The 69,433-nt window shown below is 39.3% G+C and overlaps 2 protein-coding genes across 3 annotated transcripts; one reads left to right on the top strand and one right to left on the bottom strand.

Moving 5' to 3' along the window:
* Positions 1 to 9,537: 9,537 nt before the first annotated feature.
* LOC121654835 (microfibrillar-associated protein 3-like) lies at positions 9,538 to 20,233 on the bottom strand. Its single transcript, XM_042009173.1, has 3 exons — positions 19,820 to 20,233; positions 19,219 to 19,516; positions 9,538 to 10,854 (listed from the first exon to the last, which is right to left on the bottom strand). The coding sequence occupies exons 2-3, from the start codon at positions 19,469 to 19,471 to the stop codon at positions 10,211 to 10,213; spliced, it is 897 nt and encodes a 298-aa protein (XP_041865107.1). The 5' UTR covers positions 19,472 to 19,516; positions 19,820 to 20,233; the 3' UTR covers positions 9,538 to 10,210.
* Positions 20,234 to 21,444: 1,211 nt separating this feature from the next.
* fam114a2 (family with sequence similarity 114 member A2) lies at positions 21,445 to 41,916 on the top strand. Of its 2 annotated transcripts, none has more exons than XM_042009160.1 (14): positions 21,445 to 21,530; positions 22,087 to 22,310; positions 24,136 to 24,235; positions 25,864 to 25,965; positions 26,041 to 26,159; positions 26,252 to 26,386; positions 34,381 to 34,545; positions 36,691 to 36,814; positions 36,892 to 37,007; positions 40,570 to 40,665; positions 40,830 to 40,954; positions 41,036 to 41,108; positions 41,190 to 41,243; positions 41,468 to 41,916. In XM_042009160.1, exons 2-14 carry the CDS (start codon positions 22,095 to 22,097, stop codon positions 41,567 to 41,569), a joined length of 1,527 nt encoding a protein of 508 aa, XP_041865094.1. In that variant the 5' UTR covers positions 21,445 to 21,530; positions 22,087 to 22,094; the 3' UTR covers positions 41,570 to 41,916. The 2 variants fall into 2 exon arrangements, with proteins under 2 accessions (XP_041865094.1, XP_041865093.1); XM_042009159.1 differs by having other exon boundaries at positions 21,459 to 21,593.
* Positions 41,917 to 69,433: the final 27,517 nt, after the last annotated feature.

Below are 69,433 nucleotides of genomic sequence, written 5' to 3'. Positions count from 1 at the left end.
CACCCTCTCTTTCCATATGTCCAGAAATCAAAGGCTCACACAGGCAAAGACCCTGCAGAGGAATTCCTTGCCATGTACAGTCATTTTATTCTACTATTCCATTCTACAGTCATTTAGCAGATGCTCTTATCCAAAGCGACTTACATTTGAGAGTAAGAACAACACAAGCATGAATTCAAACAAGCATTCAAACATTCACCACCTTCAGTCCCTCACTGTGAGAAAAGTCCAAGAAAGACAGTGTTTGATCTAAAGCAAGAGATCAAAGACCTGAAAGAAGATGATGCTTAATTGAGGCTAGTTACTTGTCATAGGTGTCACTTCCTCTCACTCTTAACAATTAGACAGCCAACATACTTTAAAAAGTCACTTTAGCCTGTGTTTAAACAATTAGGGTAACCATTTTCATTTCTTATTTATCCTGTACAATGTGCCAGAACTCATGAAGACAATGAAAAATATGATTCATTTGGTTGAACCAAAGAGATACAGTTTGCAGCTCCGCCAAAGTTCTCCGCAGTCCAGGTCTGGTTCATCATCTGGGGCTGGTTGTTTAAACGTAATTGTAACGTGAACGTAAGCGGATTTCGGTTATTGGATAGGAAACTGCGTCGTTCAAAATGGAAATCCACTTGGATCACGTAATCCAATCCTAGTTGTTATCCGGATAAAACCCTCAGTTTGGGTTGTTCAAAACTTTTGACTAGAATCCAGATAACTTTGATCAAAAAAAAAAAAAAACAGGATTATCCTGATCCCAACAGAGGGCAGGGTCACAAGGCGGATTTCAGAAAGAAACTACAACCTAACAGCTGATCAAATAATAGAACTTTTTATTCAGCGCATATGCTTATATTTGTATTTTGCACCTGACTTAACCGTTACAGTGATTAAGTAGTTAACATAGGGACAGGCTCCTATTAAGTCTTTCAGCGTAGTAAAAGAAAAGGGTAAAAAAAAGACTCTGGTCAAGCCAGCCACCACTGTATTTCAAGTGCTCAACTTTGTGGTAAAAGCAACAACCACCAATGAATACTTCCAGATTTCAAGATAAAACATTTCTCTTCCTCTCTGTCTTGTCTTGAAGTCGATAGCAATAACATGCCAATTCTCTAAGTGACATTAATATAAATAAATAAATAAATAAATAAATGCACAATGTCAAACTGCCTTATAAATAGCAAAGAGAAGCATTATTGTCTAATTTTGAAGTGGAATAAAATCACTTTCTTCCCTAAGTAGTTCATGAAACCTTCACTGTTGCCATAAGTACTTCCTATACTACTTACACAAATAATAGGAAATACTTTTACTGTGTACTTTTCCAGTTATTCAACGTCAAAGTGTCTTATAGATGGCAAAAAGGAGCATTATTGTCTAAGTTTGAGGTCAAATAAAATCACTATGCATTCAACAAGTTTACTGTTTGTTCGCTTGCCGTGTTCACTCTGCAAATCATCTCAGCAATGCTACCAATTCTTTTCACATCAAGGGGCCAGATGCACAAAACTGTAGATTCAGGACTAAAACTGTATGTGCATGTGCATTGTTTTGCAGAGTAAATTAAGTCTTTTATTTGCAGGACTCACTTAAAATATTCAATTAAAAAGATGAATTAAAAAAAAAGGTAATTGAATGACTCAACCAGCAGATTTTTGTTAGCAGTCTGATGACAGCTGGTAGAAATGCAGCGTGGCTGGATCTCCTGCCAGTGACAATGAACAATCTCAGACAGGATGGGTTCTTTCAAGACACTGGTTGCTTTACCCAGTATGTATATGTTGCCAGGTCCTCAGCAGGAGGTAGCGTGACCCAGTACACTTCTTTGCAGTCCTTGCCACTTTCCTTAGGGTCTTTCTGTCTGAGGTTTAGGAATTTTCATATCTGAGACAGATGCTGCTGGTCATCACTCTATGGTGTCCCCTTTAGCATGTGGTGAGGATGGAGGCAAGAAGAAATTAAGATGCTGGTAATTTTTTTTTGTTTTTGTATAGTTGCTTTTGCTGCTGTTAAATAACCAGAGTAGAGGAGTTCAGGGACCAAGACAGCTATGACAGATTGTCTATTGTATTTTTTATTTTTTTTTTTTTTTGTTTTGTTCTGTTCATGGGCTCTTTTTGCTTTTGTGATGGCACAGCTGCAGCTATTTGTTGCTCCCACAATTACTGTAAAAAAAGTATAACAGTAAAATTAACAATGAGGGGGAAATGCAGGAAATCAGTCATACTGAGAAACTGGAATTATTTTATGTTCATGATGTGGACTTTTTCATTTTCCCCTCCTCATTTCAGGATCACACTGTTGGAAAACGTGTGTACATCTGAGGAACCATGCACAGGTGTGCAAGGTGTGCACATTCTTTCTATACAAACACCAGTTTGTGTGGAGGTTTGTGTGTGTGTGCCGTGTTTTAGAAAACATGCAGCCATCGTAACTCTGCCTGTAATGGTCCCATTGCATGAGGAACCATGACAAAACATTTCCATACAGGAAAGTTATGTTTTTAACTCTAGTCAAATCAACAATCATACAAAAGGTCTGTATAACAAGATAACAGTTAATATTGCATTTTTTTTTTATTGTTATAGGAATAACCAGCTGAGTGATTTACCTCCAGAGATGATGAAGATGACTAAACTGCGCTCTATTGTCCTCAATTACAACAGGTAACACACTACTTCAGTCAGTACAAAAGCACAAAATCCTGACATATTCAGTACTGATAGTTATGTTAAAAACATTGATTTCCTTTTCATGTTTTCATGGCTTTAGGAACTTTGCTGCATATTTTAAAAATGCCCTGATTTCAAATTATCATTTTAACTAATAGAGGTTTTCACCAAAAAGAAGAAAAAAAAAAGGAAATGCCCTAAGAAGTGGGTACAGTGACAGCAATAGCCCTCTTGTCAAACACACACATGGACATACACCAGCTGAAAAACTGACATGGCTGACTGTTAGGTAGTCAGCCATTACACCAACCTCTGCACTGCATTCTTCACGGATTGAAGAACGAAGTCCTTCAAAGGATTCTTGACTTGATTAGTTTTATAATGTCATATCCTGGAAATGTAGCTATTAACCCCTTATCAAGTGGGGTCATTTTGGGAAAAACGCCTGTAATATGACCTCCAAATTAGAATTACTGCTGTTATTGAACCCTCTGGATTGTAAGTACAGGCTTGGGCTCTTTGTAATGGTACCACACTCTAGTTTCAACCACAGCAGTCAGAATCACTGTAAGTATTACTGATAAAAAGTTATACACTTTAGAACACACAGAAAAAAATATTTTTTTGTCCTCGCCTTACCTGTACGGACAGAATGAGACCAATCTTGATGGGAAATATTGATGTTTGACCTATAGAGAGCCCTAAAAGGTAAGGAAAGTCAACATTTAAACTTTCTGCTTTTCTGTAAAAAAGGCTTTAGTGTTAGTGCTGTGGTTGTTGAATGTCAAAATGGTTTATATCATCGGAAAGACGAGACTTTGAGCTTTCATGTGATGCGTATATTGTGGGCATTCATGACGGAGGGGCTTGCACACATGGCTGCAATGTTGTTGATTAGTAGTCATGTACCGGGACCGGTACATCTGCATCGTAAGGGGTTAATTATCCTTCTTTGACTATTTGTGTCTTTGGTCTCATCACAGATTCAAATCATTCCCTGAAGTCCTCTATGACATCCTCTCCCTGGAGACAGTGTTGCTTGGTAACAACCAGGTGTGTGGGGTGGATCCTGGTTGACTGATGAAACTGGTTCATCTGTCAACACTGGATCTGTCAAACAGTGATCTGCTGAACATTCCTCCTGAACTGGGCCTCTGTACCAGCCTCAGGTAAAGAGCTCAGTAATCACTCAACTAAGTTTATGTGCAGTGAGGAGCGACTCGGATCACTCGGATCTTGCAAATTCAGCTTGTATATTGTAAAGCTGTTTGCTTTTAAAGTGATGCCACTTCCTCTGTTGGCCCTCAGGTGTCTCACTCTAGAGAGGATCCTTTCCGCACACAGAGAGCCGCCATCATGGCCAAAGGAACTGATGCAGTGTTGGAGTACCTACATGACCCCTCAACTCATCTTGGGGGGCTTCACTATCCTGACATTTTTTTATTTTAAATGAGAATGTATTTCAATAAATTTGTCTGATATTAAAATTTGTTAATGTCTTTTCTATTGTACAAAGCCAGCTTATGATGTTGACTTTCATTTGCAATAGTCTATGTTGTTTTGTTCTATCTGATGCCTACAACTGTACCTGAAACCACCTCATGGCAAATTACACCTTAATGAAGCGTTTGTTCATAATTGCTAAGTCTGAAGGCACCGATACCATGACAGCAATGCACAAAACAATAAACGATCCAAGAATATATCAGAAAAATTGCCATCACTGATGAACTGCTGAGTGAATGTTTCAGGCAGCTGAAACCCAGCATGGAAGAGGAGACATCATGGATAAACTGCTGCATGGCATACAGCACAGACAGATTGAAGTGGCTGATATCCATAAAACCCAGCAGTGGTTGGAAAAAGCTAGTTTGAAGGACTGTATACAAAACACAAAAACAGGAACTGAGTCCTGGAGGGATGGAGGCTGAGGTCTACCCCCCTGGACAGGACCCTATGCAAGAAGACTCTCAGATAGTCCAGCACATAGTAGCAGGATGTAAGATGCAGGCAGGTATGGCATACAGTGCCATAACCAGGTGGCTGTGATTGAGTACAATAAACTCTGTACCTAGTTCAGGGTGGAAGTCCCAAAGTCAAAGTGGGAGATGCCACCAAAGGTGGTGGAGAATGACAAAACTAAGATTTTGTAGGACCTCCAGATCCAGACTGATAGGATGGTGATAGCCAACCAACTACAGAAGAAAGCAGCAGTGGCAGATGATCCTGAGGGAGCACCATCAAGAATTAACATGAGAAATTTGACAAATACCAAAGGCTGAAGGAGGAAGTTGAAAAGATGTGGGGAGTAAAGGCAACAGTGGTAATTGTAGAACTCGAGGCTGTGACCTCCAAACTGGGAGGGAGGTTCCAACAGATCTCAGGAATCTCATTAGAGATCTCCATCCATCCAAGGAACAGCTGGGATGCTGTACAAAACTTCACAGAAGTATAACTCCTCACACGGGGACAAGTGTGGGAGTTACACTGTGATTGTGAGAATGATCTCTTTAAACTGCTGTTAGTCTTGATTCCTCAGAGACCAAATTGCCTTGGGTGACCCCACCAAGAGCTAACACCCCTTACAGTCCAGCTTTCAGGATCATGGAGGTACTTGAGGCTCAGCACCGTATTAAGGTTTTGAGTATGGACACTTGTTTTTCCTTTCAAATAAAATTTCATGGTTGCTCCAATGATGATATACCAAATGACACTGAAGCTTTTTAATTTAGGACAATACTCAGATTCACAAATACAAACATTATATATATATATATATATATATATATATATATATATATATATATATATATATATATATGAGAAACATAAATACATATATAAGATATGTTTTTTAATAGGCATTTCTGTCCAGCTGAAATCTTTCCGGCTTTGAGCGAAATACGGGCAAACATAACATTAGCGTGCCTGGATAAGCACAACATGGCTTATTTGTTAAAACATACCATGCTTTGGGTGAATAGATGTCACCTTTTATCAACTTTGCTAGGTGTTACGGTTTTCACAATATGTGAAAACTGCCAGTCAACAAAAAGCAAAACTACACAGCTGCGTCACTACGGTATTCTTCCACTTCCAAGTGATGTTGACGATGTGCAAAATCTTATCCCCAAATTACAGAATAATTTCCACTTAGGGGAAAGATGCAATACATGTAAGTTCAAATTAGGAAAATGTGTTTTTTTATCCTTCTGTTCATAGTACTCTATTTACTTTGGTTAGCTGAAGAGACACATTTTAGACCGTCTGTGTCTGTAAATAAAGAAGAATAATTGGACTACAGAAATACAATCTCAGCTCAGTCATCTGCCAAAAAACCTCAAAATCCCATCATCGACACTTTTATACATATTTGTTTTATCCGGGAATGTTCTTCAAAGCTGACAATCTGACAATATCTGTGGCAAATTCTCAAAATGGGATACTTTACATACATAAAAAGAAAACAGACGTCATGACAGAAGAACCCATGGAGCAGGAAGGGGACATAAATGGACTTGAAAATATTATCGTAGAACAAGCAGATACTTCTGAACCAGATTCTCCCAGTTCTCAGAATAACACGACAGCAACAGAAGGAGCGACTGGGGTAACAGGGAACACTGAGGAGCAGGAGAGACACCTTAATGGAAGAAACTGTTACTGGTGAAGAATTTAGGCAAGATGTTGGTCATGACATAAACACTGAAAGACCTGCTGATCCTTCTGACAGCACTGAAACTTTTTTCATGCCAAGGACCCCACCTGGACAACCTATCTGGTGGGAAGAGGAATCAGATGAAATGGTAGATGGATATTACCGTCCACTAGAATTATCACCCTGAGAGTTAGTAATACGTTTCAAGTGGTTCATTTTTTGTTTCCTTCTTTGTTATTCAATTTATATTTTAAATCTTTAAGGGACCACTTGTAACTTAAAACATACATGTTCCCATTTTGTCACGGTGCGGCAGAGGTGAGCACCCAATAGCAGACTGAAGAGGCAATGTAAATGAAAAAACATGTTAAACTTGTGACAGGTCATGTACTGTATGGCAGATCTAATTTGTTTCTATGCGCTGAAGCCCAACTACTGAACTTTGACAGATGTTATCACAACCCCCCAAATGAGGGCTAATCTAGCATCGTCTTCATCCTGCCTCTTCTCTGAGATATATCCAGCCAGTATACGTCAGTTTGATGTTAACTTGTCTCGTCTTTTTCCCCTTCTTTCTCTTTTTCTGATAATGTCCTCTTGGGTGTCTTATCTGAATTAGCCCTGGTGCGTGTTCAAACCTGTGTTGATATCCACTTGCGCTGTGCGACATAGTGATGTCACACACCAGCACAGGTCACAAGCAGTTCACCAAGATGGAAGAAGAAATAGTCAAGTGCAGTTTCTTAACCTCAGGACACTTCAGGGCAAAAATGGCTTCAGGAATGTTGATAAATGTCACTGTGCCATCAAAAACAAGTCAGAACTGACTTTTAGGTTTATGGCATGTAGTCTAGTGTAGTTTATGACTCTGATGCTGATCAAATTGTACATATTTGAATCATAAATGGTCACTATGTCTTCGAACAGGTGGAGATCCATCCTGGGACTGGAGTCATGATAGAGAAATTGGCATGTGCCTCTGCTTTTAATGCAAATTCAGCTACAGTATTTGTGAGGTATCTGCTCAGAGCAGTCTTCCCTATGGAGACACTGCTTGTGAGCAGTCTTCGAGGGGGGAAACGAGGCAGAGGAGATGCACGTTTCCCTTTGAATAAGAATAAACTGGATGCCATCTACAGTAAGTTTTTAACCTAATATGGCATGTGTTTAGGCAATAGTCCATACGATTTGTATTTACTGATTACAGACAAAAGACAAATAAAAAATAAGTCATATGTCATACCAGCACACCATGGTGCCAGACTTCAGCGTTAACTTGTGTCAAATTCTCTGAAAGATGTATGGAGAACATATCTACTTAATGTTTCTACATCTTATTATTGTTAATGAAGAAATGCCTCTACCAAAAGCAGCAACCTAATTTATAGATCAAATCAAAATTATTTGTATAATACATTTATAAAAACAACCAAAGTTGTACTTAACAATTATCAGAAGCAAAGGAAAAACAAAAAAATCTTTTTATTATATACGGTATTGTATCCGGTGTATTATTGGTACACCCAATAAAAGGGATAAAAGGGATCAAGCATTCGTTGTGTCAGCCCCATGAATGTGGACTACCTTACTTCTACATGTCTGCACCACTCAGAGCATAGAATAATTTAAATGTCTGCTAAAAACATATTTTTTCTGGACTTGAACTGACTACACAGTGGTGTGGTGGTTAGCAAATGCATGGGTTCTCTCCAGGTACTCCGGCTTCCTCCCACCATCCAAAGTCATGCATATTAGCTTTATGGATCACTCTAAATTGTCCGTAGGAGTGAGTGTGAGCTGTTGTTTGCCTGTTGGTGTTGGCCCTGTGATGAACTGGCGACCTGTCCAGGGTGTACCTGCCTCTAGCCTGCTAATGGCTGGGATAGGTTCCAGCTTCCCTGCGACTCAAATTGGACTAAGTGGTATATTCAATGGATGGATGGATGAACTGAGGGAATATGAACCTTCTGTTTATTGACACTATTCTACGGTATTTATATACTTTTTTACAGTCATTTCTACTTATTACATACATACATTTTAAAGGGCACTATTCTATGGAGCAGCTGCTCAAATTTTGTTGTACAACAATGATAATAAATGAGATTCTGATTCTGATATGAGACACTAAATAGTTTTTAGAAATATAAACTCTTCTGTATTTTATTTGTTATTGTTTAATTTTCTTAGCTATTCTATGATTGTTGGTGTGACTGTGTACTCTCCTTACTACTTCTTACTTCCTGTTGTGGAGGATGGTACTCAGCATCCTCCCCGGGGTCATCAGTGCCTTCACAGCTCCTCTACTTCTGAATTGTCCTGAGCACCCAAGCACTAGTTTAAGTGCCACATACCTATAGACTCTGGAAATTATATCATTATGTAACGCTTTGGTAGGGCTTCTGACTACTGCCGATGTTGAGAGATGTCAAGTATAGAGCAACCAGAAGTAAGTCCAACCACGGAGCCAAGATATGTGAATAAAGACGGAACATGAAGTAGATCCAAAAAAATGCGTATCATTTTATATATATATATATTTGGGATTTGCAAGTTACGACAGGACACAGTACGAGTCACCACCGCCTGTCATCAATGGGGTTCCGAGTTAAATCCAAGATGCCGAGCCACAGCAGGAGCAGCAACCAGGAAGCAGCTAGCTGAGGAGAAGGAAGTGACGCAGAGTGTCCGCTCCTAAAAAGAACTCAGCCCGCAAAGTAAAAGCACCGTCGGAAGCTGAGAACTACATTACGTGGGTTACAATTAGAAAAATAAAATTTAAAAAAAGATAAAAAGTTATGTGTTGCACATTCACTGAAAATTTTCTACTGTTCTAAACTATTGTAAACTAATGTTTTCCTGCAGAATCTTCCCAAACAGTTTTTTCTCTCATACTTTTGATGCTAACATTGACCTAAAATTTTCACATTTTAAGTCCCAATGTCCACATATGTGGATCTCAGGTTTAGCAGCATACTAGATATTTACTGTGATAAACTTTTGTCAAATTAGCATGCCATATTGAACAAACAACACTAACATGCAAAACCTAACTAGAATCAATACTTAAATCTTATTAGACTTTTCACCTTGTCGACGTTTTGGCTGCCTGACTTTCAGAGATGTCGGCTGCCATCTTGAAATCAGGTGCCAGGTCGTAGGATTTTTAGATAATCTTGCTACAAAAGACAAACGGTGACCACATTCTGATTCATCAGCTCTCTCTTTAATGGGAAAGCAAGAATGAGTTGAGAATAAACAAAATAAATCACAAAAATGAAAAACCTTAACTTTTACATTATAATTTCTTCACAGGCAGAAGCCAGCCATATATCTTAAAGGATTCACACTGAGCTGTTATATGTTGCTCTCGCAAGACAGTCTTGTTCCTGAGCTGAGAAATAAATCCTACTTATTCTTCACCACTGAACCTTTCTGTGTGTGACATTTTGATGACACCTCCATTGTTTCCTCGTGTTTCGACTGACGGCATCAGCTGACACCACCAGATGGCAGTATAAGTATCCACATTTATGTACAACAGGTTTCTGTTACTAAAGCTTCCCTAATATGGTGCAGATAACCATAAATGTGCTGTTCACATATGTGGACGCCAGGTTGTAGGATTTGTAGATAATCTTATTAACAAAGAGACAAGTGGTGACCATAGTCTGACTCATCAGCTCTCACTTTAGTAGGAGAACAAGAATGAGATGAGAATAAACAAAAGAAATCACAGAAATTAAAAACCATCCTTAATTTTTACGTTATAATTTTTTCACAGGCAGAAACCAACCATATACCTTACAGGATTCACACTGAGCTGTTATATGTTGCTCTTGCAAGACACTCCCAAGACACACTGGGACATAAGTCCTACTTATTCCTCACCACTGAACCTTTCTGTGTGCGACATTTTGATGACACTCTCATCACTTTCTTGCCTTTCAGCTGACAGCATCACCTGACACACTTCCTTGTCTTCATGTTTGTTGGAGCACGGCTGTACTGAAGTTTGCCTCTTTCCCGTCACTCTTTCCACATTAGAATCAGGGTTAATGTCATCCTCTGAAAACATTCTGCATTTTCGGATGAGTGGCGGCAGAGGGATGCTGCATGCCAGCTCTTCAATATGGCGGGCAAACTCCTTGGTCTTGAACTGCGTTACTTTAGCTAGCTCCAGTGTCTTGGCTGAGGTGATGATCGGAATGTGCTTGGCAATTTCAAAAGCCTTTTGTAGCCTCTCTGCACCCTCTGTGCGAAAAAAATCATTGATTGTTTTCTCCATTTCCTTTAGATGACTGCTGACCATACAGAGCCGTGTCACGTTGAGGATCGCGGTGATAGCGAAGGCCACCAGACACACAATGATGTAGTACTCCCCGAGGCCGCTGTGAGTGTATGAAACTCGTAGAGTGACAGTGTAGTTTTTGGTGGGACCGACACAGATGTAGTGGCCGCGATCTTCAAAAGAGACCATGGTGATATTTAGAATGCCCTTTTCTTGGATCAGCCACTTCCCACCTGCAGGTAAAATGCATAACACAAGAGTATTAACTCACAGAGGTATGACACCTTGTCATTAAAGTTAGACTTTCAGTCTGCTTCAGCCTCTAGTATAATAAAGCTTACAAAGACATTAAGCACTGCTTGTTTTATTTAATAAATAATTTGCAAATAGCAAGCATGCATGGTCAAATCACTCAAGTGTCACATTTATCTGCAGGAATAGCCAATAGTTTTGCTGATGGTTCATGGGGTTTTAACAATTTTTCCAACTCAAACAAAACAGTCATGTCTGACAAAGACTACTCTTGATTTCTTCTTTAATAGTCCCTCCCCTACAAGCTAGTGAGGGATATACTCCTTATATAAAAAGTTCCTAATTGGAACAGATACCGCTGTCAAATCTAACATTTAATAAGCCACAAAGTCTTCATTGTAAGAAGGAGGGTGGTTAGATGGAAAAGTTGCATGACGTGCTGTTAACCGCCTTTATTACACCAGATTCAGACCAACATTAGCAGCAGCACTTTGTTTTTCTTTCTTCTTTCTTGGGTTGAGCCAAAAACAAACAACAACAAAACAAAACAGGAATAGTTCAGTAAAATTAGAAAAATAAGATGGTTTAAGCTAAAATACATTTACTGACTGTCACCTTTATGGCTGCTTATATGACAACACAACACATGATGATAGACTGTTCTTTCCTGGTTGATTTGGCTGGTCTAGAAATCAAAAGTACTTTGTTAGAAATGGATCATGATTCAGGTTAAATTACATTCTTGTCAAGGTGACTGTCATAGACCTTGTAATTTTTGCAGTTTTGCTGCATGATATGTTTTGACCTGGTGAATGCTCTTTTTATGCTTTAATGTTTGTCGTAGTGTTGCTAGATATTGTTGCTGTCATGTTGGCCAGGTCATTTTCATAAAAAGATAATAATTTCCTCTCTAGCATCTGTCAGTTAAAAACAAAGGTTAATACATAAATATATATATATATATATATAATTTGACCATTCACATGCTTTCACGACTGCTAGAAGTCACATATTTTCTTAACACAGTTACAGTCCATGTTTCCCTGCATGCTTACGCCACATGGGAGAAGGAAACTTGGCAGGTAGCTGCTCATGGCCGTTGCTCTAATCATATTGTTTCACAACTAGGTCTTTCTAAACTTGGGACTCTAAGATTCTGGTTCTGACGAAGGTTTCTTCTAAGCAAATAAATCATTTTTATTTATTTTTCTCCTCCCCGCAGTCTCAAGAGGAATAAAAGCTGTGCATCTTCATTTTTCCTTACTATTCAATTTGATTATGATTATCTTTTTAACCATTTGATTCAACAATGCATCACTATGTGTTGCATCCTCAGTTTTCTTTATTATGGCACATACTTACATCAATGAATACAAGTAGTCAGATAATTACGAACTCCCTGTTTATTTCTAATTATTTCAAAAATCAGTCTGAATGCCCTGATATTGACAAACATCAAAAACATGCAAACAATGATGTTATTTTCACCTTCATTGTTTATCTCTATTGTTACATTGGGGAAAAATCGAGAAATATCATTGACTGCTGTGATGTTCTGCTTAAGCAGCTCTCTAGTGGCGGGATTTCTTGCAGTGAAGTAGTGTGTTTTGTTCCTTCAGTCTTTCCGTAATCAGGCCAAATAGAAGTTAAAAGTGTAACTTCACCCCCTACTTTTTATGTAACTCCACCCGCTGCCAAATTTTTAAAAATGCCAGAAACTGTAGGGGTTGAAGTGCGAGGAATGGAGAGGATAAAGGGGCTGACAGTGGGTGACTTGTAAATACACAGGCTGAAATTATTGAATGACAGACAGACAGCAGATCAGTGGCCACTAGAAGAATCCCCTCAGCTACACATTGCAGTGGAAGAACAAGGTGGCCCTGAACCATATCAGTCTAAGCTGTTAGCGCTGTTGTGCTGTGGCAGCAGCTCCAGCAGCTCTGGCATGCTGTGGCAACTCGCGGCAGAGTGGCAGCTGCCGGATGTGCCGCTGTAAGTTGCCACTGCCACAATTTGAGCTGCAGTCTGTCGCCAGATGAGGATCAGCAGTTAAAGAATAAAGTCCAGTGTTACTTTTACACCCCTCAAAAGCACTAATCCATCCCAATGCATCAATATTTGCTCAAAAACTCTGTAAAAGTCCAAAAGTCTCAAACTAGTGAATCTACATCAGATAACAACTTCACATCCATACATATGTGTCAGCAGGTGTGGTTTCTATACCTGCAAGGTGCATTCTTGCCTTTTTTGCATCTAGAGGGAAGGGGATGTGAGAATTTATTTATTTATTTTTACATAGAGTAGCACCAAGTTAACCTCTATGCCACAAAAAATAAAACCTGGTTTTACCCTGTAGGGGGGGTTTTGAGTAGTTTTTAGCCCACATCATACAGGTTTTTTTAAAGTAAATAAATAAAACACAACAAAGTAATACAATGTTGTTTATCGTTTAAAAAACACATTTTAGGGTGCACTAACCCTAAAAAAAGATGTTTTTAATCTGTTTTCTTTATAGCCAGAAAACATTTGCATGTAAGTATTCTACTCAATTTGTAATTAAGCACAGAGTATATTGCTGGGGTGAACATTTGTTGATGGACAAAGTTGTTTTAATACCTTTAGTTCATAAAGATATGCTAACCGCTAGCCTGCCAATGGTATTTTCCATAGACTTTACCCTTAAGCTATTGTTGTTGAAGAGAAAAAATTTTTTTTTTAAATACTGGGAGGATCTATTTTAACTTTTTAACTCATGAACTGCCCCATGAACAGTGCAAAATGATAGTCTCTAATCAATCTTTACACTAACCCTATTGGTATGTGTACAGGCTGATGTGCAACGTTACGCAATTTCACTGAGACAATGTATTGCCAGTGAGATACTGACATATTTTTTTGTTTGTCTGCGTAGTTTTAAACTTAAAAGTAAAGCACGAAAGTAACAGGCCCTGTATACAAAAGCTGGAAAACAAAGATCCCAAGATCACATATGCAATAAGCAGTACACAACATTAACATAAAAACACAGTTGTAGCTTGATTAACAGTGAAAGAGATAGCCCCGGCCTGTACCATAGACTTAAAAATGCTAACGTGAGCTCATGATCACACTGAGCCTTGGATCTTCTCAAGGCTGTGTGCTCAGTCTAATGTAGTTTACATCACTAACATGTTACTGTGCTTCCATACACGAGGAGAACCTAATAATTAAGTTTGCAAATGACAACACACTGGTGGGACTCATTTGTTAAAACAGTTAATGTAAAGGGAAGAAGTGAAACACATTGAAGGTTGGTGCAGAGAAAGAAAGGAGATGATTCTGAAGGTTGAAGCAAAAGGAAGGAAATTGTGTCCTTCATTGTCAGAAAACTATACTGACTGCATTTTACTTAGGCAGGGAAAGGTGATGAAGAATACTAAAATTTTGTGTGTGTACAAGTGTACAAGCATAGACGGGTTTTAAGAAGAGATTCAAAAACAGATACAGAGGAGGCCTGTCTAATGAATAAAGGAGCTTATTCCACAGTTTAGATGGTGTCACCACAAAGACCCTGTTCCCTTTGAGCTTCCAGCTAGTCCTCAGCACACTCAGAGGAGGTGGTTAGCCGACCTGAGATCCTGAGAAAGTGTATAGGGACAGAGAAGCTTAGAGAGGTACAACGGGGCAGCACCATTCAAACAAACAAACAAATAAAAACATGAAAAACATATAAAAGCTATTTAAAATGGATCCTGATGTTCACGGGCAGCCAGTTTAAGAGAAGATAAAACCGGGGTGGTGTGCTCATATTTGTGTGTGCCAGTTAAAAGACCAGTGCCAGCTGCCTGAGGTGAAAGAAACTGGATCTAACAACTAACAGAATCAACCTTTTAAGCTTCAGTTCAGAATCTATTTTAAAACCAAGGTTTACAATCTCTGGCTTCCAAAATGGTCCTACAGTACAGATAGGATGTAAAATGGATGCCGAATTAGTCCTCAGAAATTTGTTATTCTGTAGTTTATCTCTTAAACCACCCACTGTCTCAACCAGCCACAACCTGAACCAGCTACTGCCTCAACCAGGCGCTTACTAAACCCACCACTACCTTAACCAACCACTATCTCAACCAGTCACTCCCTGAACTACCTACTACATCAAACAGCCACTACCTTAACCTACACACTATCTTAACCAGCCCTTACCTCAACCAACCCCAAAACTAACTACCTCAGCTGGCCACTCCCTTAACCAGCCATCACCTAAATGAACAATTACCTCTACTACCGACTACCTAAACTACCCACTATATCAACCAGCTACTACCTGAACAGCTACTATACAAACCAGCCTCTAACCAACCAACCAATATCTCAAAACACAACTACCTGAACTAACCACTACCTCAGATAACCACTACCTCAACCAGCCAATAACTTAATCATCCACTACCTAGACCAACCACTACGTCTACCAGTGACTACCTAATGTAGCCATTACCTCAACACCTGAAAAAAGCTACTACACTATCTGCCATTACCTGATCAACCACTACCTCAACAAGCCACTACCTAAGCCAACCACTACCCAAGCCAGCAACTACCTCAAGAAGCCACTAACTGAACCAGTTACTACCTCAACTATCTACTAACTTAACCAACCACTATCTCACCAGACTACCTGAACCAGCTACTGCATCAACCAGCCACTATCTCAACCAGCCATTACTTTGGCTAGCCAATACCTCAACCAACCATTTCCTTACCCAGCCAATGCCTCAACCAACCACTACCTCAACCATCAACTAACTTAACCAACCACTATCTCACCAGACATTACCTGAACAAGCTACTACATCAGCATGCCACTATCTCAACCAACCACTATCTCAACCAGTCTCTACATCAACAGATCTCTCTCTCTACTAGCCACTACCAAAACCAACTACTACCTCAACCAGCCAATTCATCAACCAACTGTTTAAATCAGCAGTATCAACCAGCCACTAATTTAACCAGCCACTATCTAAACCAGCTCATTCACAAACCAGCCACTATCGCAACCCACCACTGCCCATACCTGCCACTACATCAACTAGCCACTGTATCAACCTTCCACTATCTGAAAACAGCTACAACACAAACCAGTCATTTTCTGACAAAGGACAATCTCAACCAGCCTCAAGTAAGGTTGCGGATGGCTGTGGAAACCCTACGAGTTTAAAGTTAACAGACCATATCCGCACCCTAACCGTCCCGACCTGCACCCATTGATGGAAACGATGTTTCATTCAGCCCTATGCCCTACTGTCAGCACAGAAGAGCAGCCAGGTGAGATTTAGGTGTCTGCAGCAGGAATACTGTATGATAACCAGACTTCACCCTCAGCACAGAAGAGCAGCAGGGCATAATCCTTTTGCATGGGAGGGCTTTCAGATACGTGTCTTTTTGGCTGGCATTTAGTGCACAAACACATTAGAGAGGCTGCTCCAGTGCAGCCTTGTTGAACTAGCTACTACATCAACCAGCTACTACCTCAGCTGACCACTACCTAGACTAGCCACTACCTCATCCAGCCACTACTTCAACCAACCAACCACTACCTAACCTAACCACCACCCTAACCAGCCACAACCTGAACCAGTTACTATTTTAACCAGCCACTATCTAAACCAACACCTACCCTCAACCAACCACTACCTGAACCAGCTACTTCATCAATCAGCCACTAACTCCATCCGTCACTACCTGTGGTGGCTCAGGCAGTAGAGTGGGTTGTCCAATAATCAGAAGGTTTTTGGCATTGCTGGTATATGAATGTGAATGAATGTTTGGTGATCATCGGGGAGGCCATAGGCACGGTTTGGCTGCCATGTTTCTGTCAGTCTGCCCCAGGGCAGCTGTGGCTACACATGTACCATCACCAAGTGTGAAGAATAGTGAATACAATGTAAAGTGCTTTGGATGCCTTAAAAAGCGCTCTATAAATCTAGTCCATTATTATTATTACCCTAAACCTAATTACCTTATCCAGCCACTACCTGAACCAGACTCTTCCTGAACTGTGTCTTGCTGACTTGACTGAAGCATTTCCTTTAGCTTGTTAAAAAGTATTTACTGTTGTAGCATCTACTGTAATTTGTAATATCTGTAAATTTCATCTATCCATACATTCAGTCAATCCGACTCCAAACTCTTCACCATAGGCAAGACTAAAGAACTGTCTAAGGACACCAGCAACAAAATTGTAGACTCGCACAAGGCTGGGGTGGGCTCCAAGACAATAGGCAACTGTTGAAACTCAAGATGACTCTCATTCTCTGTAGACTGGGGCTCCATGTAAGATCTTGCCTTGTGATGATGAGGGGGGTAAGGGAATAGCCCAGAACTACACAGAAGGACCTGTCAATGACATGAAGAGAGCAGGGACTAGAGCTGCATGATATCAAGAAAACACATGATATGAAATAACACTGTTGAAAGTTGCTAAGACATTATGATCTGCGACAAATGAAATAAATAAAGCTTCTGCTTTGATGTTTTTTCATATGGAGCTTTACTGGCAAAACTCTCATGCACAGATGTCTGCTGAACTTTATAGCTTGTGGTATAATAATGCTAGTGGCATTGTTTTAGCTAACACTAGATTTCTAGTAACTCTTCTTCTTAATAAAGGTAGATAGATAGAGTAGGTAGGTAGGTGGGTGTATGTCCCTGTGTGATGGACATATTCCATTCAGTGTAGACTACCGACCACAGAGAAATGTGTTCCAGATGTTATTCCAGATAAAAGCAAACTAAGGAAGGTGTAGGTTAAATGTTTTTGATACACTTTGGCAGGAGACATATGGGAGGAGACAGATGTTCAGAGAAAATAAGAAGACAGAATAGACAGAGAAAAGACAGGACATGGGAGAGAGGGGGAGGTTTATTTGAAACATAACTTCCTCACATTTTAAAAAGATTTTGGTCTTCGTTTTGGTGCCTTGAGATGTGTGAGCCATAACGGGTAGTGGACCTCAGTTTTTCTAAAACCCTGGTTTGCAGCCCTGGACTCCATACGAAGTATTTCAAGGTCTTGGAGTGGCCTAGGCAGTCAGCCAGACCTGAACTCAATAAAAAATCTTTGGAAGAAAGTTGAAACTCTGTGTTGCCCAGTGACAGCCCCAAAATCTAAAAGATCTGTAGGGCTGGTTGTTCAAACGTAATCCTATTGGATTTCTGTTATCGGATAGGATCAAATTTTGAAAATAGGTAGTTCAACACAGAAATCCAGATTCCAAAATCCACTTGGATCACATAATTCAATCCTGGTTGTTATTCAGATAAAACCCTCAGTTTGGGTTGTTCAGAATCCAGAAAACTTTGATCCAAAAAATCAGGATTATCCTGATCCCAACAGAGGGCAGGATTACAAGGAAGATTTCTGAAAGACACTGCAGTACAACCTAACAGCTGATCAAATAATACAACTCTTTATTCAGCGCATATGCTTATATTTGTATTTTGCACCTGACTTTTTAGCCGTTACACTGATACAGTAGTTAACATAAGGACAGGCTCCTATTAAGCCTTTCAGCGCAGTAAAATAAAACTTAAAATATAAACATGAGATTATCATGTCCCCATGAAATAAACCCCCCAACAAATCCAATAACAAACACTAATAAAATATTCAATTCTTGTTATTCATCACTGCATAATCAGTACAGAACCTGGAAAAAAAAAAAAAAGTCTAACGATTTCATCCCTCACTACACGTCCCGTCCGAGGTTGGGCCGGTAGCTCCACACGGGGCTACGGTGCGTCATTAACATGTCACAGATTTCGCCTGGTCGATGTTATGTAGGACAATACATGTGCGTATTATGTTACATGCTCCCGGTGGTTCCACTTGCAAGGCATGAAAACCGTCTCGTCTACCTGTTGTTCTTCACATGGCCGGCAGCACCCACTGATTTACATGCTGGAAATCTGGATTTCATGATCCTGAAAAACGGGATTTTGGATCAGGGTGGTCCAATCCTATTTTGCTTTGAACAACCGCGGTAAAAGTAAACAGGATTCAGTGGTCAGCTGATCAAACCTGATCAAACATTACAGGAACCGACTGACGTCTGTAAGTGCAAACAAAGGTTTCTCTACCAAGTATTAAATTCTATTTTTTGTTTATTTTATACAATAAAAATACAAATTGCTTATTTTAAAATGATAAAAATGTGATTTTCTGGATTTTTTTAAGATTCTGAATCTAACAGTTGACTTGCAAAAAACAATGAAAATTACAGACTTGACTTTTCTTCAATTTTATTTTAACAACTACACAGGTCTACGATAACTCAAAGATAAGTATAAAACCATCAGCCCACCTCCCTCTTCCAGAAGATGTCCTCTGGAGTTGTACCACTTAATGCTCATGTCTCCTCCAGTAATGTTGCATTCAATGAGAACACTGGACCCCTCTTTTACAGTGATGTCCCTGCTGGAAGAGCTGCTGGTCAGCTGCATGGAGGTCATGGCCTCTGAGACGTTGTGAGCGCCATCTGTTGTCCAGCCACTGAGCAGCAGAACTGTGAGCAGGATGTTAAGGTGCAGCTGGTGGTGACTGTCAGGCGAAAACATCTCAACTGGAGTCACAGCATTGATTCACATTTAGACGAGAAACACCTGAAAAACAGGAAACGTCAGTGTCTGTGTCGGATGAAGCAACACAACACTGACTTAAATATGAATTCTCTTTATAGCTGTTAAATCTTTACAGCAGCAACTTATCTAAAATCTTAACAATCCCACATTTCCTTCTGTTACAGATGTATGACTTGGACTTAAACAGCAATGCTAATAATCATTGTATTTGGTAATATTACACTATTAATGACAGAACTGGTAGTGGTTTAGATGAAATCTCAAGGACAAAAGAAAGTACAAATACAGTGTTATACATGCAACAAACATTTCACAAATTCTCACCTGTTGCAGACAGAGACTAACTCAGGGAATCCTCCAGACATCAACATGAAACAGTTCTTTGTAAATTCAGAGTTTCTTCCTCAGAGGGAACTAAACATAATTATGATCTAAACCATTTACTGACTTCCTGGTTCTAGTGCATGCGCACTCACCATTTCCTGGTGAGTGGGCGTGGCTTCTACTACAGGTGTAGAATAAGACAGGCTTTAAAATTCTTCCTAAATCAGACTGATAAAACTAAACTGTAGGTAAGCTGTGTGGAAGAGTGTTCCTTAAAAAATAATAATAATTAAAAAAGCTATAATTCTTTTTTGTCCCATGTAAGAGGTAATACCAAAATAATCATTTAATGGTAAGTAATTTAGTCTTATGAATAATCTTTAATAAAGAAAGAAAGGAAAAAAAGAAAGAAAGAAAGAAAGAAAGAACAATCACTTTCTGTTTTTGTCCCTTTTTGTAAACACTCAATGCTAAAAACGAGAAAAATATATTTACTTTTATTAAGTTTAAAATGCGTCATAAATAATGGAAGTGTTTACTGATTAATCTATTAATAAAAACAACCATTTATTTCATCAACTGGAGAATTTTGAAGCTGTTATTTACTCGATATGCAAATCCTTTTTATTTATTTATTTATTTTTTTAATTCAACAACATTTGGACCAACTTATTAAAGCTGGTCCTAGATAGTATGAAAGCCGGTTTTAGGTCAGCTCCAGAAAAAAACAGGTCCTGGACTGGCACATTGTTGTTGGGTGCCTCTGTGCAGGATCTTGCTCCTGTAGGAAGGAAAAATGGGATTGGAGAAACTTAGAATTAGACATATTTTTAAGCTGAAAGATAGATTTATTTAATATATTTTTTACACGTTGCAGTGTAGCCTAAAAGTTGTAACTAACCCTGAATATTTTTCTTCTAGATTGTGTATTAAATAACTATTAAAACGTTCTTCTTGTTCATTACTTTGTCAAGTTGACTGTATTAAAAGTTTTTTTTTTTTTTTCTAAAGCTGGACTGATAATCCTGAGATGTAGTTTTCAGTCATTTATAGTGAGTTATGAGCTTAGCTGTGCAGAGGAGGAAAGGATGGTATAAACTTATGAATACAGTCCTGTTTAACCATGAGGATATACCCACAGACAGGAATATGAAATGTCACTTAGTTAGATGTCTTTTAAACTGACAAGTTTTTCAACTTATTTCTGAAATACACAAAGAAATTATCAGAAGTTATGGAAGCTATACAAACACCTAATTTAACTTTTCACAGTTATTTTTTGTTCTGTACATGAAGTTATGTTAAAGTAAATTTATACAGTTTGTACTGGTAAGGGGGGCGGTGTGCAATCAGGAGAAGCCTTCTGCTCCTCCCTCTCCGCATCCTAACGCTGCTGTCTCTCCCGCCCCAGCCTTGCCGCTTCCTCTTTAGCTTCAAAGTAAAGCAACCCGAGCTTTGCTCGGCCCATATTAGCCGTTTTCAGGATTTTTTTTTCCATCAACGTCTTTAACGTTCTCAAGTACGCTTCCGCTCCAAATGCGTCCTTCCGTCGTCAAAAGTTTGTACTTCTGACAAGTCCAGAGTAGCAGTACGTTGGTATTGAGACTGCCTTTATTCAGAAGGTACCAGCCGGAAGTGTAGTTTGCTATTCGGAAGTTGTTTATAGAAAACAAAATGTGACGTGGCTAATCCCGCAGGACATGTAGAAACAGTTAAGCCAAGACATTAAGCTTTTACCTGAAAAATATGAAGCATTTCATTGAACTATAGAAAGGTAAAACCCCGTAATGACAAGGAGAATTTTTTTTTTTTTATGTTGTGAAGGAAACTTCAGGCTAACGGATGTAGCATTAAATGTTAGCTTCAAGACTTTCGTTCAGCTAAGGTAGTGGAAGGAGAGTTTAAAGTCCACACAGAAACACAATGTCTGTGTTATTCCGTGTAATCAATGAAGTGTATAATCTAAGCAAAACGTCCAGTGCTAATAAAAAAAAAAAAAAAAAAAAAAAAAACCTGACCTACTATCGTCAAATCCAGCTAATCCAACAGAAACTCCGTTGATCTTTAATATGAAAATAACACAAATAGAAGTTGGGATGATGAAGGAGTTATAGTTTAAATTCTGGTTTATTATGTGTATGTCACGAATTTAAACGTCATCTAGTGTTCTTTATAAATTTCTGTATTTCGTTTTTTACTTAGCGTTATTTCTCTATTGGTTTAGCTGTTCTGACTGACTGTTATTCAGCAGATATGTTGTGACACAGGTGAGAAGATGTCTGACAGTGAAGCTTCTTGTCCAGTCGCTGAAGACTCACAGGAACAACCAGAAACACAGGATGCGGGTGTAGTTGCAGGACACAACTCCTCTCCATCAGTGTCTAACAGCTCCGCTGATGTGGCTCCGACTAGGAAAACAAGGAGGAGAGCAGAAGTCAAACTGGCCACTGAAGCTGTGGGGGAATCAAAGGTGGAGGAGCCGATGGCAGAGGTAGCTGTGATGATGTCCTGGTCTAAGATTTTGGTGGTTGGATTTCTTTCGTTTCCTGAGTTGCTGGTCTTGTCTACTGTCTTATTTTGTAAGGTTATCTTTTTCTGTGTACTTCTTGTTCACAACACCTTCTCCTTGTTTAGTTATTCCTCCTCAGTGCTCATATCTGTGGTTTCTGTTGTCCATTACCAGATGCAGATTTTCTGGTATTTCAGCATTTCAATTCAGTGTTGAATCTTCAGCATGCAGCAGGCCTGGACGGGCCCACGGGAGAAGTGGGACAATTCCTGGTGGCCTGGACCCGAAAATGGCCTGTCGGGCCTGTTTGTCAAAAATTAATAAATAAAATAAAATTACAGTGCATTACGTGGGTGTGGCTGATTGGTCTGCCTGGCACTGACACCTGTTCACAGACAAGATCATTTGTGCTTGTCAGTTGCCGCTAATAATGGTGATTGGTCAAAATGACAGTAATATATTTTTTTTTAATGATCAACACAAGCAAAGTGCACAGAGGCGAAACAGCTGAGATGCAGAGAAACGTGGCGAAATGGACTCGAAATAAAAAAGTTGAAAGGAGGACAATGAGGAACATTTTATTAGTCCAGGTTAAAAGCTGATGAGGAAACTTTTTGACTTCATCAGTTTGTCAGCATGTTAATCGGGTTGTAAATTATATGAGTTTTATGCTTGTTGAAATATTCAGCAGGTCCTGCTGGACCAAACATATCTCCTCAGATGTGTTGCTACATGTTAAAGTCTGGGAACCCCTCTGAAGGTTGGACAGTTGAGTTGACTTTTTCAGTTTCTAATGTTAGTAAAATGATATAATGTGAATCTGCTGTTGAACACTTCTTGATTTTACTGTTGGAGTGAATATTGATGTTAAGAAATTCTATTTATGGTGAACTGGCATCTAAATTATTTTCTAACTCAATGACGGTTCAGATGTCGTGATATGAATGATGTCGTCCTGCTGTGACTGTTGTATGGAGTCGTTTGATGGGCGTAGGAGAGAGAACAGCTCTGGACTTGTGCTTATAGTTGTGTGTGGATGTCGGTTTCTATAGAATATTGAGCTTTGGTGATTACTTGGCCTGTGTATGTGTGTACTTGCATGTGAGCATGTATGCAGTATATGAATTAGTGCAATGTGGGTGAGTGTGTGACTCCCGGCCCTGGCGTGGAGAGAGGCAGTTTAACAACTTACTGTTTGCAGGCTTAAAGGATTCCAGAGCCATGATGGATCTCTGGCAGGTGGAGTTTTTGGGGGAAAAAAAGTTAGAAATAATTTAATAACTTGATGTGTGTGCTTATGTGGACTATTGTCACTTTGAGTTCATCTACCAATGGTGTGAGAGGAATGTAGCTTCACCCGCAGTTTAACACATCAATAACCAACCAGAAGTTGAGCGGGCCCTGGAAAACGATTGGTTGAGTTATCCAGCGGCAGCACTACACCGATGCTAAACCGCACATACTGTAGAGCAGAGGTGTTGATGAAGAGCTGTAAACAGACTCTGGTGCGTCAGTGTTGTTGGTGAAATGGATCGTAGGTCTGTGATGCCTGGTTATTATGGATATCAGACCTTTAGAAGTAGGATTATCAGATTCAGATTGAGTACTTTAGCCAACTTCTGACCTTTCTTTGTATTAATGTTCATACTAGTTTTGCTAAATGTGTTGTCTGTCTGTCAGTAATCAATGTGTCAGTTAATTATCTGCCACTGCCCCCCCACCCCCCTCCACCGTCCAAAAAAAATTCTGACTCGGGATAATTTCTTGCTTTAACCCCTGCATCTCTTTCTTTCTATTTTGACTACAGATGTTTAATGACATGACTGTGTCTCAGAGTGGTTGGGGATACTGGGGTAACTGGGGCGTATCCATCCTTTCCACAGCAACATCTACTGTTGCCACAGTGGGTATGTATCAGCCATCTGTGTTTGCAGAATAAACCTATATACAGCAGGTCTGCACAGTTTGTTTGGTTAGAGAAACATCCATCCTTTTAAAAAGCCGGGCATCTTCACATGAGGGTGGACAAGTTCTTTTGTGGTTTTGGACTACACTAAGAGCAGCGATGTATCAAATCAGTTTCATTTATAAATTTTATAAAATGAAAATAAAACAAACCTTCACACATCAAAGTAAGCAACATAGAAATAAAAAAAAAAACACTCATTATTGTCTCTGTCACACACAGTCATGGACATCCACACACACGCACACACAGAGCGGTGCCCCCCATTCTACACAAACATGAACTCCCTAATTTCCGTCTCTTAGTATAAATAAATTTAAAGCATAAATATCCCAAATAAATATAAAAAACAACTAAATTTCATCCTCCTCTCTTCTTTCCCTGATGCTCCCATCTCTTTGAAACAGCATAAATCTGAACTCATCTGACCACGTGACCTTCTTTTATTGCTCCAGAGTCCAATCTTCATGCTTTCTAGCAAACTGAAGCCTTTTTTCTGATTATCCTGACTGATAAGTGGTTTTGTTATGGCTACACAGCTGTTTAGTCCCAATACCTTAAGTTCCCTTCGCATAATTCATGTGGAACTGCTCTTAATTTCACTGTAAAGGTGTAACTACACCCCCTACTTTTTGCATAACTCCACCCACTGCCAAATTTTGAATAATGCCAGAAACTGCACAGGTTGGGGTGTGTGGTGTGCGGGTGATCAGTGGGCTGTGTGTGGGCATGTTGTAAATACACAGGCTGAAATTACTGAATGACAGATGGCAGCTCAGTGGCCACTAGCAGGTTAAAAAAAAAACGATACAGATTCTCAAAGCACCTATGCCAAAGAGCGGTCTTTGAGGTGAAGACTTTTCCCTTCCAGAATCCCCTCAGCCACACACCACAGTGGTGGAAGAACAAGGTGGTCCTGAACAGTGTTAGTCTGAGCCATTAACGCTGTTGCACTGACTGTGGCAACAGCTAGCTGGCTCTGGCAAGCTGTGGCGACTCGCAGCAGGTTGTGGCAGCTGCCGAAAACGCTGCTGTAAGTTGCTGCTGCCACAATTTTAGCTGCTGTATGTCTGAGGATCAGCAGGTAAAGAAGTTTGGTTTTACTTTTTCACCTCTCAAAAGTACAAATCTGTTCAGTTGCAGCTATTTATTCTTAAAAGCCCTTTAAAAGTCCAAAAGTCTGAAACTATTGACTTTACATCAAACAAGTTCACATCCGTGCATGTGCGTTGGTGGGCACAGTTTCTATACCTGCAAGACGAAGACCTGCCTTTTTAGCATCTGAAGGGAGGGGCTGTGAGGTTTTTAAAATTTTCTCATCACATAGAGAAGCACCAAATCACGAAACTTGAAGGAAACAGCAACATGTTCTGAAGTTCATTCACATGATCTGTCCAGTCTGTTTTTTCTCCTGTTATGCAGCTTATTTGTAAAACTTACTGAATAGTTCATTTAAGCTTCCCAAGCGTTTTTTGTCTGCAATACTAATATAATACTAAGGTAGCACAGCTAATTGGGTTAGGGTTTTCTTCTCTGATTTTACATGCTGATTTCCTTTTGTCCCTCCAGGCCAAGGCCTCGCTCAGGTGATCGAGAAGGCTGAGACATCCCTGGGAATTCCGAGTCCCACCCAGCTGTCGGCTCAGGTGGAGGAAGAACAAACACAGCAGGGTAACACACTAACACAAAGAAGAACACATATTTTTATTTTATCTGAACCTTGTCTAACATTACAAAACTCCTTAGATTCCTTACCTGAAGCTCAGGAATGCCGTGAGATGAACGCAGCATCGATTGATGGATCGTCAGCTGCAGGAAGTGCTTTGGGAATGTTTTCTTCTCTCACCAGCATTGTTCAAACCACAGTAAGAGCATCTATAAAAACAGAAAGTACCCATAAAACATCATTAGTCCTGACAGAAACCTGCAGACGTGCTGAAACTTCACCTCCTCACAGGGAAAGACGGTCATAACTGGAGGCTTGGATGCTCTGGAGTTCATTGGGAAGAAAACTATGGATGCGATTGCAGAAGGTGATCCCGGTTTTAAAAAGACCAAGGAATTGATGAACAGGAGCTCCACTCTGTCACAGGTGGGCTGTCCACTCTAAACAAGTCCTAAAGCATCTAAGAATAAAAATAAGAAAACCTTTATTTGTCCCTCAGTGGGGAAATTGCTTTTTGCAAAAGCACAGGTTCAGTAAACAGAAGCACACAGCTGATATCAAACAAGAACACACACAATAAGTGATCGTATGTACAGTATATAGTCTGACAGGGTGAATATATATATATATACACACACACAGAAATATGTAAACACTGTTTACATGTGTTCTTTGTAAAGCATGCCAGCAGCATGGAGCAAAGACCTGCGGTATCACTGAGTCCAGAGAACTGCCCCAGAAAAGAGCTAGCTGGACTTCCTCATGACTTTGTCCAGCGTCTTCCTCTCTCTCTCTGTGAAGCTGCTGCTCCAACAGACCACACCGTACAGGATGGCTGATGCCACCACAGTCATAGAAGGTTCTCAGGAGTCCCCTTGCACTCCAAAAAACCGCAGTCTCTTCAGAAGATAGACCTGCTCTGACCCTTCTTGTACAGTGCGTCCGTGTTGTGAGTCCAGTCCAGTTTATTGTTTAGGTGAACACCCAGGTACTTATAGGAGTCCACCCTCTCAATGTCCTTTCCCTGGATGTTCACCGGTGAGGGGACACCAGACCGGCATCTGTAAAAAAACAACCATCTCCTTAGTTTTCCTGCATTGATCAGGAGGTGGTTTTGCTGACACCAGTCCACAAAGTTCTGCTACGTTCTACATGCTCCCACTGGCTCAGATCATTATGATAATTATGCTGATGAGACTCTATAGTACCGTCTCAGCAGGGACTCTGGTGCCAGAGAAAGTTTTTGTCTCGGCCCAATCAATACATGGATGTTCCAGACGTTTCTTCAACTAAATAAAGATAAATCTGAAATTGTGTTTGAAACCAAAAGTGTCCAAAGGTTAGTGTCCAGCTTGAGTCAGCAATGTTAAAACCATCAATCCAGGAATCTTTTGGACCTTGAGCTCAATTTTAACAACCATATAAAAGCAGGGACCAAATCAACCTTTTACCACCTGAATAATTTATATAGAATAAGGGTACTGATGACTCAGCGAATTTATAAAAGTTTTCTCATCATCTGTATTCAGTAGTCTTGACTACTGTAAAAGCGTTTTTACACGTCTCTCTAAAAATCATTAAGACAAATGCAACTAATCCAGAATGTTGCTGCTCATGTTCTCACAAAGACCAGAAAAAGTTCTTGCATCTTTACCCTGGTTTTGACTCTGGTCCAGAATATAGATCTGCTGACACCATATGAGCCAATGAGACATCGAAGATCATTTGTGTCAAGTTTGCTTTCCGTCCCAAGAGTTCATTCAGAGTCCTGGAAAACCTGAAGTCTGATCCAAACCTGGAAAGTCCTGGAAAACCTGAAGTCTAATCCAAACCTGGAGAGTCCTGGAAAACCTGAAGTCTAATCCAAACCTGGAGAGTCCTGGAAAACCTGAAGTCTGGTCATTGACCTGTTGCAAGACCCATGACCTGCTACTGAGACCAAGCTTTCTGACACTGGCCAGCACATTTCTCTCTAGAATCTCTTGATAGTCTTGAGATTTCATTGTACCGGCACAGATTCAAGACACCCTGTGCTAGATGCAGCAAAGCAGCCCCGGAACATAACAGAGCCTCCTCCATGTTACACAGTAGGGACGGTGTTCTTTCTTCATATGCTTCATTTTTCCGTCTGTAAACATAGAGCTGATTTGTCTCATCTGTCCATAGGACATTCTCCCAGAAGCTTAGTGGCTTGTCAACATGTAGTTTGGCATTTTATGATTTGTTTTTAACAATGGTGTCCTTCTTGGTCGTCTCCCATTAAGTCCACTTTGGCTCAAACAACGACGGATGGTGTGATCTGACACTGATGCTCCTTGAGCTTGAAGTTCACCTTTAATCTCTTTAGAAGTTTTTCTGGGCTCTTTTGTTACCATTCGTATTATCCGTCTCTTTGGTTTGTCATCAATTTTCCTCCTCTGGCCACGTTCAGGGAGGTTGGCTACAGTCCCATGGATCTTAAATTTCTAAATATGTGCAACTGTAGTCACAGGAACATCAAGCTGCTTGGAGATGGTCTTATAGCCTTTACCTTTAACATGCTTGTCTATAACTTTCTTTCTAATCTCCTGAGACAACTCTTTCCTTTGCTTCCTGTGGTCCATGTTGAGTGTGGTACACAGCATGTCACCAAACAGCACAGTGACTACCTGTAGCCTATATATAGGCCCACTGACTGATTACAAGATTGTAGACACCTGTGATGCTAATTAGTGGACACACCTTGGATTAACACGTCCCTTTGGTCATTTCTAGGGGTACCATCATTTTTGTCCAGGCCTGTTTCATGACGAAAATCAGTGTGCGACGAAAATGGTCGCACACTGGAAAATAAGGCTGTCTAGAAATAAGCAAACAAAAGAAAGACATGCAAGATAATTCTGCTAAAAATAACTAAAAACTCTGCCAATGGAACAAGTCAAATTTGTCTTGGTAAGATTAATTGAAATAAGACAATATATGCCAGCCTTACAAGATCTTCAAATTAGCTGGAAAAACACATTTTTAGCTTTATTTTAAAAGTATTTTGAATTTTATTTATTTATTTATTGTCTCATAACAAGAGTGTGTTGCTCAAAACTAGTATTTTTTCCCCTGAAAAGTAACATCTTTTTTTTTTTTTAAGCTTCCAATGTGATCCTAATTATTTCAAGCTTATATAACTCATTGTTCAATATTTGACATTGTTCTAGATTTAAGTCCACCACCTGCTTGAAAAAAGATTTAAAATTGACGTTTTGAAACAATATTATCTTTAAGTTAGCATTCCTGACTAGTATTAGGCAGTTGTTTTAACTCATAATTATCCCAAGTATAATCATCTCCAGTGCCTTTACCTTACTAGAAGCTCTACAACAGTAAGACATTCACCTACTGCTTGTAAGACAGAAAAACTGAAAACTAGTCTTGCATTAAAACAACAGATTTATTTGATCTAAAAGCTGCATGAACAGAACTAAATCTGTAACAATAATTGTTAATACAAAGTGCTTTTTGTAAAATTCATATTTTAGGTTTTAGGCTTACAACATGAACATTTGGACAAATTCCTCTCAATACACCATTGACCATGTAACATTATCATTAAGGATGCACAATATTGGAATTTTTGGCAATATATCAAAAGGCTTTAATTAACAACTGGACTGGCAAATAACTGATGCTGCTATGCTCACTTTAATCCCAACCTAACTGCTAAATTCGGTCTTTCAGAGTATAGCCTAGATCAGGGCTACTCAATTCGGTCCTACAAGGGCCGCAATCCAGCAGGTTTTCCATGTATCCCTGCACCAACACACCTGAGTCAAATTAATGAGTCATTGTGTAGAACCTGATTGGCTGTTAGAGCCACCTAATTTGACTCAGGTGTGTTGGTGCAGGGATACATGGAAAACCTGCTGGATTGCGGCCCTCGTAGGACCGAATTGAGTAGCCCTGGCCTAGATTAATGACTGCATATAGGGAATAAACTGTTGCCTAAACTCAGTACAGAAAACTTAAAACTAGCCAGGTTGCACTGCATTGTGCAAAGAAAATGCACATTTTTAAATGTTTTATCAGTTCTTATATTGTTTTGTTTTATCTCTAGATATAGGCTTGTTGGCTCATATCGTGCACCCCAGTTAACACTGTGCTAACCCGACCATATTCTAAACAATTATCAGTAACATTGAATATAGACTGTGGTAGTCCTGTAGGGAGAGAGAAAGAGCTGTACAGTCCACATCTGACAACACATGCTTTATTGGCCAATAACAGCATTCCATGCTCTTCTTGTAAGATTCTCACCTTCTAACTCACTTTCTTTACTGCCTGAGCCTGAGCTGCTACTCCCTTCAGTGGACAAATCCAGAATGATTGTTGAGTCACTTGAATCAATTTCATCTGTGTCTCTTGGCTGCTCACTACCGGGCCTCTTTGTAGCCCTGCAGAGATTAGTCAGTTAATCATTTAGTTGTCAACTATTACATCAATCAACACATCACTTTATTTGTATATCACTTTTCATACATACAAAATGTAACAGAATTTTCTTAGTACAATAAAATTCAGTACCCCCTCACACACACATCATTAAAAATGGTGCTGAGAAAACGCTTTTAAAAGAGAGAAAACACCACAAGCAGATCACCCGGTACTTTAACACAGCTGAGTGCATCAGCCATTGTAACATTGCCATTAAAAATGATGTTACAAGCTTCTCAAATGTGATTTTTTTGTAGCTTGTTTGTCCTCAACAGTGAAATGAATATCTTTTGGTTGAGGACCAGTGTTGTTTTTGGCAGGCATCTCTGTGTTAGTCTTAGTTTTAGTCGTCATGACGAAAATCCTTATTAGTTTTAGTCACATTTTAGTCATTTCTAAATTTGATAGTTTTAGTTCAGTTTTAGTCGAAAACTCAAAAAGGTTTTAGTCTAGTTTTAGTCAAATTAAAAAAAGTATTAGTCTTTAAACAAATTAATTTAGTTCAAAAATACGTATTTAAAAAGTGGAATCAAGGCTGACAGGTTATAACAAGTATTGCAATTTATAAAACAAGTTAACCTTAAAGCTTTTACATAATAACCAGATCCTTTACCAGACTGATAGCTTTAGCCGAGACTTTCCCATCAACAGGGATGAAATGCTGCCGTGTTTTACTTTACTGCTGTTGGACAGAAACCTTTTATTTCTATATTTAAACATTTTTCATGAATTGATGCCCTACTTCATCATACAAAAATGTCACACAAGAAAATAGCAGATCTATAAGTTCAACATATAGCAACACATTGTGAGCTTGTTGTTTGGTTATTTTCATCAGTAATTACAAAATTAAATGGAATGCTTGTAGATTTAGAAGGTTTCCCAGCCAACAGCAAATACTTTCTGATCTACCTAGGGTTCTGTATTGCACAGATAAAGGGCTAACTGTGGAATCAATTACTCCAACAAAGAAAAGAACAACATCCTTTAACGTGCAGCAGCATTGCTGACCTTTTGTGCAGAGATGTCGTAAATTTTAATGTCGGACAATCAGCCCTTGAACATTTTCGTCTCGTTAATGAAATCTCACCAACGTCTCGTCATGTTTTCATCATCAGAGAGCCATTTTTAGCTCGTCACCGTCTCGTTATCGTCAAGAAAAAAAGGTTTGTCAACAAAATAAATTTGTCATCGTTGGGACAAAGTAAAACATTTGAGGAGGAAAGTTAAAATTTTTCATCACTTTATGAAAAATCTGATGAATTCATTTGGAAATGATTAACAGATTCATCTATTAAAAAATCATTAGTTGCAGATCTACCTCTTACAATGTTTCCCATCTGGAGTGTTTTTTTTTGTTTATAGCTGTGTGTACACAATGTCCTGTACAAGACATTTAATACATTTTTCAAACAACTAAAAACGTCTGACATGAAACACTTTGGTCATAAAGTGGATGCACTTAATTACCCATGTATTCTTGATGCCTTGGTCCTGTAGCATGGGGTAGTACAATTCTCTTTGCTGTTGCTGTAATGTTTGGTTTTGATGGGTATCTGTGTGATTCTCCAACCCCTGCTGCCCATAGGATTGTAATCATACTAGTCATGGTGTTTCAGATGAGCTTTGACCACTCAAAATATTGTTGGCAGACTTGCTCTAGTTCAGTGTCTTGTATGCAGTACATATTCTGGAGAGGATAACTTCACAACCTTTTCAGGGCTTGTGTACTTTCCAGGAGTCGTGTTGATGGGAGTGGATGTCTATGGCATGGGTGGCTCATTAATGAAGGAACTGCCCAACGATTTCAAGTCATCTTGGCCAGATTCGTGTAAAAAAAGAGACAATTAACTACTGCAAAATGCAACATTTATTTTTTTCCTTGATGACACAAACTACAATGCAGCATTGACAGCACTGCATGTTTACAACTAAGCAATCTGTTCCATTTGACCAACTAACTGAAGACATGTCAATTAATATATGTATTTTCACTATGTGAAACAACCAGCTGTAGATGTGTTCTGATGCCTTGAATGTACTAAGGCCTAACAAACAACACTGAAGCAAGGAGCTCGCTGTTAATCATTGTACGTTGTACTGAAAGTAGGGCTGTCAAAGTTAACAGCTGGTGCATGACATTAATCTGGAAACAACATTCTTCATAAAGAAACTGATTGCCTCATATCTGTAAACACTGTCATCAAATGACCATAAATTGAAGCAGTCGGCTGGACAGATGCTGGTTTCCTGCCATTTCTCATTGACAAAACTGGAGAAAATGATTACACACAAATGTTACGTAAGATGATAGAGATAATCAAAATTCTGTTTTCACCTATTATTGCTCTGTCAACTCTTTCAAGGTTGAAGCTTTTAACAGAGCAACTTACAACATTTCAAACAGCTGTTTCCAGATGAAAATCTTATACCTAAACACTGCATCGTCCATCTCAGATTAAGGCTCTGGGTCCAACGGTGAGGCATATGTGTATGCGCTTTGAGTCAAAGCATTGCTTTTTTAAGCAGTGGGCTCTGAAAAGTAGTTTTAAGAATATTTGTAAATCTCTTGTGCATGAGAAACATCCAGTTCTTTCAAGTGAAGTTGACATGAGCCTCTGAGGTGAAAAATGTTCATTATGTAGAAAGAAAGATTGAAGACTTCTTAGGAATAGAGAAAGTTGAACATATAGTTTCCATATGCATACATGTGGAAAGTATTTGGTTATTTAATGATAATCCAGAGTTTGCACTTGTGAAAAACATCTAAACTGTAAATCAGTGTATAGTTTTGAATGCCAACCGTCTCTCTACAGTTTGGTGAAATAATCATTACTTAGCTTGTGAAGTAGAAATTCCCTGCCTTGTTTAAGCCAGTATTTTTGTGAATATTGAAAATCTTTTTGATTATACACCATACTATTATGTCAACTTCAATAACATCATCAAACATCATTCTTGCGTCTTTACTGTGACTGTTTGGGCTGAAATGAATGTTTTGAAGCACTGGTACACCCTGTAATTGATGAATGACGTGGTGCAGTCTGAACTGTAATTCCAGCTTTTATTTCCAGATTACATGGACAGTTTGATGGAAATGTAAGAAATAAACCACACTCTACTTAAATAAGAGTCATTAAAGTGCAATGTGTAAGTTGGTCATGTTACTCTGCAGTTTTCAATAAAACGGATTTGATGTCTTAATTCAAGTTAAGTCTTGAAACAAGATATGATCTTTTACTAATAATACAGCAACTTAAAAACCTTATGACGTAAAAAAAAAAAAAAAAAGCTCGTTTCATCTGAGACTCAAAAACATTTTCAAGTCAATTTCACTTAAAGGCTAAATAAGTAGTATTTTTCTGTAAAAATAATTTAAAATGTTCTCATTTGTTGCGAGGGATAAAAGGAAGCTTCCTTATAAACAATCTGTTTCTTTGCATCAACGTCATTGTCGAGCTTTTCTCCTTTCAAAATAAGAGTTACGTGACGGAATAACTTCGGTGCACTGTGTAGCGCTTTACTTCTTCCTGGTTCTATATCATGTACGACGAAGAACGCTCGTGTGTTTTTCTCTTTCGACTGCAGTTCTGATTTGAAACACTAGGTGTCAGTCCTACTTTAATAAGACTTTCAAGATATACTGTCTCAAACTCTTTCCTATAGCTCACTGAAATGTCACACTTCAGCTGATTCTGACTTATATTAAGTGTGATGAGATATTTAGACTTGAAATTAGACAAATACACTTGATAAGTTTTTTTTTTTTTTTGCAGTACACTAGAGCCCTGAGCAATAATTTGTATTTTATTAATCTCAGTTGGGAAATGAGGTTCTGCATTTCTTCTTGATTTCCTAGAGAGCAGTGGGCTGCTAGATGTAACACCCGGGTAGCAATACTACGTTTCTCGGCTTTTTATTTAAATTCTCATTTTTCGTGGCTCTCTGTTTCTCAGGTGTTGCGGGAGGCCAAGGAGCGAGAGGAGCTTCAGACAGCAGGGGAAGAGTCATCAGATTCAGAGAGGAATGTGGTTGCTCGCTACAGTATGCTATTTGATGAATTTCATGGTCTCTCCCACCTTGAAGCTCTGGAGATTCTGTCCCGAGAGAGTGAGTTGAAGGTACGAGTTACTTCCTGAGTTACATCAACACACCTATCTTCAGAGCTTATTATATTCAGTTTTGGGGAACCTGAATTTAAAGAAAAAAGACAAGAAAGGGTGGGCGTCACACAGCCGTAAAATAAACAAAAATGGTCCAGACGTGCTAAGAAAGCAGGTGCTTCTCATGATGTTGATGTTCCTCCTTACGTCTTCTCCCATTAAGGTAGAGGAAGATGTGGGATGAGTAGAGAGAGTGTTTCTGTTAGTCTGAAGGGACATTAAATATGTGCTGTATTTGAACATGAGGCGATTTCTGCTGGAAAAAACAGTTCATTTCTGAGCTCCTCCAGAAGCCTCCGTTCTTTATTTCAATTACATTTAAAAAAAATGGAAACTTCTGAGAAAATGTGAAGACTGAATGTGGAAAAGCTAGTCAGTGTTTTGGTTTTGTCATCTCAGTGGAACCTGTTAACCATTAAAACTAACTATTGTGTTGCTAGGAGACCTTTATTTTAGCCCAGAAATTGTGATGAAGCCACTTCCTGTCAAACTTTTCACCAATCAGAGGGCTAAAGTTCATGGTAATGTCCAATCAGGAGCAGCCAAAGATCAATAAGTGAGCAAAAAAACAAAAATAAAGCTCCTCTATGGCTGGAAACAAGTCAAGAAGATGTTTCTGATGCGCGGTGGCGCCACAAAGCAGCTAAGCCGGAGTTGGTTTAGTGAGGATAGCAGGTAAATACAGTAGTAGCACTAATAACTGTAAATAGCAAAAATTTAAAAAAAAATTATATATATATATTTATATTTATATATATATATATATATATATATATATAGCGTATTATACAGATTAGGGCTACATGGTGGTGTGATGGTTAGCTGGTTAGCACCGCAGCCTCAAAACAAGAAGGTTGCCGGTTCGAACCTCGGCTGGGGGGAGATTCAAACCGGGGGGTGGTGTCCTTTCTGTGTGGAGTTTGCATGTTCTCCCCATGTATGTGTGGGTTCTCTCCAGGTTCTCCGGCTTCCTCCTACCATCCAAAGACACGCATGTTTGGTTAATTGGTCACTCTAAATTCTCCCTAGGAGTGAGTGTGTGTGTGTGAATGGTTGTTTGTCCCTATTTTTGTCGGCCCTGTGAGGGACTGTTGACCTGTCCACGGTGTACCTGCCTCTCACCTGTTAAAATGCTGGGACAGGCTCCAGTTTACCCACGACCCCTAATGGACTAAGCGGTTCAGAGAATGATGGAATAATAATGAATATACAGAAAATAGTTTCTGTTGTGTGTTTGTTTCACTGCCAGTAATTTTTCTCTTGACAGCCAAGACTTGTGAGAAAGATGCAGATGAGAAAAGGCTTGGTCACCGTTGATCTGTGTGTTATTTCTGCAAAGTACTGTTAATAGTAATATTCTGTTTTGTTGTTTTGGTTGGCCTTCATGTTTGGAGGAGGTAAAGTGGCACAATGAATTAATTAAATACATCAATAAATAATTATTTAAATGTGTCATTAAATAATTAAAATTATAATTAAATACATTAATGTTTTATTAAATGTATCATTAATTCATTAAAATACAAATGAATGTATGTAAAAACATATATAATTATTTCACTATTTAATTAATTATTTCATGGTCCTGTGTTGCAGTGCATCATGAATTTATTTTATCTGTCAACTTGTCTAGTTTTAGACAAGAATGTGTCTAAAACTAGCAAATAAGTTCACCTCCCTTCATATGTGTTGGTGGGCCTGGTTCATGCCTGCAAGCCGAGGACACGTCTGTTTGCATCTGGAGGGGTGTGTGGTTTTTAAAATTTTCTGATGACGTAGGAGAAGCGCCAAGTACGCTTTAAAACCGAGGTACAGCTCTACATCACGAAAAAACAAAACCTGGTTTTACCCTGTAGGGGGTGTTATGAGCCATTTTTGACCCACAAAATTCTGTTTTTTAAAGCAATTTAAAAATGACTAATTTTATCAACAGTATAAGTGGTTTTCATCACAATTAAGTAATACTGTGTTTTTTACAGCTCAACAAACACATTTTAGTGTGCTCTACTCCTCTAAATAAACAAAACAAGACAAAGCAGGTGGACCAAAGAAGTTAAACTGTCTTGGTCTTTTAAGGGTTGATGGTGTGTGATTGTCTTGCAGGTAAAGTCGGTGCTAACCACTCTGTCAGGAGATGAGCTGGTTCAGCTGATAGAGGAGCTCGACTCCATCAAGAATTATTTCTCCATGATGGAGTTTGATGATGAGGAGGTTGAAGAGAAGAAAGGTAATGCCTGAATAAAATAGGAAGTCTATCATCATCATCATCATCCTCATCATCATCAGTAAAATGTTTTATTCCAGATGGAAACGGTGATGAGTTTGAAAGGGAGGTGATGAAGACCATGGACAGTGTCTGTTCCACATCATCAGAGACTCTGAGACTGTCCACATTTGAGACAGCTGACAGACTCAAACAGGTGCGTTCTGTGTGATGAGGCATATTTATTCATTCATACATTTTATTTAATAAAAAACTGGGCCATGGATATCTTGCAAACAGTGACTTGTCAAAGCATTTACCCCCATGAGTGTTTTTATTTATCTTGCATTACATCTTGACAATTTAATGGATTTTGAAGGGTCAAACTGATGATGTGAAAGGAAAATTAAAACCTAATTACTGTATGTGTGAAATCATGATGTGAGAAGCAGTGAATGTATTGATTCTACCTCCATCTCAGATCTCAGATCTCGTCCAGCCTTCAGGTTCTGCTGGTGTTCCATTGAGTTTATCTGTGGCCACTCTGACTTTCCCATTTCATTGAAGAGTCGGTCAAGTAATTCAGAGACGTGTTTTCTAGTCTCAGTGGTCTGAAGAAACATGGTAACGCTGCCTGCTTCCTAGCTCCGGGGCTTAAAATGGAGCTTTGATTTCATTATCAGTAACTTGTAGAGACCTCCTGTTATCTTAATTTGGATTTGTCATCTGGTTAAAATCCTCTCTGTTCTTTGTGACAAAGTTGAAGTAAGTAGTAAATACTTAGGACACTGGTGGGGGGCTCTTTTCTTCATCATTCCTTCTTGCAGTGATGGATACCATATAATCACAGAGCAGTCAGAACCAGAGGATTTTTTTCCCTTTCCTTTAGAGAAACGTCATTCTTCTCTCTTGATATCACAGCTACCAAATCTTCATTTTGTTCATCTGAGATAAAGGGAAGTCTAGAAAAGTAAGAAAACTTAAATTTCAGCTCCTGGTTTCTTTTTATTATCAATACAATTGCTGACTTGCTTGGTATCTTCATGAGTTTCCTGAATCGATTCAATTCTGTTACAACCCAACGCAGGGGGAATGAGAGGCGTAACAAAACAAAAGAACTGTGGACAGATGTTAAAATAGAAGCTTTTAAACAGATTTTATTGTTGCAAGTGGAAATGAGGAACAAACAAATGGTGGGAAATGACAAGTGTTGGGGTTAGCGAAAATGCTTAAAGCAAAAGCAATATAACTACCATGGTCTAAACTCAAAATCAGCCAGTTTAAAGCAAAAGCCAGGAATAACCAAACGGGTGAACAAAAAACTGGCCTACTAATCTAACAAAAAGAGAAGCAGGTCCAATAGTTAAGATGATTTCAGTAAAAATTTTATATACAAAATACAGACCTAAAATCTAGCCCAACACATTCTAACTTTTCACTATAATCTCACAAAATACAACAAAAGGAGAAGCCAAACAGGCTTCAAGTCTTACCAAACAAAAGAGAAAAAAAAAAACAAGTCAGAACAAAGCCAAACAGTTTCAACACTGTTGGAAACACACTAATCTCACTACCAATACCACCAGCCAAAGCACACAGTCACCAAAGTTTTAGCAAACCAAGAGCAAAATGTCTGCGTAAACAGTTGCCGACGAGTCCACAGCTGCAGCTGGCTTTTATTTCCTGGTGGGTGACAGCAGGAGCAGGGATTAGAGCAGCAATTATCCAATCAGGAGGGAGGAGGAGAAGGTGTGTCAGTTCCATCCAGTCCCAATCAGGTAACAGCAAACGGGCATTTGCATGCAGGACAAGCCACAGGTGGCGACGATGAGTGGCAGCCGTAACAGATTCACAACAGCCTTTTTGATTTGATTTCTATTAAATCCAATTACTGCTGATTGTGTAACACCACCTATTTTACTAGAATATTAAAGACATTTTCAAATAACAATTTTTATAATACATTGAGTCCATTTGCGTGACAATCAAAATCAGTTATCTGAGAGTACATGCATTTCTAAAAAAAACATAATACAGTGTTTCCCCCGAATCACAGCCAGAAATGTTGTGATGGGGATAAAAAAGTCAAGACATTAAAAAGATTAAGTTTTTAAATGCCCCGACGAAGCCGTTTCATCACTCTAAGATCACATGTTGATGTTTAAACAAAAAAACCTACAAAGAATATTGAATCCATTTTAAGTCGTAATATCACTGAGAAATTCCAAAATGACGTAGATTCAGCTTGTTCGGCTGTGTGTGAGAAATACTCCCATCTGCTCCTCACTGGAATGTGGCAATATTTAGAGCTATAGCACCTTAATATTAAGATAAAACACTGATATTCAAAATTAATACATTTTAATAACAGTATTAATAAAATCACGCCTGTGGAGCACCACCATTCTTATACTTATTACACGGCGAAAAGGGAAGGCCATGAACACATATCTAAATAGGCTTATTGATATTGAGTGAATCTGTCTCTAAACCCTATATTTAGTGAGCTGTCATTTGAAGGAATGTTTCTCTTCCATAGTAACCATGCCAACAATGAGAAAATTAAGATATGCCACAATTTATTAAACCTGGATAATCAGCATAAAATCAGCATAAAAGAGAAGTGTGGCAAAGTTAAGCAGGCTTTTATCTGTCCAAGACCGAGCTTATTGTCTTTCCAGCCAGTCCTTCTTTACCGCCACAGATAAGTGTGCAGCTTGACTCAATCACACTAGTGCCTACGTCTTCTACCAGGAATCTTGGTGTCATGGTAGACAACCAGCTGACCTTTAAGGACCATGTTGCCTCGGTTTCCCGGTCTTACAGATTTGCTCTCTACAACCTCAGGAGGATCAGACCCTACCTGACTGAACACACGACCCAAGATTGTCCCGTATTTGGCTCCATCCGTCCTCCCATAAATTTTGACAATCTTCCCTGTCCCGGTGAAGAGAAGCACGTCCAGAGCATGATGCTGCCACTACTGTGTTTAACAGTAGGGATGGTGTGTTCAGAGTGATGTGCAGTGTTAATTCTCCACCACAGATAGGGTTTTGCATTCAGGCCAAACTGTTTAATTTTTGTCTCATCTGACCAGAACACCTTCTTCCACATGTTTAGGGTATATGTATACCCTTTCTCCTATTAGAAAACTTTTGATAACTTTTAAAGACACATGCCTTCTGAACATCCTGAGCCATTTTGGTGGCAGGACGATGAAATCTCTCGGAGAACGATTTTAAACGACGTCAGTAAAACACCAAAATGGCAAATTTGACCCAGAAGACCACCAGAAGTAATTCCCACCTCATTTTCCTGAAATTTGTTCCAGTTTCAGAAGAAGTCTGTCCAGATCTGTAAATTATTGGAAATTTCTCTACATGTTGGTGAGATTATTGATGTATGTAATCCCAGCCAGGGCCACCGGTGCTCTGTTCATTCTTCATGCTGCTGTCTTGATATCTGGCCAGTTTTGTTCAAGATGTCCTGAAGATGCTGATTCTACCATGCTGATGAAATAGGAATTTAAGAATATGGAAGTAACTCTGAACACAAAAGCTCCACAATCTTAAAATAAGGTCTAAGCATTTACAAAGATGCTTTAACCAGTGGTTACACCAAACTAGTTCCAGTGCTGGTTTGGAACTACTCAGAACCAGTTTTTTCAGCTATCTATGCTCAGATGTAAGCATAGATTCCATCACTTTGAGTGGTTCCTCTTTTCTGGTTTGACATATTCATGTTTTAGTGATAAAAACCAGGTTTATGCCCTTCCACAGGCTTTTAGGAGTGCCTACATCAGAATCAAGGACATGACGCAACCACAGGAGGATGAGGATAAAGAAAGGGAGATAAAGAAAATACACTCTGTAGAGGTAAGTCCAAATTAATTATTTAATATTACAAGTCCAAGATTGGAAAGTAGAGTTGAACTAAAGTTCTTCCACAACCATTAGAGAGACTGATAACTGGTCCTGAAAACTAGTACTGCACATTTTTTACTGGTGTTTTCTTGTTGTGTTGAATCTGGATGAATCAGGACATTCATGCTGCAGCTATTCTCAGCCTGGCGGAGGTGACGGCTCGATCCATCGAGCTTTTCCACAAACTGGCTGAGATGATCCTCTTCTCATGCAGCAGCACAGACGTCGGCTTCGTTTCACAGTACGGCAACATCTTCTACACAAACAACGCTTTTCTAGAGTTAGATTAAACCTCATAATGTCTGTCTGTCTCTGTCTGCAGGTTAACAGTTGTCCTATGTAAAGAAATGTCTCTGCTGTCTAAGAGGTTTACGTCCTGTCTAACATCAGAAGGGGTAGGTGTGATTCCTCCTGACTTCCAGCATGGCATTATGCAAGTCCTGGTTGTGGTCTGAGTTGACAGTTGTGTCTTGTAGTCTACAGAGAAAGCAGACGTCCTGAACCCGCTGATAACAGGAGTCTTTCTGGAGGTTTGTGTCCTGTCTCTGCAGCTCATTAAAATCTTCTTCTTCAAAAACTGACAGTTTCAGGATGTCTCCAGTAAATTAGACTGGAGATTTTGGGCTGATTGATCGTCATTCAGTGTCTGTGCTGTCAATTAACCTGGTTAGATTTCCTCTGAATCAATCCAAATACAACCATGAACAGAAACATGGTATTTTATCCTGATTTTCTAAATCTTTTTCTCACTCAGGCATCAAACAGCGCGTCTTACATCCAAGATGCTTTCCAGCTACTCATGCCGATACTGGAGATATCCCACATCCAGAAGAAAGCCAGATCCTCAGAGCAGTGATGTGACCCCTGACCTCCATAGTCACAATGACAACAGGACAACTGACATGTTTTGTTTAAATGGATCACTTCATTTCACGCTGTCAATAAATAAAACAATGTCCCACCTGGAAGGAGAAATGGTTGTTTACACTATCAACACATCAGAGGCTTGTCCTACGAAGTGGGATTACCATACCTGGGATACTTTGAACTTAGACAAAGAACTTACAAGAAGTTTTTTACGAGTCGAGAGAATGAAGAGAACAAAATTTTGTCAGGATGCATAGAGATGCATTTAAAGGACCAAAGCTTGACCCCAGGTTCCACCCGGTCTATGTCCAAGAAATATCAGCAACAGATGCTAAATGGCAACACAACCTTTTTGTAGAAGTCTCACTGTTGACACCCTGCTGAGTTGCTGCCTTACTGCTAGTTCTGCACTGTCCTTTTTGTAGGATTGTATTGTAGAATTGTTTTGCAGTTGTATAGTATTATACTTAGTCCAGCTGTGCCACGGTTTCGTTACGACCCGCAGCAAGTCAGTTCATACCATGTCAGATGCAGAGCACTCGCGAGTGTAGTCCGAAACCATTAACTGAAACTGCCACGAATTTCATCAGAGGCCAACGGGGCAGCTCATCTTCTGGGAGGAGGTTCCCTTTTTCCCAGCTGTGCCACTTATCACACCTCTCCCTCCCCTGCTCTTACATTTACATTCAGACATTTAGGGCTTTGGGGAGTGTGTACATTGCACGGGGTCTGGTTGGGGGGGCCTCAGTGGTTGCTTCTCCTTGTGTTTAATGTTTCAACAATGACGTCACTTAAGACTTTAACATCTTATAACGTGCAGGTGTATTTACAAATGTTTATCGGATACTTTTAAACAAGAAGAATCAGAAAGGTTTAACACTAAACCAACCCTTTAGTTATCTGACCTCTAGCCAAGCTGCATAGAGCCTGCTCTCATTGGCTGGAGAAAGTAAACTACACTTCCTTGTGGGTGTGGCCTCAGCCCCAAAACTTTAAACAAAGAACTCTGAAGTTTTAGATTTCCCTGAAGTCTTCCATTGAGTAGTTTTAGAGTTGAGGCTTTGCCTCTTCTTTCTTTCACACTTTCCACTTACACATCTTTCTGAGAGGTGAAGGAAATGAATAGAGAATAGAGTTTACAGAAGAACGAGATTTTGTCACGATGGAAAAAGATGCATCTAAGTTGTGCCTGCATTTAAAGAACATGCAAGATGCCTGCAGAGGCAGGAAAGGATGGAGAGAAAGACTCCATCCCTGCACATGCTTAATCTCTGTTTTGATTATATCCTTTTGTAACTAGTTGTACTCCGATTAGTTTATGTTTTCCTTTATTCATTTTATATATGATATATATATATATATTTAAATATTTTATTGTAACCGGTTAAATCAATCGTGCACGCTTCAGCTCCACTTTTAGTTGTTCCCTCTTCAGTTAAAAAAAGCTGGACTTTTTTTTATCTTTTTGGCAATACTCCATGAGTAATACGGCAGATAACTTTTACCTGTTTTATCTGTTGACACCTCTTACCCAGCAGTGTCTCGGGATGAGACTAAAAGAGAGAGAGAGAACCCTGTGGACCACCACGAGTGACGGACCTGTGGCCTTCATGGGAGCCTTATTCAGGACTCAACCACCAGCAAGGTTTCCTCTGTGCGCCAGAGTTGAACACTAGAAACGGCCTTAAGTGGGTCGACTCTGTCCAAACAGAACCGGACGAGTACTACCAGTTTTCTCTCTACTTGACTGCTAAGAATTATGGTTGTTGTCTTACAAAAAATTGGCTATAGTGAAATAATTTCTCTTTCGGTTAGGTTTCCATCTTAACAGACAATGCCATTTAGCTCCATGGGATTCAGAAATCCTTTCAGCCAACTTTTTAACATTAATTTAATTAACATCACAGGTTAACTTTTCATTTTTGCTCCACACTTTACATTAGCTTACCAAAAGAGTCTGGTTTAGACATCACACTTGCATGTACCATGTTTGTTTGATTCATGTTTCCCGTTTAAACCTTGTAAATATCCCTTCGATATTATGCAGTTTAGACTAGTTAAAAAATATTCAGTTATTTAACTAGCCATTGTTTGTGATTTCTTTCCTTTGAATCATGTCTTGGTCAATTCGAACAAAGAACTTATGTAATTAGCATCTTGAGACTGATTTGATTTGATTGTGTTGAATTAATTAATTAATCTAAGACTTTAATGGTTTTCCATGCTTCCATTAAGAGAAAAGGCTTGGTGGTGCTCTGATGTTTAAATGAACAGTTAATATTTTACATTGATTATTAAATTTTTAATTTTATCTGAACATTATTAATGCTTAATAACCCTGTATCACAAGAATAAAGAATAACATTTAAGATTTAAGGCTCCTCTTGGCAGAGTAAATTTGTTCAGCACATATAACAGCCTGACCATCATTCTGCAGTCATGATGCTGGAAAAAAAAGAAGAAAAAAAAGAATGACTGGACCATGACGTGCAGGGAATCCGTCTGTGTTCATGCTGGTCTCTATTTTTTTGTTTGTTTGTTGGGCTTTGTAACTAGTTCAACTATGCATTTCAGGTTTTGATTTGTTTTTCAGCGAGTGACATCTGCACACCTTAGTGTGGAAATAAAACAGCCAAATTAACATTATTTACTAGATTGAGTCTTAGTCAATAATTATATAACAAATGGGACAAATAGCAACAAAAGAAAAATACAGCACGGTTTTATTTTTCGTAGCAAGGGCTTCGCCATCTTGCAGACTATAAACTGATGTTATGGGGTTGGTTTGTTTTGGGGTCCTGATGAGAGTCTCCTTGTCCACGTCAAAGTGAGAGCGATCACCGAGTGAACGATGGAGACTCCAAAGGAGAAGAGATGACAAAAGGGGGGGGGCTACTGTATTGCTCCTGGGTGTAAAAATGCATTTTACAGAGTTCAGGACAAAACGGTCCATTTTCACGAACTTCCACTGAAACGACTGCTGCGCTGAAGAGAAAAACCCTCCTGACTCCAGGCTCTGTAGTGAGTATTTTCTGGAGGCCGATTTCACAGAGCAGAAGACTTTTGAGTCTGGCAAGGTCGTGGTCCGCTGGACCAGCAGACTAAAGCCTCAAGCTGCTCCAAGTGTTTATAATTTCACCACCTATAACCTGAGCTCTACTGACCAGCCAACACACTCTAACAGTGGGTCGGCGGCATCAATCCACCGTAATAACAGGGCGCGAAAACACACCAGCGAGCAGAGGAGAGACAGGTAAATCAGCAGGTACTAAGTCATCAACTATGTCACTGCTCCAAAATAGACTATACACAAACATCCATCATTGGAACATAGCTCTCAGACTCCATGCCTCTTCGAGCCTCTTATTAAACACACCTTTCAACTCAAACAGCAGCACTCATAAATACCCTCCCCACTATGAAATGCGGCCAAAGGATGAACACATCTCCGCAGCACAGGGTTGGTCTGGAATGACTGTTAAAAATTAAAAAGTAACCGCAACTTAAAAAAGAAAAATAAAACACCCATCTTTAAACACAAATAATTCCACATCATTTGTCATTTCATCCATTAGCCAGAGGTCATAACAGCTGGTGCAAACCTCCGAAGAACAGACTATTTCTTATTGTGACTGCGTTTTCCACAGCAGTCAAGTTATCCTAAATTTTGTGATCTCCCTCACCACCGCCCTGCAGGTTATATTCTTGTAATGCACTTATAATAGAGATATAGGGATATAACCATAACTATGCTATAGTATATGCCGAGTATACAGTACACAATGATGTTAATATGTTACACATTGGTACATAAGAGCAAGTCAGGTGGTTGGTGCTGATGCAATCAGGTGTATGTCTGTGGAGGTTGGAAGTAACTGAACAATGATACTTTTGATAGTCAGAGAAAAATAATACCCTGGCTTCAGACAGGAATGTCATATTTACATCATTATGTTCAACATCCCTCGGAAGCAAACATCCTGATTTTACACCTATTTACCTTATGATGACAAAACACAGCATAAAGGTCCTTTTAGCGATTCAGCCAGACCCGGCTGGATCACTACACAACAATTACACACAACTACTACTGTAACAAAATGGAGGAAACATTGGACATTTTTATGTATGGTTATTGTAATAAATTCACAACCAAGTTTTATTGTATATGATTTTTTTTTTATAATAATTAAGAATACCAGTATAAATTCTTTCATGATAAGGATGTTATTTTTACCTTGGTACCTAAAAAGTACTTTTGTGTTACAGGTTATGCAAACATGCATGCATCCAGTAGCAAGCAGCAAATTCCCAGAGATGGAAATCAGTCATGAGACAGAACAAGAGACAGGCAGTGTGTCAACACCCAGACTTATATCAACATGGATAGAGGAGGAGTCATTAAACAGTGCATATACACAGGTACATATATGAGGACATATATACTTACCACTTAAAAACACAGACCATTCATATTGTACACCTGTGGAAGACCTCCCCCCAGCTTGAGAATCATCATCTCAGCAGATTCCTGACTTTAGCAGTAAGAGCTGCGAAGAGTCTGACACAGAAAGTTTAATGGAAGAGGTTATAGATGGTGACGATGATGAGTTTGAGTTGAGTGGTGAAGGACGCATCAGTGATGAGGATGAAGAAGCAAACGTCTCACAAGAAAGAAAAAATATTGTGTCAACGGTTCTGGGGATCTAGATTTCTCAGTTTGGTTCTGTAGTTGGCCATCTTGTACTTAAGACTGATTTTCCATCCATAGAAACCACTAAAAGATCCCTTTTCTCTCAAACATGGATGTGCTTTAATTAAAGCCTCAGTAACAGATTCTATTTCCAAGTTTGAAGGATAGGCCTTGAACTTCAAGATTCCCTGGGCCAGACTCTCCAAGATGTCTGATTTCAGTTTGAAGTTGGGGGTCAGGAGAACTCCGTCTGACATGAAGAGCTGGTTTGCTCTTTGAAGCTGCAATTCCACCGTATATTCCATCATATGGAATTTTGGGTATCTGGAACTCTAAAGGCCACTGTGACCGAGCGGTTTCTGAGCCAGGAGAGGAGAGTATTATTGTGTCAGAAGATGACAGTGATCCCTCTTCCTCACTCTTGTTGATGTTTTGAGGCTCTGATAAACAAATGACTTTCACTGTGCTTTTGTCTTGAATACAACTAATTTCATTCAGGTTAACAAACTCATCAAAGTCATTGTCCATATTTTGGAGTCTTATATCCCCATCTATGTCAAACTGACGCTAGATCTTGTTGGGCAGATCCTCCACAGAACAAGAGATTCAAGACTCTATGGTCATCTTTTCAGCATTATCAGCACAAAGAATAATTCTTAGTTTGACGGGTGCAGCCATCATCTAGGAACTTCAGTCTAGAAAAGATGAAAAAACATTTAGATTAACAAAAAAAAAAAAAAAAAAAAAAAAACATTTAGATAAATTAACTTTTATAATTATATATGTTCCAAAATACTCCTCCCTGAGCTGCCACCTTAACATGGTGGAGTTTGTGTGTCCTGATGATCCTAGCGGCTATGTTGTCGGGGGCTTTATGCCCCTGGTAGGGTCACCCATGGAAACAGGTGTCTAGGAGAGGGACGACAAATCATGGACCCAGGTTTCCCTTGCCCAGATGTGGGTCACCAGGGCCCCCCTCTGGAGCCAGGCCTGGAGGTGGGGCACAGAGGCGAGCACTTAGTGGCTGGGCCTTTGCACATGGGGCTTGGTTAGGCTCAGCCCGAAAGGGTGACATGGGCCTCTCCTCCCGTGGGCTCACCACCTGCAGGAGTGGCCATAAGGGTCAGGTGCAGTGTGAGCTGGGTGGCTGCCGGAGGCGGGGACCCTGGTGGTCTGATCCTCGGCTGCAGAAGCTAGCTCTAGGGACGTGGAATGTCACCTCTCTGGCTGGGAAGGAGCCTGAGCTGGTGCGCGAGAAATAAATATTAAATCATTAAGTTTACACATTTTTTGATATCATTAGGTATAATTAATCTCACACTGCAAAGCATGCTTAGCATTTATATGAAAGATTAGTCATGGTACTACTGCATACCGGGACTTAAATAGTTCACATTTTAGTGTGCAAAAAAGAAATCAGTTTTAGGCAATTATACTGATAGGATTAAACATTTGATAAGAAAGCAACAACAGCAGTTTACTTACATATTTAACACATACGTTTAATGTAGGGATATCTTTTAAATGTAACCAGTTGGAGAGGGCCAACAAAGTATTCACGTAATGGACACTTCTCAGCCAGTTCATCATGTGTTATTTGAAACATTTTACCAGTTGGACATGGTTGACGTTCAGAGGCCCTATAATGCTCCCTTATCCATGTGGAGAACTTTTTAACTATGAAACCTAATGTATCCTGAAGGACACATATCCTAATTATCTCCCCAAAGTCAGGTAGTCCATCAGTGAAGCCATAAATGACTATCATTCCCATTCTATAGTTATACCCCTTGCTGTCAGCATTCTTAGCCATATTCACTTCTGTCATATCTGGATATATCTGCCAAATAGGAACTGACACCTCAATTTTTAGCACCTCAAGGGGAACTTTTGACATGTTTGTAACTTTGAATGCATGTTTCTGTGGATTGGAGTGCAAGTGGTAGGCAAGCATTAGTGGGTGTTTCCTTGCTAGTGTTAGAGCAATATTTCTGTAACACTTTGTATGCTTAGCAACTTGCTTAAAAAAACTGTATACCCTCAAATCGCATGGTCCAAACTCCAACAAGAGGACCAAAGCATCTGATCATGTGAGGATAATGCTCCAAAAAGTGGTGCTTTGGTAGAAGTTTTCGATTGGGAAATGCTTCTTGATATGGTCAGAAATTTTGCTCTGGAAATATCCAGTGGATTCTTTGCAAGTTCCACAATCTCTTTCAGATCCAAAATAATGTCTCAAGCTAGTTCGCCTTCAGGTATAAGGTCTCCAATCATGACAGGCAACAATCTCAGAAGAGTCCAATCTTCTGCAGCTATACACCTATTGTGTTTTTGCTTACAAATGTGTGTGGCATAATATGAGGGCAGGCTCTTTTATCATCCCCATGGTATAGAAAACAGAATTATTTTGTTTAGCGTCTCCAAAGAAAAGTACTTATTGGTTATTAACACACCCAGACACTGTGCAAGTTCCATTGGAACTATACCCTCCAGTAAATCATGGATTATGTCAGGGGGATATCCCATTGTTATATCAAAATAGGTTAGATTCTCTGTCAACACACACCCCCTTTTCACAACGACATAAGGTTTTCCCGTCTGCTCAGCCTGTTTGACATGTTCTTTGTGCATCTCTTTTGTTCTGAGCACAAAACTACCAGACAATGCATCCTTGGTTTGAAAGTCATTTGCACACCCTGTGCAAAATCGATGAAAGTGCTAACCTGAAAAATTCTCAACAAAGCCTGCAATTCCATGGGCACCGAGATTGTCAGCTGCTACACAGTGGACCGTGCCTTTAATGTGTTTTCAATCTGTGAAACAAAGACCCCTTGCTTTTCCAAGACAACCAAATCAGTCACAAAAGGTTCCAATACTTGTCCATATCCATAGGCCTTGATGTAGCTACTCTTACATAGTAGTGCTAGATAGATGGAGGACAATGAAGCCGGCTGATCTGGGGGCAAGTTGTTTAAAATCCCATAAACATTTGTTTTGAATGCACAACCTTCAAACACACACTGGACTGTTTCATGGGCTTTAAGATGAAGATTTAAATGGGCAAAATACTCCTTGTCAGAAGAAACTTCAGAGAATGCACACACATGGCACTTGAATGTTATGAGGAGGTAAAGTGACACAATGAATTAATTAAATATATCATTAAATAATTGCTTAAATGTGTCATTAATTAATTAAAATAATTAAATACATTAATGCGCTATTAAATGTATCATTAATTCATTAAAATACCAATTAATTTATGTAAAAAACATATATAATTATGTCACTATTTAACCCAGAGCGTGTAGAAAGTAAAGCAGACTTTTGACTTTAGAAGAAGTACTCCATCGCTTCTCTGGTACCAGGGCACAACAAGCAGAACACACACAGGGAGCGGGGCGTTCGGCGTTTGACGTACCAACTGCAGTTCTCGAGCACCAAGTTCATTGTGGATTAGCAGCTGGTTAAATTGCAGCAAAGTTTGTAGTGTCAGAGAGGACCATCAGGAGGCGCATGAAGCAAAGCAGTTTAAGGTATTGAGACAAAAAGCAAGACTTTTCATTTTAGAATTGCTGTTCATTTGCTTCATCCATTCAGTGATGTTTAAGGTTTAGTGTAACAACACAATATTTATGTTCATTTGTTTGTGCAGAAAGACAGACCTCTTCTCAGTGGTGAATGATGAGGAGTTAGACCAGATAATTAGTTAAATTCACCGAAGACACCCAAACACAGGCTGCAAGCTAATGCGTGGTCATCTGAATGCAAGAGGTGTCCGTGTTCCAGGTGAGTATAATTAATATGGGCTTAATTTAAATTTACTTAAAAAAATGTATGTGTGGGTTCTCTCTGAGTATTTTGGCTTCTTCCCACCGGCCTGACTATACTCTTCAGATGGTCAACATTTCTGCATTAAGTTTTTAAAATTATTGATTTCTTGTAATAATCTAATTTTCTGAAATTTAGATTTTTGGGTTTCCATAAGCTGTGAGCTATAATCATCAAAATAGTAAGAAATACATGCTTGAAATGTCCCATTCTGCATATAATGAGTCTATTAGTACCTTATTAAGCTGAATTATTGAAAAAAGGTTTTTTGCGATATTTACATTTTATGAGTTTCACCTGTATAGACCTGCAGCATGCGGAGTGAGTGATGAGCGCAGACGATTGATATTACGAAAGTGGAAGTAAGCAGACCAAGTAATGCTAATGATGTGGGCTTGAAAAGATAGGGTGCTGTCAAGAATGATGCTGAGAGTCTTGACCTGAGGGGAGGGGAAAATAGCAGAACTGTCAATGTTGATGGAGAAACTGTGAGACTTGGTTAGAGTGGAGGGCGTGCCGACAAGTAGAACTTCAGTTTTACTGCAGTTGAGTTTGAGAAAATTGGAGGAGAACCATGCTTTAATTTCCTGGAGACAGTCAGAGAGAGAGGAAGGTGGAAGGGAGGAGTACGGTTTGGAGGAGATGTAGAGCTGGGTGTCGTCTGCATAGGAGTGGAAGTTGATATTATGTTTAAGGAAAATATAGCCAAGGGGGAGAAGATAAGTGATGAACAGAAGGGGGCTCAAGACTGATCCCTGGGGTACACCGGTCGAGACGGGGAGTGACTCTGAAGTGTGGGTCTTAAGTTCAATAAACTGTGTGCGGTTGGAGAGATACGAGGAAAACCAAGTGAGAGGAATATGAGAAACACCAAGAGTTGCCAGTCTATTTAGGAGGATGCTGTGTGAGATGGTGTCGAATGCTGCACTGAGATCTAAGAGGATGAGGATTGTAAGAAGACCGGAGTCAGCTGCCATCAGCAGGTCGTTGGTGATTTTTAGCAGAGCAGATTCTGTGCTGTGAAAAGGACGGAAGCCAGACTGGAATTGTTCGTAAAGGTTATTATTAGTGAGGTGATTGTGGAGTTGAGAGGCTATTGTACATGTTCTTATGAATGGTGAGTCCAGTTTTCTTGGCAAGGTGTTCAAGCCGGCGTCCTTTGGCTTTAAGTTGGCAAAGGGTGGGAGTGAACCATGGAGCAGAGCGGGAAAAGGAAACGTATCTGTGTTTCAGTGGAGCAAAGATGTTTAGAAGGTTGTTGAGGTTTTCATTGTATTGAGAAACTAAATTATCAGGAGTGGAAAAATTGCAAGGAGAGGGGAGGTCATTTATGGCAGAAGACAATGTTTCAAGATTGATATCCTTGATTTTCCTGAAGGAACTGAAACGGGGAGGGTGGGTTTTATAAAGAGACACACTTATTTTGAAGGAGATTAATTTATGATCAGAGAAGGGAATGAGATGGGCTATAGAATCAATAGGAATTACACCAGAGCAGCAAACCAAGTCCAGAACATAATTTTTGGAGTGAGTAGAGAAATTTTGTTCCTCTGGAAAGAGGATTATTGTCCTTGTCCATATGAATGTTGAAGTCACCAAGTATTATCATATTTGGAGAGAGTGAGGATAGATGGGCCAGAAGTGCCGCAAAGACATTCAAAAAGTCCTTATTTGGTTTAGGTGGTCGGTACACAATACATAGAATAATAGGAGTTGAACCAGAGAGTTGTGAGGCCATATGTTCAAATGAATTAAGCGCCAGAGCTTTCCACTGCTGGTGGTGAAGCATCGTGAGACAACACCCCCCTGCCCCCCCCCCCCCCGGCCGGAGCCACAAGGTTTACACATGTAAACAAACTCAGGTGGAGCGGATGCGTTGAGATGAATAAAGTCATTGGGCTGTTGCCACGTTTCAGTTAAACAGAGAAAATGAAACTTACAGTCCGAGATGAGATCCTGGATGAGATCCCCCTTGTTTGTAAGAGAACGGATGTTGAGCAGACCGAAGTTGAGTGTGGTGATGGGGTTAGCCGACCTAGCCAGGCGGGTTAACACAGCATGATCAGCAGCACGGCAAATCCTCAGATTCCCGGGATTCACCCCGCGCCGACGGAGTCGAGGAGAAGAGGAGCGGTGGGGTTGGCCCACCAAGCCAGAGACAGGTACAAGGCAGACATCAGGAGGATCCAGGGAACGCCAGGGCACCGCGTATGATCCAGATCCCAGTTGGAAAAACGATGAGAAGCGAGCCAGGGATGCCTTCAGCCTCACCAGATGACCACCGCGTTTGCGGGGGCGTTTCTGCCGTAGTACAGGTACAGTAGTGAACAGGTAAGCCGGAATGCCCAATAGCAACGGGGGGAGAGTTGTACGATGGCTGTAGCAGAACATTGATGGAACTCCAGCATTGTACTGAAGTTCCAAAAGAAACTGACGATCATGCATCAGCAGAGATTCCGAAAGCAGCGAGCCCAGGCTTAAAATCAGCAAAAACACAAACCAAAGGGAGAGCAACAGACGAGCAGCCATGTACACCGACGCCATCTTATCGAGGAAGGACATGAGATCACTCATCTGCTGTAGTGTAGCAGTTAACAGTTTTACACACATTACATCTTTTATTATGACACCTAAGTGTCTCCAAGTGTCTTGTTGCCAGTAAGTGTATGATTAATTTATTTTCTTCCCCTCAGTCTCAAGAGTGCAAGAATCTTGATGCCGAGTCGATGCAGAGGGAGTCTACACGGGAGGTTCAAGACTGCATGTATTAAGCTAACGGCAGGACTCTGTTCCTGGCCCAAACTCTTTGTAGCATATAGATGGCAACCATAAGCTCATCAGGTTAGTTATATTAGCAGATAAACAATGCGGAGCAGAAGTACAGACAGGAATTCACACATCACAGGCGGAAGTGTCCACAATCAGTGGTAAATAAATGTTTGGCAACTAGGCTTCCACAACAAACATACCAGCTGAATGTACTACTTTAGTATATGTCACATGTAAATAAACACTGTCAATTTTATTCTAAACACAGAATAGAGAGGATGTGGAGAGATGTTCATTAACATGCCCTGGACCTCTTCTATCAGATCTTCACTTCACTGGAAGATCAGGGAACACTGAACCCAGACAATGAAGTCCATCTTTTAGCACTGCACTGGATCGTTCTTCCACTTATTCAGCAAAGTCTCGACTCTTTCAAAGATGCTTGGAACTTTCATGGTCTTAGAACTGAAAGGAATCAATCACCACGGCAACTCTGGAGAAGATACAGAGAGCAAGGACCCATGGAGGTTAAAGAAAGATCAATTTTAAATGTTTTCTTTAAACTGGCTGTTTCCCTAAATCAATTTTGGGAGACAATGTTGTGGTAAATGTGCTACTTTAAATTAAACTTACATTAGTCTCTAAAGTCAATAAATTAGTCTCCTGAGTTTTTTTTTTTTTTTGTTGTTGTTGTTTTTCAGCCTGTCCTGTCCAGCATTATAGCAGCAGAATGATAATCTGGTTGCTGTATTGTGCCAATAAATCTGCTTTACCAAGGGGAGGCTTATGGGTATAAGGCTCCTCTTGGTAATCTAATGTATTTATTTATTTACTTTGAATTGTGGAATCTATATAATCTTACTGGACCTGACCAGAGGGGAAAGAAAAAGAAGGAAGATAGCAAAAAGAAGCAAAATGGAAAGCAGAAAGAAGAAAGAGGAGACAAAAACACCACAGACAGAAGTAACGTCCCTTCAATCCACACTATCACCACACAAACTGCTGCAATTGTACCCAAACGCACCAGAAAATTTCCTATGGCTTTTACAGAAAACATAGCTGCCAGTGATTAAGAGTTTTTAAATAATAACCAAACACCAACCAGATACAAACTCATAGAAAAAAAAAAGAAAAATTATCTCTTAGAGCAATTAATTTTTACAAGAGGCCACATGAGAAACCTGAATTGTGTCAGAGGGCCAAACCAATGACATCTTGAACTTAATTCTGCTCAACTTTCCTCAATTGTAAAATTTACGAGATTATATGTTATGAATAGCTGTGCTGGTGATCAGATGAATAAAACTATTCTCTAAATATTTATATCAGTCTATGTGAAATTGTGGTGCATAGGTCGAATAAGAAAAAAACAATCACTGAGTCAGTGCAATTTAATTTTAACTTGTTAAGCTCCACATACAATGAAAAACAACAAACAACTTAAGTTCATAGAAATGCAGCAATACAACCACTTGTAATGTTTTCCTCTTCATTTTACCTTTTCAGTAAGAATAATCCACTCTGTTCTGGGCTTGAACAAGGACATTGAAATCTGGCTGAATGTCTGAGCTGGCTATGTGACGGACAGCTGAGAGGTGGTCATCAGTAATGGAGGATCTGTTTTTGGATTTGTTGAATTTCATCACTGAGAATGTTCACATAGATAAGTAGATCCAAAAAGGACTAGAATCCTCTGAGCATGCCTCCTCAGGCGTGGGAAGTTCTCTTCTAGAGCAGCATTAACGTGGTTCATCTTAAATACTGTCTGACACAACATTTCCTGATATACAACACAATGCAAAAATGTCAGTTTCTGCACAGGGTTAATTTCTGCACACTATCCTGCATTCTCTTTAAAAGACCAACATTTTTCCCAGTCAGACGTGGACAACCATCTGTTCTCACACCTGTCAGATTGTCCCATTTCAGTCCTAACTTATTCACAGGTAAATGCATGTTTGAATAAGTCGTTACCAGCGGCTGTCCCTTTCATTGCTGCCAGCTCTTCTGTGACTTGAAAGTCTGCAGTTATTCCACATAAGAAGATGAGAAGCTGGGCGGTGTCACACACATCGCAGCTGTCATCCAAAGCCAGAGAAAAACAAAGTCTGCAGCTGTGATCTTCAGCTGAAGCTCCAAGTTTTCAGCATGTCCTCAACCTGCCTCGCCACAGTGCGTCAGAGAGCGAGACGTTCTCAAACGTGTCCTTTTTCTCCGGGCATATCAGTGCAACAGAGACCAATAAGCACTCCTTAAACTCTCCGTCAGAAAATGCCTCATCTTTTATGGCGATTTTGTGAGTAATGACATGACTTGTCCTGATGGCTGCAGATCTGGTGGTGTGAAGTTTGATAAAAAGTTCTTGTTGGGTTTGTAGTTTTGCTAGCAACACATCAGGCACCATTGCACTCTTTTTCTGACAGATTTTTGTATTTATCCTCATGTTTGGTCGTGTAGTGGCCATTCAGATTGTAATCTTTTAACACAGCGACCTGTGTACCACAAATCAAGCACACAGCTTTACCTTTAATTTCTGTGAAGAATCACTTGTCCATCTTGTTAAAAACACGACATTCATTATCAACTTTTCTATTCTTAGCATGAGCTGACATCTTGAGGGTAACCTGGCTCGCATCACTTGTCGCTGTTCACTTTTACTCAAAGCTCGCATCACGCACATACGTCAATACAGAAGAAGCATAACGCTTTTCAAAATAAAAGGAGTACAGTTGTATTGCACGTACAACATAGATGTTTTTATAATCTATCTATGTTCTAATTTATGATTGGCCTCACGCAGGCCGGACAGGGATGCACAAAGGGCTGGATGTGGCCCGCGGACCGTAATATGCCCAGGTCTGTCTTAGAGTATAATCCCACTGGACAACTCAGTGACTGTGTCAGCATGTGTGTGTGTGTGTGTGTGTGTGTGTGTGTGAGAGAGAGAGAGAGAGAGAGAAAGAGAGAGAGAGAGTGGGAAAGAAGTAGGGTCTGGGGATGTAAGTCCAGGGGGAAGCAAACTACCCTCTGGATGGTGAGCCTCTGGAGGCATTAGGCTCCCCCATTCCCCAGGAGGTCCCCTAGGGCAAGACAGGCCAGGAGCAGCCATCCCCCACGACCAGGCCATACAGCGACTGCAGCCAGTGAGCTGTGTCCTTGCAAACTCCCGCTCACCCTAGCACACACACACACACACACACACACACACACACACACACACACACAGTATAAAAACCAAGCACCTCCCTTCCCTCCCACCATGCCCTGTGGGAGACGTCCCTGGCGGACCAGAGGATGGCAAGCCACAAATCCAGTCCCCACCGCCACCCCCCATCACCTCCCACCCAAACGCAGCCGACCGGGCATCCCCCAGGACCAGAATTCACAAAGACAACTCAGTGGTCATAACTTTTTGGCTAGAAGTAAAAAACTACTTGATCCATTACAACCTGAAAAAAAGCAGCAGTTAGTGGTTACTTATTTGTTCCTGCATTGATCTAAGAAATTATATAGTATTCCATTTTCTGTTTGTAATTAAAAAATAATGCTTCAGGTAAGATCCTACACAAAAAGCCAAATAAATTATAAAGACATAAGTTATATGCATTGCTCAACATTCCTAGACTTATGGCACTATTGTAATGTGGCATGTTTAAAAAAACCCGTCCAGACTGTCTATCACCTGTAGCACAAAGTTCCACCCGAATTTAATTTGAAAATGAGAGGATGGTTTTCACTACACATTATAAGTTGTTGCTTTTTTTTTTCTTTTAAATAAAAAATGAATTATTACAACTCTTCCATCTTCACAAGACATTGCACAAAAAAGGTGAATTTTTTCAATTTACAGTAACTTTATTTTATTTTTTTATTTTGGATAATAAATGTTTTTAAAAGGAAAAGGTAACACCGTCTTGTGGACTGTAACTTCTTATTTACAGAAGAAGCGGGAAGTTAACACCCACTGAGGCAGCGAATGAAGCCGTTACACTTTCCATGACCAGCTCTGAGGAAATGGCGGCTAATATGACTACACAGGCACCAGACACAAGCAAACCACGAAAACAAAGACATTACAACTTTATATAAATTATTAAGATAATTACCAAGCAAGTTTACTCTGTAAGAAACATAAATATGTACTTTTTGTCCCAACCTTTTAGATACCTACAATGACTTTAATTACAAGCACCAGTGACAGCTACACAGTGACTCTTAATATTTGCCCGTACCTTTGGTTTGCAAAACATTTCATTTCCTCTAAGTTAATAACATTTCTCCCTTTTTTTAAACATCCTCTGGATACAGAATGGCAATTGATTTTTAATTAATTGTGTTGTATTCTACTAGATTGCTAAATTTCAGTATGTGTAACTGAATAAATAGTGGATTTGTTGCTTAACAATACATTTTTTTTTTACTAATTATACATATGGCCTTCTTTTGCAGTAAGAAAACTGAATTTGTGTTTGTGTGATAAGTGTTTCCCCAAATCCCCACACAATAGGTCATATATGGAACAATCAATAAGTTATATGAAATAAAATGTGATTTCAGACACAGAGAGTCCTTTACTTTGTACAGTATTGCAATAGATTTTGACATCTTGGTTTTGACATAATTTATGTGATTTCCAGTTTAGATTATGGTTTACAACAACTCCTAAAGTCAGTTGCTGTAACTATGTCAATTTTTTCTAAAACCATATTGTTGTTCACCCAGTAAACTGTACTTATCAATGAAATCATTTAGTCTTATGGAAAATATTTTTTTCAATATTTTGGAGAACTGAGGTAATAATATGTTTGATCAAGAACATACTGTGACTATTCCAACTGATTCTTTATGCTTGAATTTATCTAAAATATGAATAATGTCATGGTTGACGGTGCTGGTTCCTGATTCTTGTTTGGTTTTTGTCTGTTTTTGGTTTGTTATGCCTTGATCTTGGTTTATAGTTGTGCTGTTGTGTTCAGCTTCTTATGATTATGCTTTAGGTTTTTGGTTTTTGTCATGTTTAGTTTCTGTTATGGTCATACTTTAGGTTCATTTTTGTCATGTTTAGTTCAGTTTTCCTGTTTTCCCTCATGTGCTCAGCTTTCTGTTCCTGGCTCTTTACTTTACCTGGTTTGATTTCTCATTCTCTTCACCTGCTCCTAATTACTCCCTCTGTCTACAAATACCCCATGCTTTTCAGTTTGCCTTGTCAGATCCTTGTGTGGTTCATCCCCTGTCCTGTGTTTTGATAATAAACCTTTTTACCTGCACTGATTTCTACCTCCTGTCTGATTCTGCCTGCATTTGGGTCCTCGCCTCCGCCGCCATTCGTGGCAAATGATTTGCTGTTCATCGGTTTCTTTGATGAACATTGAGTGGACATTAATGTTAATTATGTTTTTAACCACATCAGCACTGTCTGGAGCTCCAGTGGAGTCAGATATTTCTATACCAATATTAACTAATTATTATTAAATTTGTTAGAAATCATACACTTTCAGTAATGACTTCACTTTCAGAATATAAATAAGGAATATAATTACAATTTGATTAAACTTTAGTTATTTCTTTCAACACCTTCCATGTAGTATTCATATTTCTGTGATTTTCTAATAATTTACTGTAATACTTTTGTTTCACATCTTAATATAACTGAGTTTATTTCTATATTTCTTGTATTTGTTTTCAGCCTCCGCTGTTCTTTACTTAAACATTTCATATAATGAATTTTTCTTTTTACAGTGAATCCTAACATGAGGGTGTTTATTTTATGTCTTTTTATTTGGGGAATTCAAATATGACTTAATTTTTTGGATAGGATGACTCTAACTTACATCAATTTGTATTTCTAAATTGTCAGTGTTAGCCTTTCAAACCCCTTTATAAGATATTAAAGGTCCCATATTGTGCAAAATTCACTTTCTAAAGGATCTAACAGTCTGAGTGTGTGCCGTACACGTGTGCACCGCAGTCATGTGTATGTATTTAGTGTTGTGGTTAAAGGAGAGAAACAACATAGACAAAGAAAATTGGACACTATCCTTTCAAACGGAGCTTGCTGACAATGCTCAGGTCAGCGATATGTCCAGTTTTTGTGAGTATTTTGTTCTTCTTTGCACCAACCATCCCATTGCACAAAGTTAGTCCACTCAGGCGAGCTGAAGAGGGGCAGGGTATCAGATGACAACCAGGAAGCTTGAAAAATCATGTAATTTGGACCAATTGAAATGGTTAGTCTAACTTTTCTCAGAACCGTGTGAAAATGAAATGTTAAGTTTCAAGAGTCGATGGACTTTTCTTATATCGTATTTTGCCGTCGGCTTATTAAGAGCATTTTAAGTTGACAATAGAAACGTGTAAGATTTCCAAAGACGCAAGTATTGCTCCAAGTAACATAATTATTGTTGCGGTACATACAACAGGAAAGTTATACAGACTGATTCGTGTTTCAGACTCTGTAAATCATCCCTGTGCATGACCTTGTAAAAGCTTCCTCTAGCTCCAACAAGCAAGCTACAGAATCTCTGCGCAAGGAAATGTCCAGTGAGTATTCACTTTATCCTTTTGCACCAACAATTTCAAAAGTCTAATCAGGACAAAGTGTTATTTATTTCTTGAAATTAAGTTTGGTAATGATTTCTTTACTCACACGACGATAGTAACAGGTTCAACTGCATGTCTCAGACTCGTCTGGAAGGGAAACATTGATACCCAGTGATTATCTGTCACAACAAATGCTCACCTCTTTTTTTTCATCTAAATAACTTTGGATTGTTGAATATTCTTTCTTTTTCAGGCCCTCAAGATGCAAGCACAGCACCTCTGCACGGGGGCCTGTCGACACCCAGTGAGTACTCATGTTATCACACTTAAAACTGTTACTTTTTTATTTTATCAGGCCTTGTGAAATGTAAGAAAATTTTGGTGTATTTCAGGACCCTGACATGCAGCACAAGGTTCTGTCAGGGATAGCTATCACTCCAGGTAAAGAAACGGGATAAGGTACTGCATCAGTAGCAGCTGGCTTGTACTGGTTGTTTTCCAGCCCTTATTGTTGGTCATCCAGTAGGGGTTCGTCCCTTCCTGTCTTATGACATAGTCTTGTATTATGTCAGTTATAAAATGGCAAAGTGAGGAAAATAAATGTAAATGGTCCAGCATTGGATCCAGCATCAGCTCCAGGTCCAGGTCTAGACACAGCTGATGGTCAAGGTCTAGACACAGCCATGGGTCCAGGTCCAGGTCTAGACACAGCCATGGGTCCAGGTCCAGGTCTAGATACAGCCATGGGTCCAGGTCTAGGTCTAGATACAGCCATGGGTCCAGGTCCAGGTCTAGATACAGCCATGGGTCCAGGTCCAGGTCTAGATACAGCCATGGGTCCAGGTCTAGGTCTAGATACAGCCATGGGTCCAGGTCCAGGTCTAGATACAGCTACGGGTCAAGGTCTAGATACAGTGATGATTCAGGGCACACCATCAGGTCCAGCCATGACGGGTCACGCTCTAGCTATGCCTCGACATGTAATGATCGATCCCGTAGTGATGCTTCCTGGACCCACCCCAGGTCCAGACATGATAACCCCTCCAATCACAATGATGACAGGAATGATGAGTTGTCTCAGCAATGTTTATTAACCCAAATCTATTGAAGGTTTTGTAATTTCTAGAACAGTATCTGTGGGGCAGATGCAGTGATGGATATTCCCATTGCCTTGGGATGGTGAGTATTTATCTATTGGCAGTGTGACGACCGGAAACTGAAGAAGAAAAGAAAACCTTTTAATAGGACCACTTTCTGTTCTTAACTGTTCTCAGTGATTTACTTTACTACTTACAATTGTAGGGTGGTGTCTTTGGTGTCAGATGATTACATTTATTTGAATTAGTTTTTTCTCCAACACTTTCTGCTCTATTAATGAATAACACAGAAGCTGATTACAAAAAAAAAAATAGTGAGCCAGAACCTTTGCTCTGAAGTGGAGGTAACAATCATAATCAAAAAATCTGTTTTCAGTGTACCAGAAAAAGGTCCTCAACATACAGACTGACCCCCAAATCATCTTAAAGAAGCACAACCTGCCTTTTCAGCTGTGAATATTGAAAGGATGGAGACCATAGAGGATTTTGAGAAAGAGGAGCAACACCTTAGAGATTCAAAAGCCTTTAAAACCTTGGTAGGTTTAACTAGTCTGGAAGTGACATTTTAATGTAATAATATTAATGATAATGAATATTATTGATTATATATAATATTATTTATTGTAACAAATATTTGCTACTACCGCCAAGATCTAATAGCCTAACAAATACTCTTCAAACTATTCCCTCAGCTCCTTTATCAACTTCTCCCGTGCTCTCTTGACCTTGTTCTTATCAATCACTTTACTTGTATCGTCTTCTGTGATTCCTGGATCAATTCGAGCTGCTGTTGCTATTGCTGCAGTTGGCCTCAGCCCTTTGCCGTACCTTACACTAGCAAGGGCAATGTATGGAGTCTCATCATAGTTTTTCTGGACCTTTGCTGAAGATGCCACATCTCTCCAAACCCAGATCTTCATCATCTGACAAAAATATCTCGGTATCATTCCTGGCTGCCTTCTCTGCTGCTGCAGCAGCATTTTTCTCCTTGCTTCTTCTCCTTTTCTCTTCCTTCTTTTTCTTTTCCTGCTTTTCCAGTGTCATGTAAAAGGCTTTTCCAGTCATTTTTTACTTCACTCCCTCAAGTAGATGCCATACCTCAGGATATCCCCCAAAGTTGGCAGTTCAGACACCAACAGCTCCTTCCCAGTGCCAACAAAATAACTTAAAGGAAGATGGATGAATAAGAATTGCCAGCCTTCTCAAAACTGAGATTTCATCAACAAGATGGGTACTCTAACTGCCATTCCAACTAGACGTTAGCAAAATAAAAGCCCTAACTTAAAAATAAAAAGTTTTTTTTTTTCAGAAGAATAGCAAAATACTAAAAATTATTATAAAATCAACTGCAAATTGATGTAGGTTAAAAAAATCAGATTTGTGTTTCCCAGTCATTCTCTTCCAAGTTGGGGGAAATAATTTCCCTGGCTTTTTTTCTTTCACCTTGTGGATCTTCACTATCTATCAAACAAAGCAGGGTGTTATATTGAATGAAAAAGGAAAAAGGATACTGACAGTGCAAAGTTGTCTGCTAGCTGACTTGAGAGGCAATAGCTACACACTGGACTGGATTATTTTCTTCTGTCAGACCATCTACTGCTATCAATGGATTTTTAATAGATGTCTCCATATGGCAAAAAGCTGAAAAAAATTCCAGACTTATACAATCATGCACACCCACACCTGCAAGCAATTTCCCCTTTATAAATCACAGACTACTTCACACCTGAATCATCCTCATATCTCGTCCTAAACACACCCAAACTCAGCTTTTCATGGTCAGTGCAAAGCAGGACATGAATGTAGTTGCAAATGAAGGAGCTGCTGATCACAGAGGAAATCATGGCAACAAACAAAAAAATATATCTTTTCCAGCACAGAAATTGAAGTGTTCTTGGTGAAGTGGAGAAAAGAAATTTTGTTTGGTGGCCACAGCAGCGGAGTCACAAGTAAAAGAAAATGCTGCGAGTGCAGTGTGTTGATGTTTGGTGCAGTCTGTCACTGTGACTGACAGAACTGTGGCAGAAATCAACTAGAAGCCCTCAGAGAGCTCAAACCTTCACCAAGACATTGTTTTTATTTATTTATTTGCCAATGATTGTGGGTAAGATTAGCCCTATCTGCTCATAGTGAAGAATCCTTTTAAAAATTCATGGATCCAGACAGTGATCTGGATCACCCCCAAAATCTAATCACGTGTTCCTTATTCCATTTCTGGAAATTTAATCAAAATCTGTCCATAAATGTTTAAGTTTATGTTGCAATAAAATGACTAGTAACAATAATACACAAAACAATAAAATAGAACAAAATAAAATAAAATAAAAACATAAAGAAAGACAACAACTCAAGCTGTGTTAAAAGCCAGTGAAAAAAGGTAAGTTTTAAGACAGGATTTAAAAACAGAAAGAGACCCAGCCTGTCTAAGGTACAGGGGCAGTGCATGCTAGAGTCTGAACAACCCAAATTAAGCGGTCCCCTCTGGATTTCATCCTAGATTTAGGGACAATGGCAATCATGGCAGTGTAAACCATTTTATACACATGTAGAGAAAACATCAGGCTGATGTGTTGTGTTCTTTAGTTCTTTCACAATCGGGGGCAGGAGGTGATGAGGACAAGGAGGTCCCAACCCAACGAGGGCAACTCGTTCTCACTCTCAACCCGTCAAACCCTTGAAGCATGGTCAGGCTTCCTTTGCGTCACATAGGTACGTGTAGGGTACCCCCTTCATGTCATTATTTAATGCTCAGGGTCTCTTCCTGAATGCTTTAGAGCAAAGGTTTTTAACCTTTTTGACCTCAGGGCCCAACTTTTCCAAAAACAGTGGCCTGGGGCCCATTCAAATATTAAAAGCTGTGTTGGATAAACTGATGTTGCATTGGTTTTATTAATATTCAATAACTATTTAAAATCCACTTTCAGTTTAACAAGCTAAAACCCTGTCAAATAGCATAATGAAATGTAATCATCACAAAGGCATTTGTTTAATATGTGTATGTGAACCTGCCAAACAGGCTAACAATTCATGGAATAAATGAAACTGCTAGCAAAAATGTGAAGGTTCAAGTTAGGCTTTTTACCACAAAAATCATTAATAATTAAATTTTACTATAGCATAAAACCCAGCCAGCATGTCCATATGGTGCCCACAGGCTTTAAATATGGGCTTGAAATGGACAAATGTTGTCCGTCATATGTGGTTTCAGTAAACCATTTTTACCTAATAAAATAGCATAATTTTATGAAATGCTACTTACATTTGTTTGTATATTTTTCACTTAACTTGAAAATGTAAGTGTAACTGAAAATTATCATGTAATTTGTATTCAGCATATTCATTATGTGGTCAACTTTTTCAGCTCTAACATCAGAAACATTAACAGTAGTTAAACACCAGGACAAGGGGATAATACAGCCTTAATCCCAGTATCACTTGTTCTAACAAAACGCGTGTGATTACCTTTAATGGGGGTAAAGACTGGAGGGACAGCTTTAACAGGTGTTAAGGGAAAGAATTTTTCCAAGAACTTACAAGATGCAGACGGGTTCTTGTTCCTGGATGCAGCCTGTAAATAAAGAATTAGTAGAAGCCATAGACAGAACAGTCAGCAAGTACACTGATTAAAATAATACTAAGTTTCACCTTTACCCTTTAGTCTGACTGAATGTGACGTTATTTCAGTCACTTCAAATGGATCAGTCCACCTGTAAAAGTTTATTCCAAAATGTCATAAAGCTCAAAATCCTATTTGATCTTGAAATACACATAGACATCTTTTAAAAAGTGATTTAGTGTGAATGTCCTGTAAACAAATCTAGGTCATCAGGTGTGCTTTTCAGGAAAATAAATGTCTAAATATTAATGGCATCAAACTTATTGAACACAGCAATCAGCCTTTCATGAAAGGGCCGCATCCTGGAGAAGGACCTGCTGGAAGAAAAGTGTTAAAGGAAACATCAGTCGTCTGTATGTTGAGGTCAGAAAACTTTCTCCAAATCCCGTCACTGGTTCTGAGCAGAAAGGCCGAACTAAAGCAGGTAAATTTGTCCTGCTTTTTAAGAGGATCCTAAAAATTCATAATGGCATTGTTTGAATTGTTCTGGAGATTTATTATTATTGCTTTGAACTCCAAGATGATATGCACTTAAAACCAATTTGAATATTCTTTTAATAATGTGTCCACCATCAGCCAAATTTGCTCGAGCAGCTTTTTCTCTTTTATTCTTTTACAATTTCCTCTTTTTTATAAGAGAATCAGATTTAAAATATCCATGGATATAAAATAGGCTCTACTTTCTTGCTGTACCTCTTTGTATTCATTTTATTGTGCAATTTCCTGTATTACTACAGAAACAACAATGACCTAAAAATGATATCTACGTCTATGTACATTTGTTGTATTGTTGTTTTACTCTAATTTCCATTCATTCATCACTATTGTCTCTAAGAATTTGGACTTTATTTTCTTCTAAACAGGATTTACTCATTTTCATTTCTCCAGACGTATAAATGAGAGAAATACCATCTTATCAGGTCCTGGAGCAGCGGTTAGACGGGGTAATCTGGAGAAAATTTAAATTCATGTCAGTGAGTCACCATAATAATGTATCTGAAGGGATCAAATAAAATATTACTTTCCATCTTGTTTTTATTTATGTATCTACTTTTTTGTCAGAGATGTATCAATCAGTGTTAGATAACTGAGGAAAGGTTGTTGCCACCACCAAACACATTCTTTTCTTTGTAAATTGTGAAAACTACACCAGGTTAGGCTGGGTTTACACAACAAGACTTTTTAAAGACTCTGAAAAACTACCAGCTCACATCTAAAGACAAATGTTAAGAGTTTTAAGCCTCAGCTGAGTCTCTGACTGAGATTTGACTAAGATTGTGAATCTTGTAGGGTCACAAATTACAAGACTACAAATAGATTCTTTTAGCATTTTTTGTGATATGTTGGACAGTTGATATGGAACAGGGCTGATCTGCCCACAGTAAAGCAAACAAGGGGAGAGTTTCCCTCCAGGAGGGAATTACACATCATCATTATTAAGTGTGGTGTTGCATCTCCACCAGGTGTTACACCGACTCATCAGAATCTGGAGGATGAATGAGTTTTTATTCTTCTCTCATTTGTTAGATCATTATACTGTAACACATAAATGATCCACAACAGATGTTTACGTCTTAATAACCATCCGCTCCTCTTTCTGGACGTTTCATCACCGCTTCTTGTTTGTCTTTTTTTTTTTGCCGGTGTTCTGTCTGTCGGGATTTGGTGCTTTGTCAGAGCTCATCTATTGGTTGTTGATCGTGTTTCGTCACTGCGACTTGCGATAATATCAAACATGCTTGATAGTGTCGCAGATCCAAGACTAGGGAAAGACTGACGTTAAACAGCCAGATTACCAGCTTACACCCGACGACCGAGATGAGAGGACCGCGCTGTGACTCCAGTAAAACTCCTAAGATTTCATAAAGACTTCCGTTTTTAGTCTGCGATCGTAAAAATCATTTGTTGTGAGCCCAGCATTAGTAGCACATCATGTGGATCAGTAGCAAGCAGCAATGAGTGTGTGTGTCTGTGTGTGTTTGTTCCAGCTGTGAACTTATCTTATGTGTATGAAATGTCTAGAAATGAAGCTTTCTTCTGTTTACTTTTTAGCGCTTTCGTTCCATAAAAGATGTAAGATCTGTTTAACTTCAGTATAGTAACAAAGTTTTGCATCAAGTCATTAATTTTTTATAGTTTGAAATCAGAACAATCTCACCATCATCGTGTCGACTGGTCACCTGACTGTTTCCATCCTCTGCTGTGGATCAGCCAGATGGCAAACTGCCTCTTTTTTTTTTTTATTATGGCCAATGATCCTTTCACCACATGTATATTCTGTCTCTAGTCGGTAGAACTGGATAATATCATAATCTCAGACCCAAAATCCAGTGGCCACACCTCCACGCAACTGGACTACAGAGCTCACAGTCGGTTTGTGGTCCCAGTTTGTCCTTGAGCTTTGGTCCTCTCCTCTGAATAAAACGCATGATCAGGAGCGTTCTGGAGGATGGTGTCCTACCATCCAAAGCAAACGTTTACACGCCCATCAAACATCTGGTTTCAGCCTCTTTGAAACTCAGAGCAGAGGAACTCTCTGGTGGTAATTGCTGATAATCAGATGTCTTTGTTTCTTCTCTTGAATCATGTAGAGCATCAGGTGGAGCAGGGTGGGGTGGGTATCAATCTCAGTTATTAGGAGATGGTGGTGATTATCATTCTCTTCTTTTTTTAGTGGATCTCTGCTGACTTTTACTCAAACGGATGAGCTGAGTCGGATCAGATTTGCAGCCTCTGAAGAATTTCAAGACAGGAAGTCTCAGACAGGAACAGAGGGAGGAGAGAAGAAAGGAAAATAAGGTTAATAATTATCCCACAGAGTGTAAGTCTCTCAGAAAGCAGTTGCATATGTTTTCTCTCACAGACTTGATAATGTAAATAAATCTTCAGATGTATGTATATAAGTAAAAAGCACAGTGTGTCTTTCTTTCCAAACAGACAATCAGCTTCAACTTCAGAAAGTGTCCTTGTGTATGTATTAAACATTCTGGAGCAGAGCAAAACATTTCCTCAGACACATCAAATTATTTTAAATTATCTGGATCTTTCCATGCATAAATTTAGCATCTCCTTCTAATTTAATTTTTACTGAGATTTCTCACAACCTCTTCAACTTTTCAACCACCAACAAGGGGTCCACTCTGCCTGTGAGTCTCCAGTCACACATACACACACTCATCATTTTGCCTTTTTTTTTCTTAATTTTCCTGGAGTTCTCTCTCTTGAGCTCTTTGTCTTTAACGTGTTGGCACAGAATTAATCTTTTGGAGCCTATTTACTCTGGTTCAAACACTATCTTTAAAACCCACTAGCTTGGTTCCATCTAATTATAAGATTTTCTTCACGGTGAGTCAGTCACACGATTTATACTCAACTGCTCGCTTGTTGAAGGCAGATTTCCTGTCACCATCCGACGCCAGACTCAGAATCCCAGATGACTGGCCTCTCACCTAACATCGAGGTCGAGGTCTTTTGCAGGTCCCAGACCTGGCTGCGCACAGTCTTCAGTCTCTCTTCGATTCCACGCTGGGTTCGGATGAGTATTTAAGATCCGGCTCAAAGAACCGATATGTTATGAAAATGCTTTTCCAACACCAGAAAAGAGGCAGTGCAAAGCTAAACCTTCTACATAAGGAAGAACCACAAGGCATTATTCCTCTCTTTACTTAGTTTCTCTCTTTAAGGTCCCCAAACTTTTCTGTTTCATCTCTTAAGCTTCTACAGAAGATCTGTCATCTTCTGCAGTCAATTTCTTGAGATCCCCAGTCCCATAACACTTTTAATACTCATTGAATTCTACATCTAATCACGCATTCACTCTTCACTTAAAATTGTTCACTTCTTATACTCTTATCTTTGTTTTTTTTTTTTTTTTGGATCCCAGATCCTTTATGGTCCCAGAACATTTTATTTCCTTTACTTCTATTTAACTTCGTAAAGCCCCATTTCTCATACAAAAACTAAAGCCATCTGTTATCTGATCAGGCACTCAAATTTAAAGTATTCAATGTGGACAATTTTAGAATAGGTGTGTCCTTATCTTTATTTATGTGCCTGATCCAGGTAGAGGATGATTATGATTGTGCTTTAAATCCTATTCAGTGTCAGCAGAGAGAAAGTTTTAGTAAAAAATATCCACATTATTTCAAAATTTATTTCAAACCATACTCCATTATGAAAGGGTCAGCAATTGTTGGAGAATAACCTTAAAAAATGCACAAGTAATAAAGAACAGGTAATTCCTCCCACAGTATTAAAACAGACTTTTAGTCTTTCATGAAAATTATTTAATTCTAAGGAGGTTTGATTTTTTTTTTTTTTTCCACTGTTTGTATTTCCCTAGTGCAGAAAGATGAGATGGTTGTGTACAGCATGTGGATTTAAAACCCCAGTGTGTAACAATTACTCCCATCTAGTGGTGCATTAATGTAATGCAAGCAACCGAGTAGTGCTCAACTGGAACCTCGCTGTCTAAGAGCTACGGGAGCCGTGGAGAGTCATAAATTTGAAAATGTCAACATCTGTCAGAAGTTTGAGTTTCCCACCAGGTGATGAGGCACAGAGCGATACATAATTCTGTTTTTTTTTTTTTTTATGCTGATAAGTTACAAGCATGCCCTCTATGTATTTGGTGCCAAGCTAATTCTAATAGCTCATGTTATCGTGTGAAATAATTTTTCATGACTTGCAGACTCAGAGATCATCTGATGAAAGGGGAGGAAGAAGAAGCAGAGGCAGAGGACCTGTTTTTACTGCAAGAGGAAGATTACTCTGCATTTAAAAACATGTATTTCAGTTGATTTATCAAGGGAGGTGGGTGATGTATTGATTCAAAATAATTATGATTTGAGAGATATTTTGCATTAGAATGCTTGTTGTTCTAATGATTAAATCACGACGTTAAAACTGGTATTACTTTGGTCTATTATGTCTGACTAGAAGGAGGACAACTACCCCCACCCCCATTGACAAATCAGCTGAAATAAATGATGAAACACGAGGGAAAGCTCTTGGATAATACATCTAAAAGAAGCACACGGTCGCCTACTGGTATGACTTCTGTGAAGAGCAACAACTGAAAACTGTTGCAATGGAGCTTTTCTACTGTAGGCTAACTAACAAATTAGCTGTTTCTGCTGTTTTATATAGCAAGTTACAGTAAATGATCTGACTTAAATAGGAGGATAAAGTAGTTGCTGGACTACCCTGCCCTGTTTCTAACATAACGCCAAAATAAACTTTAGGAATGGATGCTTCTTCTTGTGACCTTGTCATGGAGAGTTATATAATGGAGCTTTGGAACCACAA

This window comes from Melanotaenia boesemani, chromosome 15, assembly GCF_017639745.1.
Source record: "Melanotaenia boesemani isolate fMelBoe1 chromosome 15, fMelBoe1.pri, whole genome shotgun sequence".
NCBI classification, from domain to species: Eukaryota; Metazoa; Chordata; class Actinopteri; order Atheriniformes; family Melanotaeniidae; genus Melanotaenia; species Melanotaenia boesemani.
This window is presented reverse-complemented; position numbering and strand designations above follow the sequence as displayed.

Bases quoted from the DNA above. Each gene is read 5' to 3' on its own strand.
- LOC121654835 (XM_042009173.1), bottom strand. From the start codon at position 19,471: ATGTTTTCGCCTGACAGTCACCACCAGCTGCACCTTAACATCCTGCTC. The intron at 10,855-19,218 runs GTGGGCTGATGG...TTTTACCTGCAG, and splicing joins ACATCTTCTGGAAGAGGGAG to GTGGGAAGTGGCTGATCCAA.
- fam114a2 (XM_042009160.1), top strand. From the start codon at position 22,095: ATGTCTGACAGTGAAGCTTCTTGTCCAGTCGCTGAAGACTCACAGGAA. The intron at 34,546-36,690 runs GTACGAGTTACT...ATTGTCTTGCAG, and splicing joins CCCGAGAGAGTGAGTTGAAG to GTAAAGTCGGTGCTAACCAC. The intron at 40,955-41,035 runs GTACGGCAACAT...CTCTGTCTGCAG, and splicing joins GACGTCGGCTTCGTTTCACA to GTTAACAGTTGTCCTATGTA.